We start from the raw sequence: 72,089 nt of genomic DNA, 5'->3' as shown, positions 1-72,089 counted from the left end.
GAGCCTCTTTCACACGGCCAGCTCCAGCCCAGCCCGGGTCATCGAAGAACAACAGGCCCACATCCAAACACATGGTGCTCCAGTCCCGACAGCACCACTCAGGTAACCCAGCCGGGCATGGACACTGTTCGCAGAGCTCCCACACAGCGGTGGAAAAGTAACAAAGTACATTTACTCACTTAACTTAACTCTTTGACTGCCTTTTCATAATATACTCACCCAGTGCCAGCGATTTTCGTGTTTTTTAACCTTTTCAACCGGTCACAGAAGTTTTATATCCATTATAATCCATCGTATGGCTGTGTGTAGAAACAAACACGATAGATGTACCAGCTCCCAAAGGGTTACGTTTTCAGAGCCGATCTGTGTGAAGTAGTTTTCACCAGCTCAACCAGGCTGCAGCCACCATATCCGGCGAAAATGCTCGTATGGTACAGAGAACAAGCGCGATCGTGTATTAAACAATAAAAGGTTATTCAAGCACGTCTAACGCGTCGGCGGCACGGATGGATTAAGTAGCAATTGACTCAAAAACGCGTCGATGGCAGTCAAAGTGCAATGTTGAGGTATTTCTGACTTTACTGGAGTATTTCCAGTTTGCAGTACTTTTACTTCTACTCCACTACGTCTCAGAGGCAAATATTGTACTTTTACTCCACTGCAATTATTTGAAAACTTTAGTTACTTTGCAGTTATAAATGATTATATTATAGAACATACATTAACCACCTAAGCCCTGTCTTATACAAAGGCTATTTCCATAGACTTTTCACTGAACCTGCTGCTTTCTCAGAAGTCAGAAGCTGAACAAACACTGCTGGTGTGAATTCAGCTTTAGTTTACTAATCGCCAAAGCTTTTAGAATGGACGCCTTGTCAGCTACAGACTCATTCTGACTGATGTTTTCAAGTCCTGCACACAATTGTTCCTAACTTCTGTTCCTGGTTGATGTTAACACAACACTCCTATTATATTCTAGGTCCATATGCTTTCAAACAGCCTCTTGTACACGACCCCCCTCCTTCCAACAGAGGAGTCTTCAAAGTCAATGCTGGATCTTACAGGTAGACCATACAGATGTGTGTTACACCATGACAACCCCCTGTAGAGTTACTACAGGGGGTCCGCCAAATCTTTGTGTGATATGATTTTTTTTTTTACCTTAACCACTTGAACCCTAGGCTAGTATCCCTTTTCTGAGGAGAACTTTAGCCAAAAATAGCAGATCTACAAGCTCACAATGCCTCGCGATTCCTAGGGTGCCGATTCGATTTAAATTGCGATTCTGCGATTTGATTCGATTCTGTGATTTATTGCGATTTTCTTCCCCAAATCACTTGGCTTTAATTATACTAGAACATTTTAAAACAATTCTGAACAATATAAACCATGAAAAGTTGAATCATACACTTCAATGCAGCCAGATCATGTCAGTCAGTTTTTCTGACATTGATTTCAGACAAAGTGCCAGTGAAAAAGGTACAACCTTATAAAAACATGTTATTACAAAAAAAAAAAAAATCGATTCCGAACATTTGAAGCGATTTTAAAAAATCGCGGCATTAAGAATCGCGATTTATTCACGAATCGATTGTTTTTGACAGGCCTAGTAGAGTTGTCCCTATTTTATACTTATATTAGTTGTGCACCGATGTCACACACTGAAAAATAGCAGGTCTTTATATCGCAAGCTATTTTCCTCACATATAGTGTTTGTGTGTGCGTGTCTCCACAGAGAGGACGATGACATCAACGATGTTGCGTCTATGGCTGGAGTGAACGTGCGAGAAGAGAAGGCAAAGATATTTTCCAGTGGTTGTGTGGCGGTGGGCTCAGTGCTGCAGTCGTGTCAGGATGAACCCTTCCTGCCTGTCAGCCTGCTGCTGGAATGCATCCTCCATACTGGTATGTACCTAACTCAGTGGTGGAAAAAGTACTTAAAGAGGTGGTGCCATGGTTTTGCACTTTCTCTGTTTTTCATGTGTCTATGAGGTTGATAGAACTTCATTAAGCCCCCTGGTGGTGTTTTATGTCTTCTCTGATTACTTTGAGTTTCTTCCTGGAGGCTGAAACCTTGAGGGTCAAACGTGCCAATAGAAAAACAGTGCTTTAGTGACATAGTAAAAACATGCCCTACCCCTCATTATCATAACACAACAGGTGTGGGCATGAGGAGGCGGAGGGACTAGGACGGGTGGGTGGTGCTAAGGTGGTGGAGGAGGTGCTAAGGTTAGAACCAGGTATACTTAATGAACTGGAGGCGTATCCACATAAAAACATAATTTCAACAATTTCTGTACACTTTTTTGAAAAGAATCTTCCTCCTAGTATAACCATAATACCTGATGATTATGTTTTAGGGGGGGGGGGATCTCTGAAAATCACGGCACCCCGTCTTTAAGTAAAAGTACTGCAATGTAGAATTACTCCAGAAGTAAAAGTCCGGAATTCAAAATTCACTTGAGTAAAAGTACAAAAGTATTGGCACAAAAATGTACTTAAAGTACCAAAAGTAGAAAGTACTCATTTTGCAGAATGTCCCATTTCAAAAGCTTTCAAAAGCAATATTTTGAAAATAGCCGATCTACAAGCTCACAATGCGTCGCGATGTGACGAATTGTGAGCTAGTAGTTCGGCTATTTTCAAATGGCCAAAATATATATATAGGGCTGAAGTGGTTCTGTCCCCTGTACAGACCACCTTCACAGCACATCAGTAATCGCCACCTGTCCCGTGTACAGGCCACCTTCAACGGCCTTCCTCTTCCAAGTGGGACCAGAGACACTGAGTTGGACATTTGACGATACACAGAAGAAGACCAGACACACACACACACACACACACACACACACACACACACACACACACACACACACACACACACACACACACACACACACACACACACTCACACACACTCTCACACACGGGTGAAAACAATCACTGCCCCGCATCACCTGGTTGACATAGAAATATATTTTTGTCCATAGAAATTAATCATTGGTGTTTGCAGGTCTTGTCTAGAGGTGTAAAGTAACATCATGGACGATGTGTTGCATTGTACAGAAAATCATCGTTGTTTAGATCGTTATAAAATGCAGCTTTTAACCCTGAGGCCGATTGCACAAATGCCAAGGACCCCCAAATTGATATACATTTGGCCACGGACCCCCATCTGAAACTGTCTTTTGCCAGGGACCCCCAGAAGAGATTTGTGTTAAAACAATTCAGATTTCTTTTCCACTTTCAAGATTTTTTTTTCCAATTGTTTTTCTTTAAAACATATGTTGCTATATAGCTGTAATCTAAACTTTTAATGGGTTAATGATTCACTGCATCACCTACTATATTTGTTGCACTATATGTAAAAATGTGACTCACTTCAAGATGAGATTTGTTTTGCAGGTTTTACAATTTGTTATCATGTTTTTATTCCACAAGAGGGCGCTCCAACGCAATTTAGGAATGACCCTAGGACACTGTAAAAAGATATGGACGGATGTGACGTCATCCCAAATAACCGCACATCCATCCGCCCCAATGATAGGATCTTGAGAAAAACACTTCTATCTCCATATCTTCTTTTTTATGGTGAAAACCAGCTATTTTTCGACGGATTTTTAACTGGCACTCAATGTGTTAACAGGATTTCACACATGTATACACTTATTTAAATGAGTGTGTGTGTGTGTGTGTGTGTGTGTGTGTGTGTGTGTGTGTGTGTGTGTGTGTGTGTGTGTGTGTGTGTGTGTGTGTGTGTGTGTGTGTGTGTGTGTGTGTGTGTGTGTGTGTGTGTGTGTGTGTGTGTGTGTGTGTGTGTGTGGTGTATCAGGACAGTGTGTGGGTGTGACAGATGTGGCTCCGGAGGTGACGGCTGTGCTCTCTCACGCCACACAGGAGCGTCTCCGCGGCCTGCTGGAAAAACTGACCGCAATGGCACAGCGCCGAAAGACCCTCCTCAAGGTAAACACACTGAAAGACCCTCCTCTTCAAGGTAAACGCACTGAAAGACCCCTCCTCAAGGTAAACACACTGAAAGATAGAGGTGCTGCGATCATGATTTTTGAGATCCGATTCCGATCAGGCAGCATAAAACCGATCCGATTCCGATCAATTCCAATCCGTTATGGCACGGCAATTAATATTAATATTTATTTTACTAAATGTTGAAAAAGGATTGATCAAGTGATATTACACAAACAGAGAACATAACCTCCACAGAATAATAGTCAACAAGTTCCACAACAGTAGTTTAGAAAAACTGCCCCATTTATTATTAACCAGTGCCAATGGGTTCGCTTTAACCTAAACAGCAGTATTAAATAAAACACAAAATAAAATAAAAGATCCTGTGTAACACAAACTTGGCTTCCGTTTGACATGGTCATTTCAGGTAAAAAAAAAATAAGTCACATATATAAAAATAAATAAAATCCCTTTGTACAATAACAATACACACACAATATTGTCCAACTGTATTATCCAGGGCTCCAATTCTGCCCAAAAGCAATGCTACCATTGGTCTACTAAAACAATAGGGTGAACAAATAACAAAACCTTATTAATAGTGCAAAAGTTCCACAACAGTAGGTTATGAGAAAAACATGTTTTATTTATTTTTATATATGTGACTTATTTTTTACCTGAAATGACCATGTCAAACGGAAGCCAAGTTTCTGTTACACTTACACAGGATCTTTTCATTTATTTTGCATTTTATGTAATGCTGCTGTTTAGGCTAAAGCGAACCCATTGGCACTGGTGATGGGGTCCACCGCAGTCAGACGTTGAAGCGTTGAAATCCGACATTATTTACCACCTACAGTGGCTTGTCATCCAGCACTATAAACTGGGCAATGTGCTCTGTTATTTCTTTTGCCTTCTTGCTCTCTCTTGGGAGTTTTTCACGCTTTTCAAATGTATCTTCCAACGTTGGTTGTTGGGGGCCAGCGTGTGGTCGCCTTTTCTTTTCTGTAGCTTTATGGTGTTTTATAAGATGATTATTAACGTTGGTAGTGTTGTACCATGTATTGACGTTGCCACCGCGTGGGACATCTTTTAGACACGACTTGCACTGGGCTGTTGGGTCCTTTTAACACGAAATACTCCCATACGGCTGACATCGCTGCTTTCTGCTCGTACTGTAGCTCTGCTTTGTGTCGGTCGGAGACTCAGTCAGAGCCTCCAGCCGTGCTAATAACAAACACTGGTGCGATCACATGGCCGCTACATTCTGGAGCCAGTGTTGCCATATTTTGTGAGAGAAATAAGCGACCAGGTCTAGGAAAACAAGCCCAAAAGAAGCAACTACGCTACGGGCCCACGGCACATGAGCACTGTAAACCTATTTGCTATTATGCATGGCTATTTTCAAAAACTCTTGCAATAAAATTTGGAATGTTTGGAATATTTTTTTGAAACATTCTAACAACACAAATGCTCCCCTGGGCACAAAACATTTATAAATATATTTGAGAACCACTGGTTTAAATAATATTTTTTTTAAATTGGAAGCAAGCCAAAATAAGCACGTACACAATAGAAATAAGCCCCAAAAACCGCAACGGGCAACTACCGATTTTTACAAGCAACTTTACAGAAAAAGAAGCCCAAAGTTGCTTATACTAAGCCGACATGGCAACACTGGCTGAAGCCAACGTGCTGGGAGTGGGAAGGATCAAAGTGCTGGAGCGGATTACTGGAATGGAGTGCTTTAATCGCAGCGTTTTATCGGTCATTTTGCTGAAATCTGATCCGATCCACATTTTTTCATTGATATCGAGCCGATATCCGATCAGTAAATCGGATCACGGCATCTCTACTGAAAGACCCTCCTCAAGGTAAGAGGACACACTGAAATACCCTCCTCAAGGTAAACACACCGAAAGACCCTCCTCATTGTAAACACACTGAAGGACCCTCCTCATTGTAAACACACTGAAAGACCCTTCTCAATGCAACCGAAAGACCCTCCTCAATGCAAACACATTGAAAGACCCTCAATGTAAACACATTGAAAGACCCTCCTCAATGCCAGGTCAATAATGACCTGGCATCTGTCTACATAACATGCTATCTAAATTACATTTTAGCCTTTACATAAGCATGCAAGGTCGTCAAGGCTAGGGCAAGTATTACGGGCTAAGGTGGAGTCTGAAGAGGTGAGTCTGAAGAGGTGAATCTTCAGATTACGGCGGAAGATTGGGAGTGATGCGCGCAAGAAAGATGTTTAAAACAATAGGAGAGCAAAGGCATCTTTGGCGCACTGCAATTGTTGACCCTGAACCAGTCTCCGATATCGCCGTTGTGGATAACTGCACTGGTAGCTTTGTCGTACAGGTGTTGAATGACTCTTGACGAGGTTGAGGCTGATGTTGTATTTCCGCATGGTCGCCCATGGCACAGCATGCCATACCCGGTCAATTCTTGAAGTCCACAAACGCGTGGTACCTCTAACAGATGATTCTCAGGTTGAATATCTGTTCCATGGTGCTCCGCCCTGCCCTAAATCCAGCCTGTTCTTCAGTTCAGATTTAGGTTTTAACGTATTAAATCAGGGGTCTTCAACGTTTTCAGGCCAAGGACCCCCTAGCTGAGAGAGCGATGAAGCGGGGACCCTATCTATATCGTATAAAATTGTGTTTCAGATCAACTTTTGCTGCTCTTTTTTCCCTCTACACCTATAACTCTTTGCCAAAAATAGCCGATCTACAAGCTCACAACGCCTCACAGTTCTCCTCAGAAAAGGGATGCTAGGGTTCAAGTGGTTCATGTAAAAAAAAAAAAATCATATCACACAAAGATTTGGCGGACCCCCTGTAGTAACTCTGAGGACCCCCTAGGGGTCCCGGACCCCCTGTTGAAGACCCCTGTATTAAATTATCAGTATGAATTTGCTGGGATGGCTAAGAAGAATTGTGGCGCGGTAGGTTTTGGCACAGTTGAAGATTGCCTTTTTTCGTAAGTATGAATAACGATGATGACGATGTAGGCCACTCACCACACTGCCAGATTTAGTTGCACAGGATTGTGACGACGTCGATCATGGCTTCTCCCCCTGCTTGCACGAATTCTGCTGGGATGTTGTCCACTCAGACTCCTTTTTTTCAGTGATCGGACTGCTGTCTCAACTTCTTCACGGAGGATGGGGAGTGTATCTTCTTCCTCCGGGGGATTGAGGACATGTCGGGACTGTTGGATGGCCACCTGCCGTGTGGTTCTAGAGCTCAGAATAATATTCTGTCCACTTGGCCAAGATCTTTATTTCTTCTGTTAGGCATTCACCGGTCTTGCTCTGCATTGCACAGACTCGGGTCTGTTTTGCCTCAGTTTGATATGCATTTTTGGTGGTGGTGGTGGTGGTGGTGTTGGCATTCAGGCTGTTCTCTATTCCTTGAAAGAATGCAAACACACTGAAAGAACCCCCTCAATGCAATCACACTGAAAGACCCCCATAAAGGTCAACTTACATCCTTTATACACCATTCAACAACCATCCTTGGTTTAAACGAATACCCTTAATTAATAGTTGTTAAACTAAATAAATCAGCATAACAACAATTTGAATATGAATGCATGTAGGCTACTTTAACAGGAACATATTTTTAAGGATAACATTTAAATGGATGCAGCTCCATTTAAACAAAGCCCACACATTGTAGAGTTCATTGTTTAATTTGAAATATTCCTGATTAAATTCTTATTAGCAATTCATTGATAGTTGAGTCATTCTTAACATCCCTTCTGGAACCGAAATATGGACGGATGTGGTTATGATCAAGTGACTGATATGACCTCTCCACACCTCAATGTTCTGTAAAGTGGGTTGTCATTGGATGCATGTATAATGTAAAGTGGTTTGTCATTGGGTGTTAGTATAATGCAGTGGTTTGTCATTGGCTAAGGTAAAGTGGGTTTTCATTGGATGTTATAGTGTAAAGTGGGTTGTCATTGGGTGTTGGTATAATGTAAAGTGGGTTGTCATTGGGTGTTGGTATAATGTAAAGTGGGTTGTCATTGGGTGTTGGTATAATATAAAGTGGGATGTCATTGGGTGTTGGTATAATGTAAAGTGGTGTTTCATTGGGTGTTGGTATAATGTAAAGTGGGTTGTCATTGGGTGTTGGTATAATGTAAAGTGGGTTGTCATTGGGTGTTGGTATAATATAAAGTGGGATGTCATTGGGTGTTGGTATAATGTAAAGTGGGATGTCATTGGGTGTTGGTATAATGTAAAGTGGGTTGTCATTGGGTGTTGGTATAATGTAAAGTGGGTTGTCATTGGGTGTTGGTATAATGTAAAGTGGGTTGTCATAGGGTGTTGGTATAATGTAAAGTGGGTTGTCATTGGCTGTTGGTATAATGTAAAGTGGGTTGTCATTGGATGTTGGTATAATGTAAAGTGGTGTTTCATTGGGTGTTGGTGCAGGAGGACATGAGTCAGGAGCAGGTGAGTGACGTGCGCTCTCAGCTCAGCTTCATGGAAGACATCGACACTTTGAAGAAACGCAGGCAAGATGAAGAGGAGAGAGAGAGACTGCTGCGTATCGCCCGGGTAACCACCTTGTTTACAACAACAAGTTTTTTAACCTTTTTTGTCGCTTGTTGACAAACCCCCGATATGAGGTTTTGAGGTTTTGGTCGCTGTGTGTGAAAGGCTCTGCGAGACGATAATAGTGCTCGACGATGCCTTTCTAGATGTCTAGCAGGTTTGATATTTGGCTCTGTCACCGACTGGACATCATACAGTATGAATGGCGTTGCGATCACTCCCCGAGGAGATCCGTGCTACAGCCAATGAGAGCAGTTATGCTTGAATCAGCAGCATGGACCAGGAAAGTCCCGACGCTACGCAACAGATGTAAAACATGTGTTGCAGCCAGGTTTTTTATTTTTTTTTATATAGATTGCAGGTATGAGGGGATATCATTCCTTTGTCACTTACTGTAGGCCTATAGAGTAGGTCTACATGTACATAAAGGTTCATCGTCATCAAGACTGGAATAGGTTTTATCACCGTGGCGTGAACGTCCGAGGAAATGCTTCTGAACAGTGTTGCCAGATTTTGCGAGAGAAATAAGGCAACCAGGTTTATGAAAACAAGCCCAAGAAGCGACATGAGCACTTTAAACCTATATACAAATACATTGGATATTTGAAAATGGTGGAATATTTTCCAAATCCACACAAATCTTGTATTGGGGTCTGTGGCAATATTTTCAGGGGGGGGGTCTGCGGACGAAGATATTAGTTTAGGGGTCATTGCCATGAAAATGTTTGAGCGCTTATAATAAGCTCACATGGCAACACTGCTTCTGAATTGCATTGTACACTGGTTGACTTGCATTGTACACTGGTTGACGAGAGAGAGAGAGAGAGAGAGAGAGAGAGAGAGAGAGAGAGAGAGAGAGAGAGAGAGAGAGAGAGAGAGAGAGAGAGAGAGAGAGAGAGAGAGAGAGAGAGAGAGAGAGAGAGAGAGAGAGAGAGAGAGAGAATTATTTAATGTCAATCAATATCAAAATATTGATTGACATTCTGTCCGTCCTGTCTCGGTCTCGCGCATATATCACAGGAGCCTTGCACGTTTTCGAGAGACGTCGGTTAAAATGGATTGGAATAAAAACAAATGTATGTGTCGGGTCTGGATAGCATCCTAGTGAACTCTTGCAGTGTGTGATCCCTTGTCGGCGATCGATCGTATAGTGTGAAAACCACAACGATATATGACAGCCGATTTCAAGAAAGAGACTTGTGTAGTGTGAAATGCTTAACGATCTGATGACTCCCCGACCACTTCAAAAGTCCTACAGTGTGTACCTGCGGTTAGAATGATGAGCGATGCTTTATTGTTGTCATGACAGAGTCGCTGGACCACAGACGACCCCCTGTACCAGCAGCTGAAACAACAAGCCAAAGAGGTATGTGTGACACAGGCCTTCTCACACACTGCATGTCCTACCTCAGATTCAAACTCAAAGTATCCTGCATCAGAGACAAACATTTACCACTGATATTGTCAGTGGTGTAAAGTAAATAAGTACATTTACTCTAGTACTGTACTTAAGTAACATTTTGCGGTAATTTCCAGTACTTTTACTTCTACTCCACTACATCTCAGAGGCAAATATTGTACTTTTACTCCACTACAATTACATGAAACCTTTAGTTACTAGTTACTTTGTAGATTTTGATTATTATTACAAAACATACATTACCCACTTCAGCCCTATATACATTTCGCCCATTTGAAAATAGCCGATCTATGTGAGCCGATCACAATGTGTCGCGAAGCGACGCATTGTGAGCTTGTAGATAAAAAATCACACCCTGTGTGAAGAGAGTGGTGCCTTTGATGAGCCCCGTATTGACCCCCGTATTGATGTTGTCATCAATGTTTGTTTATTGGACAGACATACATACATTTTTATTTATTTTTTATACTTTATTTTTTCATATGGGCACCACAGTGAGTAGTCATATGACTACCAAGACAACACAAATTACAACAATTGGGACAACGCAGGGCAAAACAAGGCAAAACAAAAAAACTAAACAAAAAAACAAAAACAAAAAACAACAAAAAAAACAAATAAGTCACCAAACTAACACAAAATAGACATCATCATCAACAGGAAAAAAGGAATGAAACTAAAACAAAGAAAGAAGAAAAAAACAAAACAAGGTACAGAGGCACATAGAAACTAACCCATGTTCAAGTTCATATTCTTTTATTTTTTCTCCTGCTAAAAAGATCAGAACGAAACGATCGTTAATTAAGTCAGTCCTTCATCAAGTGCCTGATAGTAAACCAGTACCATGTTAAAGTGCTCCCCCATTTGGTTGTTGACTCATCCTCTTATATTTCCAATGATATCCTATATGCTTTTAGTTAGGCTGAGGTGCTAAGTTCTCATAGTTTACATTATAGACATACATACATACATACGGACACACGGACAAAGCCAGATATAGGAGTGGTTGGCACCACTCAAAAATGGCTGACTGTATATCTCTGCTGTCCGGCAGAAACCAGCGAAGTGGAGTTAGGAGGGTTTGTTCATCATTGATAAGAACAGCTGAATGGACCTCCAAGCTCACAATGAGGTTGGAGGTCAAAAGGGGGTGGAGCCTGGAGTCAGCAAAACCAGCTAGCTCCGGTGGAGTTAGCTGGTTTAGCAGAAAGTGTGAGGGTGTTCAATGGCCCTGATTTATGGCCATGAAACGAAATACAAAATACTAGTGATCATGTTTTCTGAACTGATTAATAAAGGTCACATTTATGCTGTGTTGAGCTTCATGTATGCTTCATGGCACGACTGTGTCGCTTGTTGAAAAGAACAACACAGTTTCTAATGTAGTGTGTTGTTAGCTTGTAGATCTGTCCTTTTCGACAAGTGATGCCATTGATTTAATTCATTCACCATTGTTCATTTGCATGCCCCTGGCACATGCACGCACGCGCACACACACACACACACCCCCCTACCTATAGTGTGCGTGAAATGTACTGCAGCCCCCACCATGCCTGTAAAGTGTGTGTGTGCGCACACACACACACACACACACCCCTACCTCTAGAATGTGCGTGCTGCAGATTTAGCTAATTGTAATTGCTCCTCATCTCTGGAGCTGAAGTCGTAGCCTAACAGCAATCAGAATGTGAGAAATTAGAATACCTGCTGTGTGTGTGTGTGTGTGTGTGTGTAGTTACAGCAGTTGGAACAGGCTCAGCAGTTACACAGGGAGGCCAACATCACTGCTCTGGCTGCCATCGGACCACGCAAGAAGAGACCCCTGCAGACCCCAGGGAACCAGGTACTGTCTGTCTGTCTGTTCGTCCAGAGCTAATCTCACAAACGCTAAACTTTGTTTGCACACTGCCAGTAGGCCACACCCATTTCTATACAATTGTATTACAAAATAAAATGATATTGTTGTTTAGATATGATCACAGGGGTCTTCAACGTTTTCAGGCCAAGGACCCCTTGGCTGAGAGCGAGATAAAGCAGGGACCCCCATTATATATTGTATAGAATATTTATTTTTTCATAGATTTCATAGGCAGCTTCATAGATTTGTTTCACAGCACTATCATGTAGGATTCATGTTAATGTGTATTTCCAGACATTTAACCATGCACTTAAACAATACTTAGTAAACCTGACCTTCCACTCTGTACTTAGCCTGCTCTTTTTCCCCCCTATACTAAACCACTCAGCCAAAAATAGCAGATCTACAAGCGCACAACGCCTCGCGCTGCGAGGCGTTGTGCACTTGTAGATCTGCTATTTTTGGCTAAAGTTCTCCTCAGAATAGGGATGCTTGGTTGAAGTGGTTAATGTAAAAATCACATAAAGATTTGGCGGACCCCCTGTAGTAACTCTGAGGACCCCCTAGGGGTCGCGGACCCCCTGTTGAAGACCTCTGATCTAGTAAATATCATAAGTTGTCCCTTATCCGTTGGCCCAACTTTACGTGTGTGTGTGTGTGTGTGTGTGTGTGTGTGCGCGCATGCGTCAGGTGCCTGTGCTGTGCAGGGTGTCTCCTGTCCAGAGGGTGACGCGGGTCACTCTCAGAGACCTGCTGCTGTGTCTGGAGGAAGACCGTTCACTACGTCACTCTGTCATCCTCTACAAGGCACTGCTCGCATGAACATTCATAGTGTCAATGAGCAACCAGCAATGAGCATACATATGGATACATGACGCTTGAGATTATACTGGGAGTGTTGCTTTTTGGAGTTTTTTTTCACTTATTTATTTTCATTATTATTTGTGAATGTTATACAAACAAACATCCTCCTTGTATTCGAGGAATTGATAGAAAAAAGCACCGTAATTCCACGTGTTATGTATCCAGATGTATGCTCAGTGCTTCCAAAACATTAGAATGCATTATAAATCTTTTTGGAGTGCAGTACTCCTTTAACAACCCAGATTGTCTGGATGTGTTTACAGAGGACTTGTGTTATTACCTCATAAGTATTATTTTAGTTTTATTATCATTTTAATTTAATATGTTTTTCTGTTTGTGTTGTAAACATCTCAGAGGTTATGTGGTGTTTAGTTGAACCGTTATAAAGATGTCAGGTCGTTGTAATGAACATGTCAGTCACTAAAAGAAACTGATGAACAAACACGTGTGTGACCTTTTTACTCTTATGGTTTACAAATGGTGTAAATAAATATTAGGTCCAATATGATGTGTTGCCATGAAGCCCAGTGTGGTTGGTTTAGAATATTGTCTTTTTTAGTTTGTTTAATTTAGAGTAGCTAATTATAGTCCAGGGGCCAACACTGATATTCAACACAAATTGGTACCACCTAAGGTGACCGTAAAGTTTTTGTATTTTTGTCTTCCTACATGTCTCTAGTTTATATTTTGGTATGATAACCCTTCCAATCTTGTAGCTTAATGGCAGTTATCACTACCTACCGGCTAATGTATCCGGTAGGAGACACAAAGTAGAATCTTTGTGTCTCCTACCCCGGGCATCAAATTATTGCGACAAAAAACAAATATATCCATGTATTCAAGGCTTCATGGGGTGTGCAATTGATAGAAAATAAATATTTTTTTGGGTGAACTCCTCCTTTAAGTTTTTCAGGGGGACTCTCTACCCATTCAGCTATGACCACCCCAGACCGAAGGACGGTCAACTTTTACAAGCTTATGGAAAGTCTTTTTGCAAACACCAAAAATCTGAGAAGTTATCAATTGCACACCCCATGAAGCCTTGAATACATGGATATATTTTGTTTTTTGTCGCAATAATTTGATGCCCGGGTGTAGGAGACACAAAGATTCTACTTTGTGTCTCCTACCGGATACATTAGCCGGTAGGTAGTGATAACTGCCATTAAGCTACAAGATTGGAAGGGTTATCATACCAAAATATAAACTAGAGACATGTAGGAAGACAAAAATACAAAAACTTTACGGTCACCTAAGGTGGTACCAAAATATGTCTTGGCCCCTGGACTATTATGTTGTACCCCGATGTAGTCGTTATGCCAATTCATTCCTCAGGCCCCACACTCTGTGTTGCCACTGCTATTGTACCCTATAGGCCTAGTGGCTCACCTCCCATTGAGGAGCCCCTACTGTGAGGACAAACTGTTGTACCCTAGTGGCTCACCTGCCAGTGAGGAGCCTCTACTGGGAGGACGAACAGTTGTACCCTAGTGGCTCACCTGCCAGTGAGGAGCCCCTACTGGGAGGACAAACTGTTGTACCCTAGTGGCTCACCTCCCAGTGGGGAGCCCCTACTGGGAGGACGTATCGTCTCCGTCCTACTCCTTCCATTCAACAATTCCCACTGACACGCTCCACCGAGCTCGACCAAACCGGATGCACCACGATGGAATCAAACCCATAGACTCCAAGGTGGTAGACGGGTACTTTACCCCTGCACCACCCGAGTGTCCTCTTCTTGATTTCAACTTGAATGACGTGTAGATATCTTTACTCTGGGTCAATAACATGCTTCTGATATCTTTACTCTGGGTCAATAACATGCTTCTGATATCTTTACTCTGGGTCAATAACATGCTTCTGATATCTTTATTCTGGGTCAATAACGTGCTTCTGATATCTTTACTCTGGGTCAATAACATGCTTCTGATATCTTTACTCTGGGTCAATAACATACTTGTAGATGTATTTACTCTGGGTCAATAACATGCTTCTGATATCTTTACTCTGGGTCAATAACATACTTATGATATCTTTACTCTGGGTCAATAACATGCTTCTGATATATTTACTCTGGGTCAATAACATACTTCTGATATCTTTACTCTGGGTTAATAACATACTTCTGATATATTTACTCTGGGTCAATAGCATAACTTGTAGATGTATTTACTCTGGGTGGATAACATACAGTACTGAAATGTTTTACTTAAGTAAAATTATCAATACTGCAATGTAGAAATACTCTGTTACATGTAAAAGTCAGAAATTCAGAATTTACTGGAGTAAAAGTACAAAAGTATTGGTATCAAAATGTACAAAACTACTCATTATGCAGAATGTCCCATTTCATACGTTTCCAAATGTATAAATATCTTTTGAAAATAGCACTTTACTTTTTCTTTTTTTTTAGATCGGCTATTTTCAAATGGACGAAATATATAGGGCTGAAGTGGTTAAAGGAGAGAGCCAGCCTAGAACAGAATTGGGTTTGATGTGCCCATAATAATTCACCAACATACCTGATGCGTTTGCCCCTGTGCTCCATTCTGCAGACCCCTCCCACAGCTTGAATGGAGCCTAGAGCATAATCCTAATTCGGCTACTTTCGTCGCTCCAAACTTTTTTTCTTTTTCAGGAATCCTCTCTATGTAGTGTCCTGGCACTCACACATTCACTGTTTGTCACTTATGAGGGGAGGGGGAGCGCTACACGCGAAATCTCACGAGAGATCACACATCAGAGCCGTTTTGTACGAAATGGGACATTCTGCATAATGACTACTTTCTACTTTTGGTACTTTTAGTACATTTTGACAACAATACTTTTGTACTTTTAGTCAAGTACATTCTTAATTCCGGACTTTGCTATATTGCAATATTGATACTTTTACTTAAGTAAATAATATGAGTACTTTTTCCACCGCTGTTCCTTATAGAAAATGAAGCATTGCTTTTCCCCTCTAGCTGTACGTGTAGTTACAGGTTAGGTACAATCTACAGTATGCAGACTGTAAAAATCAAAGCTTATTCCCATCATGTTTCTTGTAGCAATAGTTTGAGTAGAAGGTATAAAGGCTGTCAAATGGATCAGTGATTGCTCCTATATTTTTCACAGTAGTTCTGGGCTAAGTACAAGATTTGCGCAAGATTTGAAGGTGAATGACACATTTTTATGTTTTTGATCTTATAGCACACATAGTGTATAATAAAGTAATAATAACATGTATAAAATCATGTTACATCACACAATTATAATAATGAACTTTATTTGTATAGCACCTTTCATGACATGAAATGCAGCTCAAAGTGCTTTACAGAGCAAGAATACAATTACAGAAAAAGTACAACTAATTTAACAAAGCTAAAAATAAAAGCAAAATATAGCTGCAAGCAGCGATAATACGGGGCCAGGAGAGAGAAAGAGAAATGATAATCCCTTTAACAGGTCAGTTCATGAAAGTCCTTGTGGTCTTGTTTCCAATGAGGGCCTGTGAGCAATTAGGGGTTAAGAGTCTTGCTTGTGTCGATGACAAATTTCATCAACACATTTGCTGACCTGGCCTGGAATCGTACCTGGGGCAACCAGAGCCTCTGGCTCCCTAGGCGGGCTCACTAACCACTCAGCTATGGCCGCCCCTGAGAGAGAGAGAGAGAGAGAGAGAGAGAGAGAGAGAGAGAGAGAGAGAGAGAGAGAGAGAGAGAGAGAGAGAGAGAGAGAGAGAGAGAGAGAGAGAGAGAGAGAGAGAGAGAGAGAGAGAGAGAGAGAGAGAGAGAGAGAGAGAGAGAGAGAGAGAGAGAGAGAGAGAGAGAGAGAGAGAGAGAGAGAGAGAATAGAATAGAAACGGAATAGATTGAAGATAGAAACGGAATAGATTGAAGAGACAGAGAGAGAAACATGGAAACGGAATAGATTGAAGAGAAAGACATGGAAACGGAATAGATTGAAGAGAGAGAGAGAGAGCCATGGAAACGGAATATATTGAGTCATGTTTTTTGCAATTCAACTTAAATGAGTGTGCATCAAGTGAGGCTTGAACCAGCAACCTTGCGGTCGTGAGGCACTCTTAGGTAGCTGCAACACTACCTATAGTGCTATAGCTTTGTCCAGGCTGATGTTGTCTGTTGAGGATGACAAACGCTTGCCTTCTGTCATGACCCAAGCCCCTGTTTCACTAACACTAAGATCACTCGTTCACAAACCATTTACCAATGAAGAAATTATACATCTCCTCAGAAGCAAAACTAGTGAAAGTAGCCGATCTACAAGCTCACAAACCATTAAAAGTTGTCAGATTGTACATCGGCTATTTTCACAATGAAGTATGTTATACATTGAAAAAACATACTCTCATTGCTATCTGAAAAGTTGTGAGATCAGCTGTATGTAAAAAACACTCAATTAAGTATTTCATGTTATCTTTAACAATTGCAGATGTATTCATTGATAGTCATGTTGTGTGAAATGCAACTTAGATGAAGTCTGCACCAAGTGAGGCTTGAACTGGTGACCTTCAGGTTGTGGGGCACACATTTAAGCGAGAAGCCACCAACAGACAAGAGCCTGTGAAAGGAGATCACACAGATGATACAGTTTCACGCAAATAGCTGAAAAATCCTGGGTTTAAGTGTTTTTCAAACTGCTCAAGATTGTGGACAATCTGAGGGCGGTGCTTACTGGTCAACGTGATAGATGTGTTCCTCATTAGTCAAGGCACATGTGTAAGCAGGTCTAATGGCTGTCGGCCAAACGAGGCATGACTTTTGCCTGTTTAAAGTTTCAATTTTCAAAAAATTGCTATAGCGCCCCCGTTTGACCAATTGGAGTAAGATTGGTTTCAGTGATATTTGGAATGGCCCTTTACATTTCTGCAAAGTTTCAAAGAATGGTAAGTCTGCATGTATGTGTTAGGGGCAGATGAATAATTGTCATAAAACTGCAATATTCATTGGCTCATTAAAGCTTCATTTTTTCACTTATGGAAGATATTTTGCAAACGTTTTTTGGTATAGGTCCAAAGTTCATGTGTAAAAAGTTTCGTGCAGATTACTCAAAAATCCCAGGAGGAGATAGGTTTTAACTGTTTTTCATATAATTCGAAATGGTGGGAGATCTAAGGGTCAGAGGTCAAAAGTCAGAGCGTGAAAGTTGTTCATCATGAGGAGACGCATGTGTGTATTGAAGTTTTATGGCTGTAGGTAAAACAGGGCATGAGTTGTACCTGTTCAAAGTTGGCATTTTCAACTGAGTGCTATAGCGCCACCTTTTGACGAAAGATTGTGAGATTTATTTTTTGATCGTTTTTCATGACCATCTATCATATGGCCGAGTTTCATAAAAAGCGTATGCACGGTTCAGCCAGAACTGGCAAAAACGGCAGAAGAAGAAGAAGAAATGGAATAATGCGAATAACAATACGGGTCCATGCTGGAAGCCTGGCCCCGTAAAAAAGAAGTGAATCTGGCAGAACAGTAAGGACATGAATAACACTGCAGAGATTTAAAAACAACTAAAAGCAAGAGTGAAGCAATAGGTCTTGAACTGTGCTTTAAAGCTATCCGCAGAGGCTGCCTGTCTTATGTGCAATGGGAGTTTATTCAACGCCGCCGGCCCGTAGAAGCAGAATGCTGCTTCACCATGTTTTTGTTGCCCCCCCCCCCCCCCCCCCCCTGCCCGAGTTAGTGTCGTAGTGTCCTTGAGCAAGACACTGAACCCCTAATTGCTCCCGATGAGCAGGTTGGTGCCTTGCATTGTTTCATCCACCGTCTGTGTATGAATGTATGTGTGAATGGTATGCACATTGTAAAGTGCCTTGGATAAAGGCGCTATATAAATGCACCATTTACCATTTTATATAAAGTGTAAACTCAGATGGCTGCTTTGAAAAAGTATTTGTTACTGTTCAACTAACAGCTAGTCTCCTGTATGAATCCTCATATCTTCGAATGTGCATTTTGACCAAACAAACTGCAACTAAAGTTTATTATCCCCTCTATGAGTCCTCATATGTACTTTTAGATTACACATGTAACTAAAGCCTTTGCCACAAACTGTACAAGTAAAGGGCTTTTCGCCTGTATGAGTCCTCATGTGAGATTTTAGATTACCCCTGTCTCTAAAGCTTTTGCCACAAACTGTACAAGTAAAGGGCTTTTCGCCTGTATGAGTCATCATGTGTGTTTTTAAGAGTACATTTCTTAGCGAAGCTTTGACCACAAAGTATACAAGAAAATGGCTTTTCGCCTGTATGAGTCCTCATGTGTGATTTTAGAGTCACTTTCTCAGCGAAGCTTTGACCACAAAGTATACAAGAAAATGGCTTTTCGCCTGTATGAGTCATCATGTGTGATTTTAGATGACTTGTGCAAACACAGCCTTTACCACAAACTGTACAACTAAAGGGTTTTTCTCCTGTATGAGTCATCATATGTACTTTTAGAGTACCCCTGTAACTAAAGCCTTTGCCACAAACTGTACAAGTAAAGGGCTTTTCGCCTGTATGAGTCATCATGTGTGTTTTTAGAGTACATTTCTCAGCGAAGCTTTGACCACAAAGTATACAAGAAAATGGCTTTTCGCCTGTATGAGTCCTCATGTGTGATTTTAAAGTCACTTTCTCAGCAAAGCTTTGACCACAAAGTATACAAGAAAATGGCTTTTCGCCTGTATGAGTCCTCATGTGTGATTTTAGAAGACTTGTGCAAACACAGCCTTTACCACAAACTGTACAACTAAAGGGTTTTTCTCCTGTATGAGTCATCATATGTACTTTTAGAGTACCCCTGTAACTAAAGCCTTTGCCACAAACTGTACAAGTAAAGGGCTTTTCGCCTGTATGAGTCATCATGTGTGTTTTTAGAGTACATTTCTCAGCGAAGCTTTGACCACAAAGTATACAAGAAAATGGCTTTTCGCCTGTATGAGTCCTCATGTGTGATTTTAAAGTCACTTTCTCAGCAAAGCTTTGACCACAAAGTATACAAGAAAATGGCTTTTCGCCTGTATGAGTCCTCATGTGTGATTTTAGAAGACTTTTGCAAACACAGCCTTTACCACAAACTGTACAACTAAAGGGTTTTTCTCCTGTATGAGTCATCATATGTACTTTTAGAGTACCCCTGTAACTAAAGCCTTTGCCACAAACTGTACAAGTAAAGGGCTTTTCGCCTGTATGAGTCATCATGTGTGTTTTTAGAGTCCATTTCTCAGCGAAGCTTTGACCACAAAGTATACAAGAAAATGGCTTTTCGCCTGTGTGAGTCCTCATGTGTGATTTTAGATGACGTGTGCAAACACAGCCTTTACCACAAACTGTACAACTAAAGGGTTTTTCTCCTGTATGAGTCCTCATATGTACTTTTAGATTACCCCTGTAACTAAAGCCTTTGCCACAAACTATGCAACTAAAGGGTTTTTCTCCTGTATGAGTCATGTTTTTTGTTTTAACACCCTTTTGACTAAAGCCGGGGTCCTGGGGCAGCTGGTTTTGTGTTTCGAGTGAATTATGTGTGTTTAAAGTAAACTGGTCTTCCCTGGTCTCCTCCCAATCATCACTGTCGTCAGTGATGTCATATTCAGAACAGTGTGAAGAGAGGAGCTGGTCATCACTAGTTAGTTGTGATGTTCCACAGTCCTCTACATCAGCTTGTGTTTTCATGTGTTCAGTTGAGGTGCTGGCTACAGGCTCCGTCTCTCTGTTTACATTATCATCTTCACTTTCTACTGCTAGTAATGTCAACGTTGAACCATTAGCCTCCTCTGGTCTTTGAAGTAGCTCCTCTTGTTCCTCTTTAATGTGTGGAGGTTCTGGTTCCTCCTGGACCAGACTGGAATTCCTCTCCTGCTGTTCAGGAGTAACCTCCTCTTTACACACAGCAGGGAAATCTAGGCAAAAAAATATACAATTACAGATTATTATTAATTATAAATGATAGAAAAGCAATGAATGTTTGAAGTTTCCTTGATGTTTGCCTTGAGACTTGGCAACTTTACCTGCCACAGCAGCTCAAACTAAATCTTCCATGACAGCAGAGAGCGGCTCGTGTACATATTTAAATCCTTAAACCACAGAAAACTCAACTTAAAGGAGAACATTCAGGCAAAAATAGCCAATCTACAAGTTCGGTAAGTGTCACAACTTCTAGATCGTCTATTTTAAGAAACAGCATTTGATGTAGAGGTAAAAAGGTGTGGAAGTATAGAGGGGAACTAAATTAAATATACAGGGGTATCCAATTCAAAAAATTCCCTCTTAAATAGTGTTGGTGACAGGTATAGCAAGCTATGATGGGTTGTTATGGTTTTGAATTGATTCATTGGTCATGCCATTCACAAAGAGGTCACGTGGTGTGGGTGCTACGTCAGTCAGGCAGTGGTAGTAAAGTCAGCTGTTCACCTGCGGGTTCTCATGAATGAAATGGAGAGGGGGTGAACGGGGGAAGAACCTTTGCTAACCGCGCGGTACACAGCAAAAATTAAAGAGTTGAAATTTCAGGGTTAAACATTGCAGAGTTGATTTCAACTCCCAAAGTGTCATTTTAACACCTTCATATTTAAATTGGGTTAAATGTTGGAGTTATTTGAAAGAGTTGATCACTTCAGTGTTACCCAACTCAGCCCAGAGTTAATTCCACTCCCAAAGTGTAATTTTAACACCTTCATATTTAAATTGGGTTAAATGTTGGAGTTATTTGAAAGAGTTGATCACTTCAGTGTTACCCAACTCAGCCCAGAGTTAATTCCACTCCCAAAGTGTAATTTTAACATTTTTCTGATGTAATGGTTAAGTGTTTGGAGTTGTTTTAAATAGTTGATTAAAATCAGTGTTACCCAACTCCGCCCAGAGTTGATTTTCACTCCCAAAGTGTAATTTTAACATTTTTCTGATGTAATGGTTAAGTGTTTGGAGTTGTTTTAAATAGTTGATTAAAATCAGTGTTACCCAACTCCGCCCAGAGTTGATTTTCACTCCCAAAATGTAATTTTAACACTCTCTGATTTAAATGGTGTTCACATCAGTGTTAACCCAACTCTGCAGAGATGTAATTAAGCTCCTCCTGTCTGTCCGCACCTGCAATTCATTTTTGAATTGATGAGTACAACTGACGCGGTGGACATTTTCTTCAATGTGTTCTTCCAACAACACCATTTCATGGTAAGTGCAGACTTATTGAAATAATTGTAAATGTGTGCTGCAAACTGCAATATGTAGCTACAAGTTAACATCCACGGAGATGTAGGCCTATTATGCTTTACAACATGTTTGTCAAGACTAGTAATGGTGAACAGGTTACATAAACCATGGAGTCTGTGGTCTTGCATGGCCATTTGCACTGAAAATAGACTAAGCCAAATGCTCACAAGTTTATTCTGTAAAGGCTACAAACGGTGAACATTATTCTTATTTACCCCCATAGCATTCTAATTCATTGTGCTCTGTGTGTAGCCTTAATTAATTAGCGACCACCACCTGTTGCAAAAGGCATGATTTAAAGAGGATGGCTGCATTACTTATATGTGTAGAAGAATCACAGAACATTAAAATTAGATCCTGATCGATCCTGTTAGTGTGGTGTCAATGAAGGTAGGATGTTGTTGCTACTTTAAGATGAGGGAGCTTGTCTAGCATTGTTTTCTAATAAAATAACCATGGTAAAAAAGTCTCCTACTTTAGCATGATTTAACATGACAATTTTGTAATTCACAAGGATGAAAACAAAGCTTTGTTTTGTTTGTAGCCTACTATAACTACTGCATATAGTAACTAAGCTTAATTTGTAGTTATTTGTGTTAATTTATTTTGTCAAACTTTCTGCAGGTCTGAGTAAAAATGCTGGTCCAGGTGAAGTACAGAGAACTGCAGAAGTATGTGAAGTTGGAAGAAGTGGATGGACGGTTTGACTTTATGCAGTTCCATGAAAAAGGTAACATTTAGCACATTGGTTCTCCAAGTGGGGTCCGGGGACCCCCAAGGGTACTTGAGGGGGTTCCAGGGGGTCCCCAGCTAAATGATGGACAGGAACCAAATGGACCCTTATGGGTCTGTAACTCTGAGAGTGTACAAATGGAACCAAATGGACCCTAACGGGTCCATTTGGTTCCATTTGTACACTCTCAGAGTTAAATTAACATTGATTTTACAATATGAATCGGGGTCCTAGAAATATAAATGCCATTAAATGGGGGTCCGTATAGCCTAATGCATGTCAAACTGGGGGTCCTTGAAATTAAAATTAAAAAAAATCTTATGGGGGTCCCTGGCTTATCTTTTCAAATGGGGGTCCGCGGGATCATAAGTGTCAATTTGGGGGTCCTTGACATGAAAAAGTTTGAGAACCACTGATTTAGCATATATCATGGCACATCAAATTTGAACTCATAGTGGGGATGGGTTTTGTAAGGGAACATGTTCTAGGTTTATTTATGATTATACAGTGGTGGATGAATGCATTTAATGTGAAGTAATTTCCTGTGAGACAATCAGTTTATTCTCACTGTACTATCTTTTCCAGCCATAGAGAGATTTTGCCTGCCACCTGATGCACAAGTCACATACAAGGATGCAACAGGGACAGATGTTGATGCTGAGATATTCAGTGACCTCGTTGGACAAGGCAATGTGGTGCTGACAGTTTTCTCAAATGATGGTGAGGTCTAAAGACAGGCATTTAAGCAAGCACTCTACACACCCTACAATTACTTAGCCTACTTTTTTTCTTTTCCTTTAGAATTCTCTGATTGCTCCACCTCCGCTTCTGAGTTGTCTAACTCAAGCCTCAGCTCAAATGCATCAACTCTAATACTAGATGTGGTCCCTAGCAAGAGACCAAGAATTGAGGAAACAACTGGTGCAGTGTCTGCTAAACAGGTATCAATTTTATTCTCATGTGTTGCTTCAAATGTTTTGACCCTCAGTCTCTGGAAAGGTGATTTATCATCATGTGTTGCTTTCTGATGTGTTTTATTTTTATTAGTTGATTGAAGCTGTGTTGCGGCGAGGCAAGTCTGGTGGTGAAGACGTACTACAGGAGTACCAAACAACAGCAACCCTAACAGATAGCACAAGACGAGAAATGGTTAACATCCTGGTATCTCACATGGTGGATAATCATGGGTATGTGTTATATGTTCTCTTTATTTGTGTCAAATAACTGCATGTTCATTGCATACATTCAGATTACTAATCTAATATATCCTCTCAGGTACCTCCCCACTAAAGCAACCAGAGAAGAGTATGCTCTTGGGATAGTGATGCTGTTCCCTTCCCTCAAGGATCCATATTCCAAGAAAGGCTATGTAATAGACATTATTATTGTTTGCATGACACTATCTAGTGTGCATATGACATTGACAGTTGAATTCTGAGATTTCCTATGAGCCAAGTATGACAACACATTTATTTATTTATTTTCAGGAACACTTCTATGATGCTCCCAGCAACACAGGATACATTGCTTGGCGTCTGAAAACAGTCCAAAGGAAGTCCAAACGAAGGCAAGGATCTGCACTGCCACCAAGCAGCTCTATTGGTCATTCTCCTGGAGGCCCAACTTCCCAGAGGGTTGTTATTATGGAAGAGCAGCTTGAGGGGGATGCTTGCAAAGAGGCCATGTCTTTGCTCAACCATACTACTGACAACTCCCAGATCTTCCAGAAGATGAGACAGACCTTTCAGCACCGCCAGAAGCTTGTTAACGACCCCGGCAAAAGTGTTGATGTCCTTGCTGCCTTCCCGAGATTCATGGATACAAAAGGACTGGTAAGTTGGAATGAGATGTTTAGAATGGCTTGAAATTTGAAATCATTTCCTGTTGTAGTAATGTACAGTAATATTGTCTTCCTTTAAAGGTGGAGCAAGACTTCACTCTCCTATTTAATGATGACATCTCCTCCCAGCTGCTTCAGAAATGGGATGTGATCTTCAAGGCAAATATCATAAAAGAGGCCTCGCAGCTCACTTCAACACCAGGGTTGCGTCGCTTGGTGCAGTCAGCAGAAAGTCCCCCAGGAAGTGATCCTGATGATGCAACAAGTGAGTTGTATTTGTTTTAACTTATTTACAATTATCACAGGTACAGTTGCATCATTCATTTTCATCACTATTATGATTAATTTGGCCATGCGTGGTGACCTGTTGGATCCGCTCCAAAATGTCATGGGCTCTTACATGGCACATGCGATACCCATCATGAAAATAGGTTTGGTATGTTTCGCGTAATCTTGCTTGATGGGCAGACGTGATGTGACGGATGAACGGACAGAAACCAAAAGCATTACCTCTCATCCCCAACTAAATGACTTTTTTCTCTGTTGTTGTGACCTCAGCCTACGACCCAGAAATGGCCTCCCTGTTGTTGCTGTTACATCTCCTTCCACCACCACCTGGGGGACCGAAGTCTCCAAAAGTCAGTGCCTGTGATGCAGTGGATAGACTTGTAGTCTTTCATAAGGTAATAATATTAACACATTGACTGCCAATCGCGTAGATCTACGCGAACCTATTTAAAGCCGCAGCGTGCCAATCGCGTAGATCTACGCGAAGTGGTCTTTTTTTGTATTTTACATTAGATTAAGTCATTACCTACATTGTCAAGAAATTTCATCCATCTAGACCACAGAAAAGTTGTGAAATTTCATGATCTGGTCAAGTGATCACATAAAAGTTGTTATTACAAAACACTAAAGTCACATAAAGTCGCCAATCTGCTCATATAAACCCAAAAGTTTGATCCAGCAGCGTGGCTGCAGGCTGTGCTCAGTGAGAGGGCAAGTACCTGTGGAAAACGTGATGCTCCGTGTGAACGAGCCAGTATGCTTGCGGTGTGCACGAGCATGCTGGCTCGTGCATGAGCATGCTGGCTCGTGCATGAGCATGCTGGCTCGTGCACGAGCATGCACTTTTCTTGACCCAAAACACATCAGCCAAGTGATCCGAGGTCGCCCCGACCCGAGGTCGCCTTTACACAGAAGTTTATACACATCTGCATGAGATCTGAGGCTTTGGGGCATTGTGTTGTATGTGCGCGGGGCTGAACTATTCCTGACCCTAAACACATCAGCCGAGACACAGAAGTTTACATAGATCGGCTGTGAGATCAAAGGCTAGACATCGTGCTCCTATGTGCACGCACTGTTCCACACACACCATAGGCAGCGCGTTCCACGCGCACGCAGCAGCTGTGATCATAGCCATCATGTTTAGAAAACAAAGAAAAAAAGAAAACACTCACTATGGATCTTGGAACTCGCGCCCGCCGCACGCGCCACCGCGCCCACCGAGTCCGTCGATAGAGTTGTATTTCTAAATAAATGAAGAAAAGATATTGTGGATAGATCCATGTTGGAGATGACGGTAGGCTGAGCTAGATTCGCCACTCGCGTAGATCCGTTGGAGACGACGGTGGTAGGCTCGCCACCGTACGGTAGGCTCGTATCTGTGCGCGCGCCCATCCGGCGCAGGCTTGACGCGCGCGCACCCGATGCCCCAAAGCCTTTAAATCGGGGCCGCGCGGAAACTTCTTTGGTGCGCATTGTTGAGTCAAGAGCCGATCGATATAGTTATAGTTACATAGAGAGAGATAGAGAGAAATATAGAGTGATTGTTAGTGAGTTTGAGTGTTAGTTGTAGAGTGAGTTAGTGAGATAGGTGTGTGATAGATAGATTGAGTGATAGAGAGATTATTTGAGTGAGTCAGTGAGAGATAGTTGTGTGTGTTACGTGAGATTGACAGTGATTGAGTGACGGTGAGTGGTCTGATTGTTTGCGAGTTTGTGTGAGTGATTTGCGTGTGTTTGATTAGTATTATAGTAGTGTCGTAGTGTAGTATAAAGTAGTGTGTGTAAGTGATATATGTGAGTGAGTGATATTAGTATTATAGTAGTGTTGTAGTGTAGTATAAAGTAGTGTGTGTAAGTGATATATGTGAGTGAGTGATATATATTTAGCCTAGTGAGTTATATATATATATATTATAGGATAGGATAGAGAGGGCGTGGAGGTATACATAATAATTATAGGTGGAAGTTAGGCGAAGGTTTAGGGAAGTAGATCGGCGATATAGGATAACATCAGGTGGAAATAGAGAGGAGAGAGAGATATATATATATAGGTGGAAATAGAGAGGAGTAGGCCTAGTATAGTTTATTGTGAGAGTAGACTACAGTATGCCTAAGCGCCCAAGCAAGCGCAAACACATCAGCGGTTCGGCTTATCCACGCCAGTCCACCATGGATCGCTTCCTCCAGGCCCCAGCACCACCGGAGCCTCCAGAGGTGGGTTGTCCAACGTTGGATCGGTTCCTCCAGGCCCCAGGAGCACCGAAGCCTCCAGCGGTGGACAAACTTGAACCGGACCCTCCGGCGGGCGGGTGGGTCGCGGTTGTCGGACAGGACGACAACCGGGACAAACCCGTGCGTCGGAGTTCGAGTAGATTGGCGGACAAACGTCAACCGGACCCGCCAGTTCAACCCCCTCCCCCCCTGATAGCGAGGATGATGAGCTGACCGACCATGACACCGATGATGAGCTGGATGGGGCGGCTTATTCCTCGAGTGATCCCTCCGGCGATGAGTGGCAGCCATCGCCGAGACATTCCCCTTCTCATTTTCCCTTTGGTAAGCACACATTCAATGTTTTATCGTCTTTTATTTGTTACGTAGTTGAGCAGATCTACAAGCTTTTGAGCTTGTAGATCTGCTATTTTATTCTGCCTTTATGAAGGGGGGAAATGGCAGGTTCAATGTTTTATCGTCTTTTATTTGTTACGTATTTGATTCAATGGAGAAAACTAGCGACTGTGTGTTTCAAGACACCCAGTGCCAGCCAGTGTTGCCAGGTCTGCTTATTTTATCGCTACGAGCTTGTATATGTGCTATAAATTATAAGCCACACTGGGCTGGGCTTGTTTCTCTGTAAGGCTGCTTGTAAATTATGGTGGCTGTGAGCTTGTAGATCGGCTATTTTCAGATAGATAGGTTTGAAGTGCTCTGTGCTCATGTGGCCTATAGTCGGCTAGTCGCTACCTTTGGGCTCGTTTTCATAGACCTGGTTGCTTATTCCTCTCCCACAACCTGGCAACGCTAAACTAACTGCATGGCCCTTTTTCGCTCGGTGTCTGTGGTTCTCAACATGTGGGTCGCGGGCCGCGGCTACAACGGAGCTCACAACAACAACTCGCAACGCGACGCGTTGTCGTGATCTACTTTGTGTGATCTGCTTGTAGATCGGATAACGACAATGTTTAGGTTGTATTGATATATTGTGGTGCTATAAAAAAAATAGCAGATCTACAAGCTCGAGCTTGTAGATCTGCTATTTTTATCTGCCAGCATGCTCATGCACGAGCCAGCATGCTCATGCACGAGCCAGTATGCTCGTGCACACCGCATTCATTTTTTTTTATAGCACCACAATATATCAATACAACCTAAACATTGTCGTTATCCGATCTACAAGCAGATCACACAAAGTAGATCACGACAACGCGTCGCGTTGCGAGTTGTTGTTGTTGTGAGCTCCGTTGTAGCCGCGGCCCGCGACCCACATGTTGAGAACCACAGACACCGAGCGAAAAAGGGCCATGCAGTTAGTTTAGCGTTGCCAGGTTGTGGGAGAGGAATAAGCAACCAGGTCTATGAAAACGAGCCCAAAGGTAGCGACTAGCCGACTATAGGCCACACGTGTCTGGTCCTAAATAGAATAAATAAATAAAATATTTGATCAATATTATGTAGATGAGATCAATTTAGGCTTTTAGCATCATCTTAGCATCATCTTATAGAGATCACATGCATGAAAAAAAAAAATGAATGCGGTGTGCACGAGCATACTGGCTCGTGCATGAGCATGCTGGCTCGTGCATGAGCATGCTGGCAGATAAAAATAGCAGATCTACAAGCTCGAGCTTGTAGATCTGCTATTTTTTTTATAGCACCACAATATATCAATACAACCTAAACATTGTCGTTATCCGATCTACAAGCAGATCACACAAAGTAGATCACGACAACGCGTCGCGTTGCGAGTTGTTGTTGTGAGCTCCGTTGTAGCCGCGGCCCGCGACCCACATGTTGAGAACCACAGACACCGAGCGAAAAAGGGCCATGCAGTTAGTTTAGCGTTGCCAGGTTGTGGGAGAGGAATAAGCAACCAGGTCTATGAAAACGAGCCCAAAGGTAGCGACTAGCCGACTATAGGCCACATGAGCACAGAGCACTTCAAACCTATCTATCTGAAAATAGCCGATCTACAAGCTCACAGCCACCATAATTTACAAGCAGCCTTACAGAGAAACAAGCCCAGCCCAGTGTGGCTTATAATTTATAGCACATATACAAGCTCGTAGCGATAAAATAAGCAGACCTGGCAACACTGGCTGGCACTGGGTGTCTTGAAACACACAGTCGCTAGTTTTCTCCATTGAATCAAATACGTAACAAATAAAAGACGATAAAACATTGAACCTGCCATTTCCCCCTTCATATCAATATAACCTGAACTGAGCTTGTAGATCTGCTATTTTATTCTGCCTTTTTGAAGGGGGGAAATGGCAGGTGTGCTGACCCCCCCTCCCTCTGCAAATGTTGTCATAATAAAAATGACATCAAAAGCCTCAGTCCAGGTTAGACCACAACACAAACGCTTTGATCCTGTTTGTTGATGTTTTCCTGACCTGAACTAAACCCCTGATGTCTTTCATCTTGCCATTTGCCCCCATCAAAAAAGCAGGTTATGATGAGGTCATGTCAACATAGCATTTGAAAAATTCACCATGTAACATGTAGCCTACTATTTGATCCATTTCAGAGTCTGATGATGATGAGGATGATGACCTGCAGGGAGCAGTTGGTGGACATGTTGGCGGGAGTCCAGGAAAGATGTCAGAATTATCACAGGAAAAAAAAAACTAAAACCTTACACAGCAACGGTAAATATTCTCTCATTTATGTATATATATGCATGCATGTGATCTCTATAAGATGATGCTAAGATGATGCTAAAAGCCTAAATTGATCTCATCTACATAATATTGATCAAATATTTTATTTATTTATTCTATTTAGGACCAGACACGGTTGGGGATGAGGGCGTCATGGGTGGACCTGGGCCGTCATCTCGTAGAACGGGTAAGAAAGAGTGTGTTATCACAGGAATAAAAAACACTAAAACCTTACACAGCAACGGTAAATATTCTCTCATTTATGTATGCATGCATGTGATCTCTATGATATGATGCTAAGATGATGCTAAATGCCTAAATTGATCTCATGTACATAATATTGATCAAGTATTTTTTATTATTTATTCTATCAGGGCCAGACATGGGTGGGCCCGAACCGTCACACGGACCGCGACCTGGACCGTCATCTCGTAGAGGTAAGAAAGAACCTGTGTGTGTGTGTGTGTGTGTGCTCTCATTCATTCTAAGTGTAATAAAGTCATGCACCACCGCCACAACGTAAACCACACAAATACAAAAATATATTTTATGGTAATTATCTATTTCTATAATTCACAGGTGGCAAGCCTCGTAAGGCTGCAGCTCCTCCTCGTGTGTGGTCGGACACTGGCGACTGGCAGCCTCGCGACATCCCCTTCTCCCCTGCTGAGACTCCGGGGCCTCGCAATGGGGCTGCTGATCTCCAGTCAGATCAACCGGTCGACTTCCTGGAGCTACTCCTGACGGATGAGCTGCTCCAGAACATCTGCGACGAGACCAACCGGTATGCGAGTCAGCAGCCTGCCAGTGAACGGCGTTTCGCCAGAGGAAAGGCCTGGAAAGCAGATAACCCGCTGGAAGTGACAGAGCTGAAGAACTTTCTTGGCCTCTTCTTCCTCACTGGTATCATCCACAAGCCTGCTATTGCCATGTATTGGATCACTGCTGAGCCCCTGGCAACTCCCTACTTCAGCAAGGTCATGGCGCGGAACCGGTACCAGTTGATCTGGTCCTACCTTCACTTCACAGACAACACTATCCCCCAGCCCCTTGACCCTCTGACCCACAAACCCATAGACCCGCTGTGGAAGATCCGCCCGGTGTTGAAGTACTTGACGCTGAAGTTCCAGGAGATGTTCCTGCCAAGCCAGCACATCAGCATTGACGAGGGCATGCTGTCCTGGCGTGGGCGCCTGGCCTTCAAGGTCTACAACCCGAATAAACCCATCAAGTATGGAATCAAATCCTACATTCTGTGCGACTCTCAGACGGGGTACCTCTACCACATGAAGCCGTGCTGTGGTGGAATCAACAAGTCTACCCTGCGTGAGACAGTGACCTTCCTGCTGTGTGACCTTGTAGGGCACGGGTACCGTCTCTACATGGACAACTTGTATAACTCGGTGGACTCGTGCCTGGAACTTCTGGGGAAAGGGACCCACGTGTGCGGTACTCTGCGATGCAACAGAGGGCAGCCACCAGCCATCAAGGCCGTGACCAAGGCTAAGCTGGGCCTCGGGTCAACCATCAGCAGACACTACAACGGCGTGATGGTGACAGCATGGCGAGCCAAGGAGAGCAAAATCGTCACGATGATCACCACGTGCCACCAGGATGAGATGGTGACCGTGGCACAGAAGGAGAAAGGCAACAGAGACAAAGTGGAAGTTCAGAAGCCAGTGTGCGTGGTGAAGTACAACACCTACATGGGGGGGGGGTAGACAAGCTAGACCAAAACCTGGCCTATTATCACTTCACCAGGAAGACGATGAAGTGGACGAAGAAGTTCACAGCCTACATGTTCCAAATCGCACTATACAACTCCTTCGTCCTCTACAGGGCCAGGCATCCTGATGGTTTCTACAAAACCCTTGTCACCTACTCCACGGCTGCTGCCACGTCCTGGACCACCCTGGGACGCCTTCGCGGTTTGGCCCGTCCTCAGGAGGGTAGGATTGGAGCCCCGCCTCCTGAGGACGGGGCTGAGGAAGAGGGAGAAGATCTTCCTCAGGGGGATGGGAATGGGCCCCCTCCCCCTGAGCAAGGGGCTGATGAAGAGGTCATTCCTCTGGAGGAAGGGAATGGGCCCCCTCCTCCAGAGGTACCCCGTCTGAGAGTCGCACAGAATGTAGGTGAAGAAGAGGTCATTCCTCTGGAGGATGGGAATGGGCCCCCTCCTCCAGAGGTACCCCGTCTGAGAGTCGCACAGAATGTAGGTGAAGAAGAGGATCAGGAAGACGATGCTTACCACCCCCACCCAAGGGCACCCTGGAGGGACCCAGAGAACAGGTTGGATGGAGACATTGGAGCCCATGTGCTCATACCGTTCCCACCCACTCCGGGAAAAAAAGTATAATTCAAGGCGGTGCAGGGTCTGTTCCAGGTCAAAATTGACACCAAAGGGGCAAGAACGGCGCGAGTCACGTTATGAATGCAAGGCCTGTCGTGTTCCCTTGTGCAAGGGTCCCTGTTACTCAAGGTACCACTCAGAACCAAATTATTAGAGTTTTTTTTTTTTTTTATTATTTATTGAAAACATTCTTGGCAAATGCTTTCGCTTTTCGCTTTTGTCCGCAATACGAATGCCCCCGGCTGTCCCTCTTATTTGCACTAATTGCACACATTTCTTGATTTGAATGATTATTATGTATTGTTATTGGATGTAGTTATATTTAGTTTGAAATGACACTTTACAATTTTGGATTTATAGGCAGAGATGTTATTTGTATTTATTTTATTTTGCACTAATTGCACCATTTATTGATGTTGAACTTTGAATTATTATTTATTATTATTTGATAAGATGTATATAACTAGAGTTGAAAAATTGTTTGAAGAGTAAAAACTTGTTCAACCTGGCACTTTTCTATTTTGGATTTATAGGCAGAGATTTTATTTGTATTTATTTATTTTGCACTAATTGCACCATTTATTGATGTTGAACTTTGAATTATTATTATTTTATTATATAGTAAAAAAAAAAAAAAAAAAAAAAATCGACTGAAAATAGTCACTTCAGTGTTCATTTTCATTCACTTTGGAGTGAAACAGAGCGATAAATGTACAATCTATAGCATATTTCTTTTATAAACAAATATTGTTTACATGACTGATGTCAATGACTGTGAATGAAGGCGCAAAATAAATGTCAAAGACTTTTGAAATCATTTTATGCATCTAAAGTGTGTCCTTTTACTAAAACCCTCATAACTCTGAATCTAAAGAAAAAGGTCTGTTTTTGGTGTTGACCAAGCTGTATTCAACTACCTCTAGCTAAAGAACGGAACATGCTATCAACTCACTTTTTTTTTCAGTTGAAAGAAGAGATTCTAAGCTTCGATTTGATTATAGTCATAACACAAAATGTTCTGTGAGCCCTCAAATATGAGTCAGAATGGTCAAAATTCCTGGCACTGGCTGATCCTGTTATAGAAAAACCTCTGGCAGTCAATGTGTGAAGGAGATACAAAAAATGTGTCTTCAGGGATGTGATTTTCCTTAATGTAACAGTAATTCCTGCTCGCTGTGTTTTATTCTTGTTTTATAGCAGCCCTGTTATGCTCTATCATCAGTGAGGTATTGGGCTGCTCAATTTTCACAAGAGCTTCAGTGTTCCTGTACAGTAATGGTAGATGTAGACCTGACCATCACTGTAGCACTCCATCCAGTCCAGAGCTGAAAATAAGTCTTGGTATCCCATCTTGCACTAGCCAGTGAGGCAATGTTTGAATGATCACTTCTATTATGTAGTTTTCTCTGTGGCTGTGTAACTGAATAGAACATGATCCTTGGGATGGGTTAAGCTCACTCCTCAGAAACCCATGCTCCACCAAGGGATCTAGCTCTCTTGGTACAGTTGGTAGCATGTCCATTTGCAGAGTGTGATGTACTGTAGAGAGCGTGGCAAGATCTTCACAGCTGCACATTATTCTTGTCTAATGTTCAGTTTTCTTATCTCAACCCTAGTCATGCTGCAGTTTGGAAGAGCATCTACGCAACCAGAAGAATCCGCAGCCGTACCTCCTTGCTGTTGGGCGTCAGAAGAGCAAGATCGACAGTTTCTACATCGTCATGGATCAGCATCTCATCCCATGCCAGGCAAACCGCTCACTCGGGGCATTTGATGAACTTTTCAAAGCACATTTTGTGTTTAATGTGTCTTACGATGCTGCACTTGTGAGCTTCTACACATTCCTGCAGACGACAGTGTATAACATTGATGTGGGGAAAATGAAGGAGACACCCAGAGTTAGGGAACTGAGATCCAGGCTGCTGAACCAGATCATAACTGCACTCTTTGAGTAAAGCTACTGTATACTGAGCTGTTTCATGTGTAAGAAAGCCTATCCCAGCAGTCAACTGTTTATTTCACTCCACTACAATTATTTGAAAACTTTAGTTCCTAGTTAGTTTGTAGATTTTGATTATTATATTACAAAATATACATTAACCACTTCACCCCTATATACATTTTGGCCATTTGAAAAATAGCAGTCTGCTCTTTTGAAATGAGACATTCTGCAGAATGATTACTTTCTACTTTTGGTACTGTAAGTACATTTTGATTCCAATACTTTGTACTTTTACTAAAGTAAATTCTGAATTCCGAACTGTTACTTGGAGGAGAATGAAGTGGCTGTTTTGTTTAATGTAGGCTAATTTGTTTAATGTTAAAATGCAGCTAAGAATTGTGGAATTAAAAAAAAATACTTGTTAGGCCAAGTTCAACTGGTTAATATTATTTTTTGTGTGTGTGGGGGGGTTAAAATATTTCTCAGTAGCCTCTATTATTTATATTTTGGCATTTTGGAATTAAAATCTGAAAATAAATGTTTTATTTAAATAAGTGTTATTTGTGTGTTACTTTAACTCTGGTAAAGATTACATTTAACTCAGAACACAGTGTTATTTATCTAACTCTCGTAAAGAGTAAAACATTTAACTCAGAGCAGAGTTATTTATCTAACTCTGGTAAAGAGTAAACCATTAACTCAGAGCACAGTGTTATTTATCTAACTCTGGTAAAGAGTAAACATTTAACTCAGAGCAGTGTTATTTGTCTAATTACTTTAACTCTGGTAAAGAGTAAACCATTAACTCAGAGCACAGTGTTATTTATCTAACTCTGGTAAAGAGTAAACATTTAACTCAGAGCAGTGTTATTTGTCTAATTACTTTAACTCTGGTAAAGAGTTAAAGGAGGAACTCCTGGCGTAGTGTTAAATGTTAACTATTCACAAAGTGTTAATTTAACTCTAGAAAGTGTGGACCTATATAAACCCTGAAAAAGAGTTGAAATTGACTCTGTGAGAATCAATTCAACACCCCACTTTTGGTATAGCCTACTATGATTCACTTTGTCATGATGTCGCTAAAATGAAATGCTTTTAAACTTTAATAAAATGAACAAACGCAGTACCCTGGAACAGTGATTTAATGACAAGCAGCGCGTCTGGCAGGTAAACTTTCCCCCCGATTTAGCCTCTCGGTGACTAAATAAGATGTTTGGTAGTCGCCATACAAATAGTATATCACATTCCATGTGCCAAGAGAGAGGAAAGGGGGGGGGGGGGGGGGGGGGGGGAGCAGCGAGAGAGACTAACTGGTTTTCCATCCAAATGTTTCGCAAATATGAAGCAAATCTTCAGTAGAAGATCTGCCGGCAAAAGTAAATGCACATTTTTCGCATGTTTCCATTAACGACTATTATGTTAGGAAATTATTCATGAGATAAGCATGAGGTGGTCTGGAATACTAGTATTGATGAATGACATAAGTTACAGACATACTTGATCTGGGCTGGTATAGGTTCTACTGTCTTTTATGAACATTGGAGCCCCACAATACGGTTTCACCTATATGCATGACAATATTGGTACACACCTGTATCATGTCCCGACTTACAAAAATGTCTCTTGGCGCCATTTTTACTTTATTGTGGCGTTTTAGCACATTTCATGCCATTTTCACGGGTTGTACCTTAGCGAACTCCTCCTAGGAGGATGGTCAGAATCACCTCAAACTCGCTCAGTGTACAGTACACAAGAGACCTTAACGATGAAAAGTTATCAAAAGCGTGAGTTTTCATTAAACTGCGTGACCAGCTTCCTTGTTTCACCGCCAAACAGGAAGTAAAAATAGCCGATCTACAAGGTCAAGTCTTTCCTTTTTTCTATGTAGGCCTAACTGTTGAGCCGATTGCCATACAGACTTGTGGGTGGTGTCATTGGACTCAGATCACAGTCCTTTTCATAGTTATTATTTTTGCTTTAACTTTTGACCGGTTTGTCGTAAAGATTTGTGAGGCACGTCACTTGATTCGGTTGAGAGTCCTTGTCCTTCATCTGAGTTACTTAGCCCCGCCCCTATTGTGATTGGTCGATATATTATAGTTTCTATATTTTGCCATAACTTTTAAACAGTTTGACGTACAGAGTCATGAGTCACCACACTGGACTAGGTTGAAAATCATTGTCCTTCATTAGCCTACAGTTATTTAACTCTGCTCCCTGTTCCGATTGGTCGATATTTGCCCCTAACGTGGACAGAGGTGCAAGAACCCAGTCATCGCTGGCTTGCAGCTTTAATTATTATTTTTATCCTAAAATGTTATATCATTATTATTATTGCTGTTGTCGTTTTTGTTGTTGTCCTTAAATATACAGTAAATGTGTTCACATAAAGCCATAGGTCTCTTTTGCATACAGTCTTGGAGGCAGGCAGCCTTGGAGGCAGCTAATAATAGAGTGCAGTGACAGACAGTGACAGCTGTCTTACAGAGAGGGGAGGGGAAGTCAGTAGCCGATCAACACACTGTTATAAATACATCTATGCAACAACAATTGTGTCAAGTTTGTTTAATTTAATATGCAGCTATGCTGATGTAGAAAGCATGTAAAAGATGTGTTAACAAAACCTGCAGTGTGTAGATCGATGTCCATATCCCAATCAATGTCCAGCAGTTTGTTTTGTTTCTCCAGCAGAGTTAAACTTTCTAGTGTCTCAATCTCTCTCTGGAAGAGGTTGCACATGAACTCTGCAGCCGCACTGAGGCGCTCCAGCACAAACACTCTGACAAGCTTCACACAACAAACATCAGCACCACGCTGCTGTTTGTCCAAAACACACAATATCTCCTCTCCCACCGACGTCATGTGTTCATTTATCTTCAGCCGCAGACACTCCATTTGACACGTTTCACCTCCTTTATGAGACATTGTTCACCCACCGCCACCCCCATGAAAAACACTGCAAGCCTAGACGCTGTCTTGATGCCTCGACGACTGAGCACCCAGAACTAGCTGTAGTATACAACCCTCGTAGACGTATTTATGATTCTGACGTTTTCAATCTACGAGCGTTGTGGGGTTCACCCCCCATGGAGACATGGACTTTCTGCACTATGCCCCGCAGATACTCCAAACGTGTACACTTCTTTATTGAAAGATATGGATTATTACATTAAACTACTACCGCGTAGAGACAGTTAACATTTGGGGCTTGGGGGTAAGCACCTTTTATTTTCAATGTGTACATTTTTGGAGTGTCTACTGGGCATAGTGCAGAAAGTCCCTGTGTCCATGGGAAGTGAACCCCACAACGCTCGTAGATTGAAAACGTCAGAATCATAAATACGTCTACGAGAGTTGTATTCTACAGCTAACCCAAAACCACATTCCGGGGGGTGGGTCTCGAAAAGCCTGGGATAAATTAGATTGTTCTAGTTTAACATGTAAGATTATAGCTGCATAAATGGGCTAAAGACTGAACTTTGTATGTATTTATTTATTTTATTAATGGAGGCTCTGACTGTGTCTCGTCTCAACCCCAAAATTCACAAAATGGTTTGGTCCGCCTGGCACTAGGATTCAAGATCAATTCACTTTGAATGTTGCACATCCGGTCTAAATTTTCCGAAAATATTTATATAAATTAATTTAAGCCTAGAATCATAGGCTTAAATTCATTGATATAAATATTTTTGGAAAAGTCAATGGGAAAAATGCATTGAGTATTTACTTCCGGCACCCGGATTCTGCGCAACTGCGATGCTCTATAATAGAGTGACAGTGACATCTGATGCTGCTGTAGCATCTCCACTAGTCATCAGTGGTGGGAAAAAGTACTCAAATTCTTTACTAAAAGTAAAAGTACCAATACTGCATTATAGAAATACTCTGTTACAAGTAAAAGTCCAGAAAGTCCAAGAAAAATGTACTCGAGTAAAAGTACAAAAGTATTGGCATCAAAATGTACCAAAAGTAAAAGTACTAAATATTTGAAAATAGCAGATCTACAAGCTCACAACGCGTCGCGATGGATGCGTTGTGAGCTTGTAGATCGGCTATTTTCAAATAGCCTAGGTATAAAATAGGGTTAAAGTGGTCAATGTATGTTTCATTATATCATAATGTATATCTGAAAAGTTACTAGACTAAAGTTTTTAAGTAAATGTAGTGGAGTAAAAGTACAATATTTGCCTCTGAGATGTAGTGGAGTGGAAACAAAAGTATTGGAAATTGGAAATACTCAAGTAAAGTACAAATACCTCTAAATTGTACTTAAGTACAGTACTTAAGTAAATGTACTTTGTTACTTTCCACCACTGCCACTAGCCATGTGTTTACCTAACAACATACATGAGGAATCTTTCACTAAAAGAAAATAAAGAAAGAAATGTTAAGGAAAACAACTCTTTACTCATTTCTTTCAAAAGAAAGGTGAGCACTAAGCAGTGAGCACAACCAGTGGTGGAAGAAGCACTGCCATGTTTTACTTAAGTAAAAGTGTCAATACCGCAATAGGCTCTAATACGCACAGCAGCCATATTATCACTTCCTTCACAGGTGTTACCAATGATATTAATGGAGGCTCTGTTCCATTTAGTGTAGCACAGTGGTTTCCACGACCCCCATATCTCTGAGAGTGTACAAATGGAACCAAATGAACCCTTACGGGTCCATTTGGTTCCATTAGTACACTCTCAGAGTTACAGACCTGTAAGGGGCCATTTGGAAGCCCATGAGGGTCCCTGGACCCCAACTGTAGACCCACTGGTGTAGCAGAGTGTTTCCACGACCCCCATAACTCTGAGAGTGTACAAATGGAACCAAATGGACCCTTACGGGTCCATTTGGTTCCATTTGTACACTCTCAGAGTTACACACCTGTAAGGGGCCATTTGGAAGCCCATGAGGGTCCCTGGACCCCAACTGTAGACCCACTGGTGTAGCAGAGTGTTTCCAGTGAGCCAACATGCACAATATCAGCACCCTGACTCTGTTTGACCAGAATGGAACAGAGCCTTCATTAGTATCATTGGGGAACTGCCTTCCATTCCCGACATCCCACCACTCCGACTATGTGGCTTCCGCGTGCGGTTAGGGTTAGGGTTAGGTATAGGGTTAGTAACCGTCGGAAAGCCGACATGTAACCGTATCATTGGTAACACCTGTGAATGTCTTCATAATATGGCTGCTGTGAATAGAGGCTATACTTTGTTACATGTAAAAGTCCGGTGTTCAAAAAAGTAAAAGTACTCATTATACAGAATGTCAAGTTTTCAAATGTATAAAAAATATTTTTAAAATAGCCGATCTACAAGTTCACAATGCGTTGCATTGCAACACATTGTGAGCTTGTAGATCGGCTATTTTCAAATGGCCTAAATGTAAATAGTGCTGAAGTAGTTCATGTATGTTTTGTAATAATAATATTAACCAATATAGCTGCAAGCAGCAATAAGCGGTTTCGAGGATAGGGCAGACAAGACAGTGAGAGGGTGAGAAAGAGGCAGAAAGACAGACAGGCAGACAGTGAGAGAGTGAGAGAGAGGCATACAGACAGACAGGCACACAGTGAGAGAGTGAGAGAGTGAGAGAGAGGCAGACAGACAGACAGTGACAGAGTGAGAGAGAGGCAGACAGAGACAGACAGACAGACAGGCAGACAGGCAGGCAGACAGACAGACAGACAGACAGACAGACAGACAGACAGACAGACAGACAGTGACAAAGTGAGAGACAGACAGACAGACAGACAGACAGTGACAGAGTGAGAGAGAGAGGCAGACAGACAGACAGACAGTGACAGAGTGAGAGACAGACAGACAGACAGACAGACAGACAGAGTGAGAGAGAGGCAGACAGACAGACAGACAGACAGACAGACAGACAGACAGACAGACAGACAGACAGACAGACAGTGACAGAGTGAGAGAGAGGCAGTGACAGAGTGAGAAGAAGTGAACATGCATTAATTAACAAAGTCATGATTTTTGTTCAGTAAATTATATTTGGACTGGTTAAATTGGGGTTTGAACCAGGGACCTACAGACTTGCGGGTAGATAGTGTAAAGGATAAGGATAATTCCTTTAACAGGTCCGTTCATGAAAGTCTTTGCGGTCTTGTTTCCAATGAGGGCCTGTGAGCAATTAGGGGTTAAGAGCCTTGCTCAGGGACAAATTTCATCGACACATTTGCTGGCCTGGCCTGGAATCGTACCTGGGGCAACCAGGGCCTCTGGCTCTCTAGGCGGGCTCACTAACCACTCAGCTATGGCCGCAGTACTGACTGAGCCATTGGATAGACAGAATTGGATTACATATGTGGTAAGTTATCATACAGCATGGGTTGCTTATTATATACATACAAGCTCATAATGCGTCACATTGTAGATCGGCTGTATGTGGTTACTGTTAGGTGTTGTATTAATAATTACATCCGCAAAGCAACAAGTAACTAAAGCTGTCATCTGCTGTAATTGTAGTAGAGTAGAGTAGTAAAGTAAAAGTGCCTAAAAATTGTATGTACTGTGCATGTGACAGGTGTGATTGGTGATGAGTGAGAGCAGGTGAGAGGGCTGGATCCAATCCATGGGAATAGGGGGAATTCCAAATGATGATCACCTCAACGCATTGTTGGGGACAGGGATCGAACCAGCAACCTATGGATTCACAGGCTGCCTCTTCTCATTGAGCTAGAGATATGGCCTCCCTGATGGTGTCTGTTGATATCTATAGGTTTTTCCGTCCGTTATGAACCAAGCCTCTGTTTCGCTAACTACTGGTTCACAAAACATTTACCAATAAAGTTTTTTTTTTGTCTCCTCGGAATGGAAACTAGTGAAAATAGTCGATCTACAAGCTCACAACGCGTTGCTATCTGAAAAGTTGTGAGATTGTAGATTGGCTATTTTCACAAGAAAGTATGTCATGCATAAAAAACAACTACTCTCAAAGAAGCATTTCATGTTATTGTTTAAAAATTGCACATGTCTGAATTAACAGGGTCATGTTTTGTACAATGCAATTTAAATGTAAACTGTAATGAGTGGGATTTGAACCAGGGACCCTCGGCACATGAGGCTCACACTCTACTGGTCGAGCTATTCAATCCACAGCCTCAGACAGTGAGAAAGGAGAATCCAACAAAACAAAACAAAAGGGTGAATGAAGTATGTCATACATTGAAAATAACTACTTTCAAGTAAGCATTTCACGTTATCTTTAACAATTGCACATGCATTCATTGATACAGTCATGTTGTGTGCAATGCAATTATAATGAAGTCTACATGAGGTGGGATTCGAACCGGCAACCCTGTGGTTTCAAGGCAGATGATTACGCGATCAAGCTATTGGACCAACACACCTGAACCCGTGAAAAAGGTCCTCACACATTTATTTGACACAGTTTCACGCAAATTGCTCAGAAATCCTTGGTTTAAATGTTTTTCAAACTGCTCAAAATTGCAGACAATCTAAGGGCGGAGCTTACTGGTCAAAGTGATAGATATGTTCCTCATGAGTCAAGGCACATGTGTAAGCAGGTTTAATGGCTGTCGGCCAAACGAGGCATGACTTTTGCCTGTTTAAAGTTTGCATTTTCAAAAAATTGCTATAGCGCCCCCCTTTGACCAATTGGAGTAAGATTGGTTTCAGTGATACCTGGAATGACCCTCTACATTATTGCAAAGTTTCAAACAAATGTGAGTCTGCATGTATGTGTTAGGGGCAGATGAATAATTTTCATAAAACTGCAATATTCATTGGCTTATAAAAGCTTAACGTTTTCACTTATGGAAAATCCGCTTGCTCACGTTTGTCGGCATTGGTCCAAAGTTCATGTGTAGACAGTTTTGTGCAGATTGCTCAAAGATCCCAGAAAGCTATAGATTTTTACTGCTTTTCATATAATTTGAAATGGTGGGAGATCAAAAGGTCAGAGGTCAAAAGTCAGAGTGTGAAAGTTGTTCGGCATGAGGAGACGCATGTGTGTATCGAAGTTTCATGGTTGTAGGTCAAACAGGGCATGAGTGGTACCTGTTGAAAGTTGGCATTTTTCAATTGATTGCTACAGCGCCACCCTTTGGCCGATGGTTTTGAGTTTCGGGTCTTCGCCGTTTGGCATAGCCCTCTACCATATTGCTGAGTTTCGTAAAAAGCGTATGCACGGTTGGGCCAGAACTGCCAAAACCGGCGGAAGAACAGTGAAAGCCAAGAGATGCAATAAGGCTTCGAGAGCCTGATAGGCCTCGAAACCTTAATAACAAAGTAACTAGCAATTAAAGTTTTCAAATAATTGTAGTGGAGTAAAAGTACAACATTTGCCTCTGAGATGTAGTGGAGTAGAAGCAGTGGTGGAAAAAGTACTAACATTCTTTACCTAAGTAAAAGTACCAATACTGCAATATAAAAATACTCTGTTACAAGTAAAAGTCCTGAATTAAAAATGTACTTGAGTAAAAGTACAAAAGTATTGGCATCAAAATGTACTTAAAGTACCAATAGTAAAAGTACTAAATATTTGAAAATAGCCAGGTATAAAATAGGTTTAAAGTGGTTAATGTATGTTTCATTATATCATAATTTATATCTGAAAAGTAACTAGTAACTAAAGTTTTCAATTAAATGTAGTGGAGTAAAAGTACAATATTTGCCTCTGCGATGTAGTGGAGTAGAAGTAAAAGTATTGGAAATTGGAAATACTCAAGTAAAGTACAAATACCTCAAAATTGTACTTAAAGGTAGGGTAAGTGATATTTTTTGGTTAAAACAAAAAGTATTTTGTTAAAAGGTTAAAATACTATATTCTGATAGTAATCAGAACACTATAGAGTGTTTGTTCAGTAACAGGAGTCTCCCCGTCTCTCCAGCTCTTTAATAAACAGAAAATACATTTTTCGGTAGGTGTCAAAATCTCAGCCAATCAGGAGAAAGTACCCATTTTTAAGCTTAATTTGTATAGTGTTCCAGTTCCAATTTTGCATGCTCATTTCTTAGTGTCATCACTTCCAATTTCACTTGTTTAATCTGTATCCTGATTGAGTTCTCTGTCCTGGTTGGATAAAATTGGAAATGAAACTGAAACTGAAACGAAAATGCATTTTCTGTTTAATAAAGAGGTGGAGAGACAAGGAGACTCCTAATACTGAACAAACACTCTATAGCAATGAGTACTATCAGAATATAGAGCTATTTAACTATTATTTTAACCAACGCAAATCACTTACCCTACCTTTAAGTACAGTACTTAAGTTAATGTACTTAGTTACTTTCCACCACTGGGTAGAAGTAAAAGTATAAGACAATTAGAAATACTCCAGTTAAGTAAAAAGTACCTCAAAATTGTACTTAAGTACAATACTTGAGTAAATGTACTTAGTTACTTTACACCACTGCTGAAAATACACACCAACATGCATACAACACAAAGCTACACAGTCTATGAAGCTATCTGATGAAATCTATGAACACGTTTAATCTGCAACACAGTTTTATACAATATGTAGTGGGGGTCCCTGCTTTATCTGTCTCTCTCTCAGCTAAGGGGTCCTTGGACTGGAAAACCAAAAAATATCATTCACTCTACCATATAGTCTCTATCCCGGGGCAAACATTCACAGAAAATAGCAGATCTACAAGCTCACAATGTGCTGCAACACATTTATCAGCTTCAGTTTGACAGTGTTCCAGTTCCAATTGGGTCTGCTCATTTTTGGGTTTAACCACTTCCAGTTTAACTTGTTCATCATCCTGTATCCTGTCAGAACCGACAAGATACTCTTGATTGGATACAATTGGCATCCTGACTTGAACATTTATTTTGAGTTTACTAAAGAGCTGGAGAGACCTCTGTTACTGAACAAACACTATAGCAATGATAACTATCAGTATAGATAGATCTATTTAACACATATTTTCCTCTCACCAGTGGTCACTAACCTGGGAGTAAAAATTGACCCCCATCTGAACTTTGAATCCCACATCAAACATATCTGCAAAACTTCATTCTTCCACCTCCGAAACATTTCAAAACTCCGCCCCACACTCACACTGGCAGATTCAGAGAAACTTGTCCACGCCTTCGTCTCCTCCAGGTTGGACTACTGTAACGCACTTCTCATCAGGATCCCCAGCAAGAGCCTTCAAAGGCTCCAGTATATCCAAAACAGCGCGGCTAGGATCCTGATGAGAGTGCGTAAACATGAACACATCACACCCATCCTCCGTTCACTCCACTGGCTTCCCGTCTCCTTCAGAACCGAATACAAGGTATCCCTTCTGACACATCAGTGCATCCACGGCAACACTCCTTGATACCTCAAGGAATTAGTCCGGGCTTTCTGCTCGGCCGCCCCCCGAACTGTGGAACGCTCTCCCTGTCCACCTGAGAGCTCCACAGTCAGTTGATTCCTTTAAGAGAGGACTAAAGACCTACCTTTTTAGCAAATCATTTTCTTAGCTGGTTTTACCTCTAGGCTTTATGCCCCCATGTTTTTAATAGTTTTCTTCTAGTTTCCTAGTTGTTGTTTTCTTTTATTGGTCTGATGTTTCTGTTTTTATGCAATTGCCTTCTGTAGCACTTTGAGATTTCTTGTAAATGTAAAGTGCGTTATAAATAAAATACATTATTATTATTATTATTATTATTATTATTATTATTATTATTATTATTATTATTATTATTATTTTAGTACAATCATTAACAATTTAGGGTTTTAGATAATAAATGACCAAATACAGGAAACGGCAATACATTCCCTTAAAGTTAACTTACCACAACCTCACACTAACCACAACCCTACGCTATGTGGGCTGCATATATTCTTATTTTTTTGTAAATTAAAAAAATACATATAATTTTTAAAGTCTATACACACACATATATATTAAAATAATGATGTATTTAACTTGGTGAAAAAAACGCGAACAAAATGTGAAAAAAAATCCCCCGCCCAGCCCAGCCCCCCTTGGAATAAATGACTTCCAGCGCGCCTGTCATCTTCATTATCTCTCTCCTCATTCCTTTAGCCTCCTCACCTACTGTGTCTTCAACTTCATGTAGACCTTATTAATCCACATAAAAAAATAAAAGGATTTCAGCTTCAACCAGGTTGTTGAAGCTCAGGGGGTAGTTAGGGATTAAAGGGATAGTTCACCCAAAACATTTTTGTTTTCTATCGATTAGTCACCCCATGGAGACTTGAATTCATGGATATTTTTTTGTTTTTGTCGAATTTTTTAGCCAATAATTTGATGACCAGCGGTAGGCAGCGGTTGCGGTAGGGACACAAAGGAGACTCTTGGCTTAGGAATGCAAAAAAAACGAAAAAATATCCATGAATTCAAGTCTCCATGGGGGAACTAATCGATAGAAAAAAAGTCATTTTGGGGTGAACTATCCCTTTAAGGGTCTTGGAGTCATGTGGGTCATGCTTATGTGCACCTCGACACATTGCCGGGGCTCAAACCTGTGACCTATTGTTTCCCAGGCGGCCTCTCTATCCATTCAGCTATGGCCACCCTTATTGAGAATGGGTTGCAGAAGTGTAGCTTAACCTCCTTAACACTTACAATAGTCAGTTCAACTGAGTCTTGAACGGTAGCTGCTTATTTAGCTGCAGGCCTTCAATGCTCTGCAGCTCCAGCTGGAACCATTGCCTGGGACTAAACAGCCGGCATTAGCCCCAGTGGTGGAAAGTAACTAAGTACATTTACTCAAGTACTGTACTTTAGTACAGTTTTGAGGTATTTTTTACTTTAGCGGAGTATTTCCAATTTTCTGTACTTTCACTTCTACTCCACTACATCTCAGAGGCAAATATTGTACTTTTACTCCATTTCATTTATTTGAAAACTTTAGTAACTAGTTACTTTGTAGATTCTGATTATTATTACAAAACATACATTACCCACTTATAGGCCCTTCATACATTTCGGCCAAAATAGCAGATCTACAAGCTCATGCGAAGCATTGTGAGCTTGTAGATCTGCTATTTTCAAAGGATTTGTATGCATTCTATACATTTGATAACCTGTGAAATGGGACATTCTGCATAATGAGAATATTTCTACTTTTGGTACTAAAGTAAATTTTGAATTCCGGACTTGTACTTGTAACAGAGTATTTCTACATTGCAGTATTGATACTTTTACTTAAAGGAGACACACCATGAATTTCATTTAAATTCATGGTGTGTCTCCTTTAAGTAAAACTTAAGTACACACACGCACGCACGCACGCACGCACGCACGCACGCACGCACGCACACACACACACACACACACACACACACACACACACACACACACACACACATACAGTATACAGTATGTTTGTACTTTACCTAAAGACAGGGGTCATGGTGTGAATGATGTAAGTTGTGGTTGTTGTGTTGTCGTGCCTGAGGTCAGCATGTTGATATGATCTTTATCAGATAGTGAATAAGACATGAAAACACACACCTGTTTACTGGTGACACACACACACACACACACACACACACACACACACACACACACACACACACACACACACACACACACACACACACACACACACACACACACACACACACACACACACACACACACAGAACAGAACAGTGTCTCCTCTACCAAGGTTATTGTTATACTTATAATAGTCCAGGGGCCAGGCCATATTTTGGTACCACCTAAGGTGACCGTAAAGTTTTTGTATTTTTGTCTTCCTACATGTCTCTAGTTTATATTTTGGTATGATAACCCTTCCAATCTTGTAGCTTAATGGCAGTTATCACTACCTACTGGCTAATGTATCCGGTAGGAGACACAAAGTAGAATCTTTGTGTCTCCTACACCCGGGCAATCAAATTATTGCGACAAAAAACAAAATATATCCATGTATTCAAGGCTTCATAGGGTGTGCAATTGATAGAAAATAAATATTTTCCTTTAAGTTTCCCAGGGGGACTCTCTACCCATTCAGCTATGACCACCCTAGACCGAAGGACGGTCAACTTTTACAAGCTTATGGAAAGCAGTCTTTTTGCAAACACCAAAAATCTGAGAAGTTATCAATTGCACACCCCATGAAGCCTTGAATACATGGATATATTTTGTTTTTTGTCGCAATAATTTGATGCCCGGGTGTAGGAGACACAAAGATTCTACTTTGTGTCTCCTACCGGATACATTAGCCAGTAGGTAGTGATAACTGCCATTAAGCTACAAGATTGGAAGGGTTATCATACCAAAATATAAACTAGAGACATGTAGGAAGACAAAAATACAAAAACTTTACGGTCACCTTAGGTGGTACCAATTTGTGAAAATATCAGTGTTGGCCCCTGGACTATAATGATTGTTTTCAACTTCATTTAGTTTTAGTCATTAGTCATTAGTCATTAAAGTGAGTTTGCCAGTTTACTTTATTGAAACAAAAACAAAAAAGTTGTATTTTCTTTTTTTTGTATAGTAGTAGTTGTAGTTTTATTGTTAGTTTAGTTTTTTACCTTTTTGAAGATTTTTGACAAAGTCAAGAACTAAAGACATTTTCTCTGTGATTTTAGGTTTGTTTTAGTTAAAACACGCAATAGTCTACAGTCTCAACGTACATTTTGATGCCAATACCTCTGTACTTTTACTCAAGTACAATTCCTATTTTGCAGTATTGGTACTTAAGTAAAAAATGTGCTTTCAGTCACTAAACGTCTGATATTGCATAATAAATTATATAACAGATGAGAGCGGTGGTGTGTGTGAGAAAGAGAGAGAGAGAGAGAGAGAGAGAGAGAGAGAGAGAGAGAGAGAGATAGAGAGAGAGAGAGAGAGAGAGAGAGGGAGGGAGGGAGAGAGGGGAGCGGGGGTTGGGTGTGTGTGTGTGTGTGTGTGTGTGTGTGTGTGTGTGTGTGTGTGTGTGTGTGTGTGTGTGTGTGTGTGTGTGTGTGTGTGAGTGTGTGAGCATGACAGAACATGAATAATTGCTGCTTTGTAAGTTTGTTTGTGGAACGTTGAGACAAACGAGGTCCATCCACCAATCAGAGACCAACACAACACAAGCTGTCCACAAACACCATCCGCTGTAATAATAATACATTAAAAAAACCTGATCTACCAGCTCGCAAAGCCTTGTAGGCTATGATGAAGTATAGGGCATTAACCACTTAAACCCCACAGCATCCGTATTGTGGGGAACGCTTTTGCAGAAAATAGCCGATCGACAAGCTCACAGCGCTGTAAGCTTGTCGATCGGCTCTTTTGAGCAAAAAGCTTGCCTCACAATAACAGAAAACAGGAAATACACTAGCATAGAGCCCTGAGGGACAACCATAATGGGGTTTAGGCGGTTAAAGGACAAACAAACAAAAAACATTTGTAAATACAAGGTATCTGACAGCGATCTCATTGTGTTCACTACACCATTGGTTCTCAAAGTGGGGTCCGGGGACCCCCAGGGGGGGGTTCTAGGGGGTCCCCAGCTAAATGTGTTAATATAGCATCACAATCATTTTAACCTTTTATACTTTGGCTGTTCAAAAACAGCCTATCTACAAGCTCATAGCGCGGCACCGAGTGCCGCGATATGAGCTTGTAGATCTGCTGTTTTTGAAAAAATCTTGAAAATGTGTGCAAACCTTTGAATATATATATATATTTCTTAAAGACAACATTTGTAACTCAAATATGTGATTCTGGGGGGTCCCTGGAACAAAATATTTTGACATGCGGGTCCGCGGCCGAACAGGCGAACACATGTCATTTTGGGGGTCCTTGACATGAAAAAAGCTTGAGGACCACTGCACGACACATCGTTGCTGTCGGGCAGAAACCTCTTAACTCCATTTTTTATATATCTTCCTCCATAAATTAACGTTATACTTCGTCGTACTACGGTGTCACACGAAAGTAGCAAAACAATTGTCGATCCACAAGCTCAAAGAGCGCCAATGTTTTGAGCTCGATCCTTTTGTTTACTTGAGGTTTCCACCTGACAGCAATGCTATGACACTGTTCATATTGTCTGACTGCCGGCACACACCAGACTTTTTTCGCACACACGCACACACGCGCATATACGCACACGCGCACTTTTAGATCCAGTCCTATTTTAGGACTGGATGTGTGTGTGTGTGTGTGTGTGTGTGTGTGTGTGTGTGTGTGCGCGTGTGTGTGCGTGTGCGTGTTTTCAAAGAGTGTCCAACAAATGTAGTTAATGTAGCGTCGAAATCAGTTTTAATCTTACGTTTCAACTATTCAAAAATAGATCTAAAACCTCACGCGCACAATGTGACGTTGTTGTGAGCTTGTAGATCTGCTAAAAGTTAGGAAAGAAGTTGAACATTGTTTGAATAATGATAATAACAATAATGAATGATTTCTCGCACTCTTCTTTTTCTTTATTTTTTTTCACCCAGGACAAAGGTTCTCTTATGGGGGTCCTTATTTGGCACAAAATCCTTTCAAATGGGGGTCCGAGGCCAAATTACCTATCAATTTGGGGACCCTTGACATGAAAATGTTTGAAAACCACTAGCTTGGTCCTCTCCTTGTTTCCCTCTACACTACATCTCTTTGCTAACAAATAGCTGCATATTATGACCTTCACTGGACACTGGATGGTTATTATGTCATTAGTGCATGCAGTGGTGGAAAAAGTACTCAACTTCTTTACTTAAGTAAAAGTACCAATACTGCAATATAGAAATGCTCTGTTACAAGTAAAAGTCCGGAATTCAAAATCTAAGTGAGTAAAAGTACAAAAGTATTGGCAGTATTGGTTAGTTACTTTTCAGATATAAATGATGATATAATGAAACATATACAGTAAACCACTTTAGCCCTATTTTATACCTAGGCTATTTGAAAATATTTAGTACTTTTACTTTTGGTACTTTAAGTACATTTTGATGCCAATACTTTTGTACTTTTACTCAAGTAATGTTTTTATTCTGGACTTTTACTTGTAACAGAGTATTTTTATATTGCAGTATTGGTACTTTTACTTAAGTAAAGAATTTTTGAGTACTTTTTCCACCACTGTACTTAAGTACATGCAGTACTTAAGTAAATGCAGTTCCTTTCCACCAGTGTAAACATGCACACATAAACACCCTTCTAGGGGGGGCTTGGGGTCCTCTATAATAAAGCCCCCTCCCACCAGGAGAGGCAAGGCAGACATGAGCTGCGCTGAGAGCGCATTGGAGAGGCTGAGGTAAGTCAGAGCACATAGAATACTTTACTGTCTACTAACCAGGGGTGGAAAAAGTACTCAGATATTTCATTTAAGTAAAAGTATCAATACTGCAATATAGAAATACTCTGTTACAAGTAAAAGTAACAGACCAGAATTCAAAATGTACTTTTTTTTTTTAAGTACAAAATTATTGGCATCAAAATGTACTTAAAGTACCAAAAGTAAAAGTACTAAAATGTTTGAAAATAGCCTATGTATAAAATAGGGCTAAAGTGGTTAATGTATCTTTTATAATGTAATCATTTATATCTGAAAAGTAGAGTAACTAATGTTTTCAAATAATTGTAGTGGAGTAAAAGTACACTATTTGCTTCTGAGATGTAGTGGAGTAAAAGTAAAAGTATTGGAAATTCGAAAAATGTAAGTAAAGTAAAGTACAAAAAAATCAAAATTGTACTTAAGTACAGTACTTGAGTATATGTACTTAGTTATTTTCCACCACTGCTATGAACCAGTGGTGGAAAGTAACTAAGTAGCCTACATGTCTGTTCTTGGTTTTAGGTATTTTTTACTTAACTGGAGTATTTCCAATTTTCAGTGCTTTTACTTCTATTCCACTACATCTCATTATTATTACAAAGATACATTAACCACTTCAGCCTTATTTTGGCCATTTGAAAATAGCTGATCTACAAGATGTGACACATTGTGAGCTTGTAGATCTGCTGTTTTCATATGTTTTCTGTTGGAGCATACCGGGCAGAAACCTTGTGTCTACATTTAAACTGTTTGTGTGTTTTTCTCAATTAATTCCCTACTTTGTGATGCTGATACTGTAAGGTGTCACACACAAAAGCTGAAAAAAGCCGATCTACAAGCTCACAACACGTCGCATCGCGAAGCGATCGCTTGTAGATCGGAGGCGTGTGTGTGTGTGTGTGTGTGTGTGTGTGTGTGTGTGTGTGTGTGTGTGTGTGTGTGTGTGTGTGTGTGTGTGTGTGTGTGTGTGTGTGTGTGTGTCAGTGGTGGAAAGTGACTAAGTACATTTACTTAAGTACTGTACTTAAGTAACATTTTGAGGTATTTGTACTTTACTTGGGTATTTCCAATTTCCAATACTTTTACTTCTACTCCACTACATTTCAGAGGCAAATATTGTACTTTTACTCCACTACAATTATTTGAAAACTTTAGTTACTAGTTACTTTTCAGATATAAATTATGATATTATAAAACATACATTAACCACTCTGACCTTATATTATGCCTAGGCTATTTGAAAATAGCCGATATACAAGCTCACAACGCGCCACATCGCGACGCGTTGTGAGCTTGTAGATCTGCTATTTTCTAATTTTTTTGGTACTTTTACTTTTGGTACTTTTTGATGCCAATACTTTTGTACTTTTACTCAAGTAAATTTTTAATTCTGGACTTTTACTTGTAACCGAGTATTTCTATATTGCAGTATTGGTACTTTTACTTAAGTAAAGAATTTGAGTACTTTTTACACCACTGTGTGTGTGTGTGTGTGTGTGTGTGTGTGTGTGTGTGTGTGTGTGTGCGCGTGCGTGCGTGCGTGCGTGCGTGCGTGCGTGCGTGCGTGTGCGAGTGCGAGTGTGTGTGTGTGTGTGAGAGAGAGAGAGAGAGAGAGAGAGAGAGAGAGAGAGAGAGAGAGAGAGAGAGAGAGAGAGAGAGAGAGAGAGAGAGAGAGAGAGAGAGAGAGAGATTGTAAAGTAACGGGTTTGGACATACAAGGTCTCTGTTTGGAATGTGTTCATGTTCAATGCCTCTGTGTTCTGTTGTTGCACCGTGAACTTGACCCTTCTGATCATGCAGGACACCACGCCAAGCAGCGGTGAAAAGTAACAAAGTACATTTACTCAAGTACTGCACTTAAGTACTCTTTTGAGTTTTTTTTTATTTTATTTTTTAAATTTTCAATACTTTTACTTCTACTCCATCTCAGAGGCAGTGGTGGAAAAAGTACTCAAATTCTTTACTTGAGTAAAAGTACCAATACTGCAATATAAAAATACTCTGTTACAAGTAAAAGTCCAGAATTCAAAATTGACTTGAGTAAAAGTACAAAAGTATTGGCATCAAATGTACTTAAAGTATCAAAAGTAAAAGTACTAAATATTTGAAAATAGCAGATCTACAAGCTCACAACGCGTCACGATGCGACACGTTGTGAGCTTGTAGATCTGCTATTTTCAAATAGCCTAGGTATAAAATAGGGCTAAAGTGGTTAATGTATGTTTATAATGTAATCATCTATATCTGCAAAGTAACTAGTAACTAAAGTTTTCAAATAATTGTTGTGGAGTAAAAGTACAATATTTGTCTCTGAGATGTAGTGGAGTTTGTAATGACATGAGCAAATCCTATTTGCCAGCTTGATTACTATTGCCTGTGTTGATCAGTACATCCGTTGACTAGTAGCACAGACAGAACATGCGCAGGAATGTTATTCATTCATGTCAGCAAGCCCGCCAGTAAGCGTTGTTGTTGCTGTGCCTCTCCTGCACTATCCAAAATCCAACTAGTAAAGAACCTCTACTCTTTCAATAACTTGTCTTCATTGAATGAACCCACAAATACAAAGTAAAACAGAGTTCACTGGAGTAGAAGTAGAAGTACAGAAACATTGGAAATACTCCAGCAAAGTAAAAATACCTCGAAAGTGTACTTAAGTATAGTACTTGAGTAAATGTACTTAGTTACTTTACACCACTGATCAACGCATGTCAGGTTCGACCGCATAGTACACAAAAGGTAACCGTCACTAATCCACAGGTAGGTCCATGAAGACGAGCAAAACGTCTCCAAGTCTAGTCCAAGTTGTTTAAAGGTGTTTTCGTTGTTGTCCCCTGTCTCCTCCTACACAAGGACTTGCTGGTCCCGGCGTGCGTGCCCTGTCGTCTCCCCCTGCTGGCCCAGAACGATACGTGCGTGGCGGCTGCAGGCGCTCATGGCTGCCTTCAAGGGCGTGTGGACGCAGGAGTTCTGGCGCTGCGTGGCCGCAGAGTTCCTGGCCATGCTGCTGTTTGTCCTGCTCAGCCTGGGCTCCACCATCAACTGGGGCGCCGCCACAGGTGAACACCGCTGGAAGAAAAAAATAAAATCAATTTAAAGGAACGCTTCACCCATTTAAAACCATTTTGACCCTATGTCAGCATTCTGATTGGTTGGTCCCTAACCGACCAACCAGCAGGCTCCTTCTGCCTTGTTCCGCCCTGGTTCTGCCACCTTCTGGTTGTTTATCCTGAGTTTGCAAAAAAGAAGGAAAAATATCCAGTTTTTGGAGGAAAAAAAAACACTCATACCTAGTACTACACCCGAGATAATCCTTTTTTACTGAGGCAGAGTTTAAAATAAGGATAGGATACATATAATAATATGGGGCAACTTAAAAACATTGCATTTTTCCAATAGTAGGCTAGTGGATATAGAGAACCCAGCAGCAACAGCAACCGATGGGCGTGAAGAGGGGCGGGACCTAGCGCGGGACTTGACCAATTGACCATTGGTCCCTAAAGTTCCACTAAAGTTAATTATAAGATGATACCATTTCTGTCTACGCACGATGTGTCTCATTGGTGGACTACTGATAGTTCAGCAACCTGCCTACCTGTAACATTATCAAAGGGGAGTGCAAGCTAATAGAAACTACAGCCTTTCTCTTAGCATGTTAGCATGTGAAATAGAAGCCATTGTTCTGGAAGGCAGGTTCTGAACTGTCCACAGTCCTCCTCTGAGACACAGACCGGGTAGACAGAAATGAGACCTTCTTATAAGGAGCATTAGAGAGGACCACTTAAATGAAGATAAGGTTTAAAATGTGTTTCTTTAAGTTAAAGTAGCAATGTCGCAATATAAAAAATACTGTTATATAAAAGGCCCATATTCAAAATTAGCCTTGAATAAAACTTCTAAAGTATTGGCATCAAACTGAATCAAAGTAAAAGTGTCAAAATATGTCAAATCTTTCCAAAAAATGTTCATCGACAAGCTCACAATGTGTTGCGATGTGACAATGTGATGTAAGCTTGTAGATTGTCTATTGTATGAATAATGTAAAATAGGGCTTAGGGCCTGGACTGCTGACATTGCGGTCCAGGCACCTAGGCTCTAAAGTAGCCTGACATCGCGTCGCGGGTTCGAGTCCCGATCCCGTCGGCCTTTGCTGCATGTCACTCCCCAACTGTCTCTGCATTTCCTGTCAGCCTATTATCCTATCCTATCAATAAAGGCATAAAAAAATAGGGCTTAAGTGGTTCATATTAGTTTTTTCAATAGGCCTTATAAACTAAAGCTGCAAAGTAACTAGTAACTAAAGTTTTCAAACAATTGGAGTGGGGCCAAAAGTGCAATAGTTGCATATGAAATGCAGCAGAAAAATATGAAATAGTCAAGTCAAAGTAAATGTACCTCAAAATTGCACTGAAGTACAGTACTTGAGTAAATATATATAATTGATTAGTCTGTTGTCCGTATACTCAGTGGTCGAAAAAGTACTCAAATTGTTTACTTAAGTAAAAGTATCAATACTGCAATGCAGAAATACTCTGTCCGGTATTCAGAATTGACTTGAGTAAAAGTACAAAAAATGTTCATAAAATCATTTGAAAATAGCAGATCGACAAGCTCACAATGCGTCGCATCGCGACGCGTTGTGAGCTTGTATTTTCTGCGAGCTTGTATTTTCTGCGCTGCTTCTGAGCTGCTATTTTCAAATAGCCAAAGTCTATATAGGGCTGAAGTGGTTAATGTATGTTTTGTAATAATAATCAAAATCTACAAAGTAACTAGTAACTAAAGTTTTCAAATAATTGTAGTGGAGTAAAAGCACCATATTTGCCTCTGAGATGTAGTGGGGTAGAAGTAAAATAATTGAAAATTGGAAATACTCCAGTAAAGTAAAAAGATTGTACTTAAGCACAGTATACTTTGAGTAAACGTACTTAAATGTACTTTCCACCACCAAGCAGGTGCAGACCAGCGCCCCCCGGCCGCGGACCTGGTGCTGATCTCGCTGTGCTTCGGCCTCAGCATCACCACCATGGTGCAGTGCTTCGGCCACATCAGCGGCGCCCACGTCAACCCGGCCGTCACGGCGGCCATGGTGGCGACCAGGAAGCTGAGCCTGGCCAAGGGCCTGTTCTACGTGCTGGCGCAGTGCCTGGGCGCCGTGGCGGGGGCGGCCATCCTCTACGGAGTCACGCCCAGCTCCGTCAGAGGCGGCATGGGAGTGACCACGGTAAGAGAGGGACGACCAGTGGGGGGGGGGGTTCTTGAACTGGTTACAGGGGGGACCCCCGCAGCTTACGAGAAAAAAGTCCCGGAATTCAAAATGTAATTGAGTAGAAGTACAAAAGTGTTGTGCTTAAAGTACCAAAAGTAAAAGTACTCATTATGCAGAATGTCCCGTTTCAAGTTTTCAAATGTATAAAAATCTTTTGAAAATAGCAGATCTATAAGCTCACAATGTGTCGCATCGCGACGCATTGTGAGCTTGTAGATCGGCTATTTTCAAATGGCGGAAATGTATATAGGAATGAAGTGGTTAATGTGTGTTTTGTAATATAATCAAAATCTACAAAGTAACAAGTGACTAAAGTGTTCAAATAAATGTAGTGGAGTAAAAGTGCAATATTTGGATCCGAGTTGGAGTAGAAGTAAAAGTATTGGAAATACTATAGTAAAGTACAAATACCTCAAAATTGTACTTAAGTACAGTACTTAAGTAAATCTACTTAGTTACTTTCCACCGCTGGTTAGGAACAGGGCCTGGAATTTCATCGTTTTAGGGGCAAGGCTACTTGGCCTTTGGTGTTGTGACCTCAACAAAGGCCAAGTGGCCTTTGACTTAAGAATGATTTCATTTTGCGTGTGTGTGTGTGTGTGTGTGTGTGTGTGTGTGCGTGTGTGCGTGTGTGCGTGTGTGCGTGTGTGCGTGCGTGTGTGTGTGTGTGTGTCTGTGTGTGTGTGTGTCTGTCTGTCTGTCTGTCTGTCTGTCTGTCTGTCTGTCTGTCTGTCTGTCTGTCTGTGTGTGTGTGTGTGTGTGTGTGTGTGTGTGTGTGTGTGTGTGTGTGTGTGTGTGTGTGTGTGTGTGTGTGTGTGTGTGTGTGTGTGTGTGTGTGTGTGTGTGTGTGTGTGTGTGTGTGCTTTCAGGTGAACAGCAGCATTTCGGTGCATTTTTCTGTATTATTTCAGGTGAACAGTAGTATTTCAGTGTATTTTTCTGTATTCTTCCAGGTGAACAGCAGCATTTCAGCGGGTCATGCTCTGGTGGTTGAGCTCTTCATCACATTTGAACTGGTCTTCACTGTGTTTGCCACCTGTGACTCCAGACGCAGCGACCTGAAGGGCTCCGCGGCGCTGGCTATCGGCCTGTCCGTGTCCATCGGACACATGTTTGCAGTGAGTACTTATTCACACCAGTCTGGAGGTTGTTCTCTCAGCATTCTTAAAGGTGCACTGCTAGCTATATATATATATCTGCTGTCGACTCCAAAATGTTAATTTTTCAGGAAATGAAAAGACAAAACGAAAAGTGCAGTTAGGAGGTTTTGTTCATCATTGATAAGAACAGCTGAATGGACCTCCAAGCTCACAATGAGGTTGGAGGTCAAAATGGGGTGGAGCCTGGAGTCAGCAAAACCAGATCTACAAGCTCGTAGCGTGGCACTCGGTGCCGCGCTACGAGCTTGTAGATCTGCTATTTTTGAATAGCCAAAGTGTAAAATAATGCTTTTATAGCTCAAATGAAAATGTGACACAGATGCTTCTTCAGGTCTTAACAACACACATCAGTTACGGGGGTCGCTCCCTAGCACAACTTATAATGTCAGATGGGGGTCTGTGGATAAATACAAATTCATTTGGGGGTCCTTGACATGAAAATGTTTGAGAACCACTGGTTTAAAGTGAAATCTGAAAAAGGGGAAGCACGCCCAAAAAAACAACTAAACTTAGTTAGTTAGGTTTGTTTATTTCGGTCCTTTTAGACAATCAAGTATAGTACAGTACATATCAGTAATGTACATTGAAATGGTCCGAAAAGGTGTGCCTAACCCTCTTGTCAAGAAACAAGCCCCCAAAAAAGCGCAACCTGCAGCTATCTATATTTAAAATAAACTTTACAGAAAAACAAGCCCAAAGTCTTTTAATAAGCTGGTGTCCATGTGTCTGTGGTTTAGAGGCTCTCTCTCTCTCTCTCTCTCTCTCTCTCTCTCTCTCTCTCTCTCTCTCTCTCTCTCTCTCTCTCTCTCTCTCTCTCTCTCTCTCTCTCTCTCTCTCTCTCTCTCTCTCTCTCTCTCTCTCTCTCTCTCTCCCTCCTCCTGTAGTAACATTTAGTTATTTACTATGTCAGCAGCATCATGCATATCATGTTCTTGTATTTCTGTGTATCTGTAGGTTGAGGCCTATACGAGGCCTCCATATATCTGTGAACATGTCAATGGAATAACTGTGTGTCTTTAGTTCTCAGTGTCTGTTAAAGACCTAAATTACACTGAGGATTTTTACAGTGTATATTATGGTGCCAGAGGGGGGGGGGGAAGCGATGGGGGTCTGTGGTCAGATGTATAGGCCTACCAAACTGGGCATCTTTCAATTAAAAAACAGTTGAGAATCACAGTTTACAACTTTTTTACAATTTACAAATGTTTAAAAATCTTTTGAAAATAGCAGATCTACAAGCTCACAACGTGTCACGTCGTGAGCTTGTAGATCTGCTATTTTCAAATGGCCGAAATCTATATAGGGCTGAAGTGGTTACTGTATGTTTTGTAATAATAATCAAAATCTACAAAGTAACTAGTAACAAAAGTTTTCAAATAATTGTAGTGGAGTAAAATGTTTGCCTTGTCAAAAAGTTAAACCTTATGTGACAGAAATCATTAGAAATGATTCATTTCCAAAGAGTGCTTGTTCAGTAACTGAAGTGCAGTACTTAAAGTGCAGAGTAAATGTACTTAGTTACTTTCCACCACTGCATACGTGTGTGTGTGTGTGTGTGTGTGTGTGTGTGTGTGTGTGTGTGTGTGTGTGTGTGTGCGTGTGCGTGTGCGTGTGCGTGCGTGCGTGCGTGCGTGTGTGCGCGTGCGTGCGCATGTGTGTGTGTGTGTGTGTGATTTCAATTTCAATTCATAAGATTATCGCGCCCATTGAACCACTCCCTGATGTTGAACATTCTAAAAGATCGCAAGAATAGTCATTTCGCAACAAGGGGGCCGCAAGCAGGAGTCTATGGCTATTTGGGGGTCTTTGGCGTGGGATATTTTTTTGAACCCCTGATCTAGCCCTCCGTGTTGCTTATTTGAGTTGACCCCCCATGGAGGGTGCCAGGGAGGTGAGAACATGTGGGGGCTCGTGTGTCCGGGGCTTTCACCACCACATAGGTAACTGTACATGCATCTGTCTGTCTACACTGTGCATGCCAGTGCTGTGTGTGTGGCAGGGTGTGGAGTGGGTTGGAGCAACACATCAGATGAAGCCGTGGATTGATTGATTGATTGAATATTTTATTAGGCAGACAGCATGTAAAAACAGCACAAGCACAGTTAATAACATGTTGTCTAAAAGGTCCGTCCAGAAAAGTCCTTGCGGTCTTGTTTCCCATTGAGGTCCTTGGTATTCAATTCATAAACACATATAGTAGCACCAAACAGTTCAATATCATCACAAAAATAACACTATATGTACAGAGTCGGAAAAAACAATGGGGGGGGGGGAAGAGTCAAAGCAGTAAATGTTACTTTCCACGTCTGATCATCATTAACAGTAACAGTACTGATAATTGCGGTGTGTCACCTCAGATCCCCTACACTGGAGCCAGTATGAACCCGGCCCGTTCCCTGGGCCCTGCCATGGTCACCTGGAGCTGGGACAACCACTGGGTAAGAACTCTGACCCAGTGTTGATTTTGACAGCAAATGTTGATATAGTTTTAGTCATAGTCTTTTGAATAAAAGTCTATTTAGTTTTAGTCACATTTTAGTCATCTGAAATGTTTTAGTTTTTGTCTAGTTTTAGTCGACTAAATCTACAGTTGATTTAGTCGACTACAATGTATTCTGGCGGTGCCTTGATGGCGTCATAATTAAGCAATATTACACGAGAGGGTGTGCTTTACCGTCATTATTGGCACGCCAGTGATGCGGTCAGGAACGAGGCGGAGCCGAGTTCCGCAAGCATCACTGAAGGCATCCAGTAGGCTATGCTCCGTCATACGACCGTGTCACATGGCCAAAATAGCTGATCTACAAGCTGACAACGCGTCACGATGGCGACGGGTTGTGAACTTGTAAATCGGCTATTTTCGCATACATAGTCCATTTTGCATAGCTGTTTGCTCACCGGTGGCGGCGGTGGGTCAGGCTACTGTCTGTTTGTTTTCCTACCGTGGGACAGCGTGATGTCACAGCACAGCTGTGCCATATATGGTCTAATCAGGTGCGGACTGCAGTGCGGAGTGATTTATTAATGTGATTAGGCCCGTGCTATCAAGCAGCATGCTGGTTTGAAGCACGGCTAGATAGCTATTTCAACCAATCAGATTGCTTGGTCGGAACTACCTGTTGTATAATGGCTGATTTTCCGCTTGGTTGCATGACCGATCTACAAGCTCACAATGCGTGAGCTTGAGGAATTTTGAGGATTTTTGGGCGGTGCAACCGCCCCTATATGTGAGGTTTGGACCCCCACCCATTGCACCCCCCCAACCCTGCGCTGTGATTGGCCACCATTGTACCCCCCTAACCCTGCACCGTGATTGGCCACCATTGTAAACTGGTTGACTCTATTCAGGACTGTGATTGGCTAGTGATACACATGACACATGTGCAGTCCTATAAATAGGACTGTGCACTTAAAAAAAACACATTTATGTTTTTAGCGGTGCCAACCGCTCTACGTTTGACTCTGTCCGTATGTCCGTCCGTTTGTTTGTAGCACGGGATGAGCACGGCAAAGAAGCAACACATACAAACACACGCACACACACACACACACACACACACACACACACACACACACACACACACACAGACTTGGAGATTGCCTATGCCATCTCTCCTCTCATTGGCCACACCACACGTGCCACTGGTTATCAAAGAGGGGTCCAGGGACCCCCAGCGTATGTTATGTCCGTCCGCCCGTATGAGCACGGGATGAGCACGGGATTTTAAACAGCTATAACTCCAGTTTGCAGCATGCCACCAAGTCTAAATTTGGTATGTGGACTTAGACCACCAATAGGGACGAGCATGAATTGCTGAAGCCCCGCCCCCTCTGTCTTCCCATTGGCTGGCCTTTAAACAGCCATAACTCAAGTTCGCAGCATGCTACGGAGTACAAATTTTGTACATGGACTAAAACCACCAATAGGGACGAACTGTAATTAGTTAAGCCCCGCCCCCTCTGTATGCTCATTGGCTGGGCTTTAAACAGCCATTATTCCAGTTTGCAACATGCTACCAAGTACAAATTTGGTAAGTGGACTCGGACCACCAATATATAGGGACAAACTGAAATGAGTTACGGCCCGCCCCAAAGGCACCACTTCCTTCACACAGGGTGTGATTTTTTTTTAAGTGAATCACCCACTGTGATGACCACTGTGACCACACCGCCCACTTCACACTGGGTGTGATTTTTAGCGGCGCTAGCCGCTCTATACCTAAAGGTATAGAGCGGATCCTGCTCTATACCTGACTTTGTCCGTGTGCGTACGTCAACGTTCTGATTGGTCAGGTGCGTCAACAAAGTGATTGGTCAAGCTTCACGTGACACGTGGCTACATTATAAACACACGTGGCTACATTATAAACACATATCGATGACAAAATGTATCAAAGGCGCCGCTACAGGGCACAGGGTGTGATTTTTTACTTTACTGGAGTATTTCCAATTTTCAGTACATTTACTTCTACTCCACTACATCTCAGAGGCAAATATTGTACTTTTACTCCACTACAATTATTTGAAAACTTTAGTCACTAGTTACGTTGCAGATATACATTATTATATTATGAAACATACATTAACCACTTCAGCCCTATTTTATATCTAGGCTATTTGAAAATAGCCGATCTACAAGCTCACAGATCTGTAGAGAGCTTGTAGATCTGCTATTTTCAAACATTTTAGTACTTTTACTTTTTTTACTTTAAGTATATTTTGATGGCAATACTTTTGTACTTTTACTCAAGTAAATTTTGAATTCCGAACGTTTACTTGCAAGGGCACGGTCACACCGCACTTTTATTTGACCTATGGGGCGGGATCTGCCAATGCTTTGTCAATGCAAATGCGTGGATTCATGGTCTTACGCATCTTTCTGCGTGTCACCTTGCGCTTATGCCCTTTATACGCCTGCTGGTACATGCCATACAATACTGGCTGCAAAAAACTGTCGGCCGCGCACAACCTTAACAGCGGCAGTGGTGGAAAAAGTACTCAACTTCTTTACTTAAGTAAAAGTACCAATACTGCAATATAGAAATACTCTGTTACAAGTAAAAGTCCAGAATTAAAAATGTACTTGAGTAAAAGTACAAAAGTATTGGCAAAAAATGTACTTAAAGTAAAATAGCTCACAACGCATCGCGATGCGACGCGTTGTGAGCTTGTAGATCGGCTATTTTCAAATAGCCTAGGTATAAAATAGGGCTAAAGTGGTTAATGTATGTTTTATAATGTAATAATTTATATCTGAAAAGTAACTAGTAACTAAAGTTTTCAAATAATTGTAGTGGAGTAAAAGTACAATATTTGCCTCTGAGATGTAGTGGGGTAGAAGTAAAAGTATTGGAAATTGGAAATACTCAAGTAAAGTACGAATTCCTAAAAAAATTACCTAAGTACAGTACTTAAGTAAAACATTTTACTTACATTGTAAAAACAACTTTTTTTTACAAATCAACCCCTGCATTGGTTCATGTGTAAATGTATGCAGACAGACGTATGGAGACTGGAGTAACTGATCGGCCAGACTTCTGGGGGGTCGACAGTAGGCTACAGGATGTGACCTCTGTCTAGACATGGATCGCATGTCTGCTTCCATTCTAATTATAAACATTTAGCAATAATTTACCATAACTATGTGACGCCGTCCTCCTTCTGAGAACATAAATTATATGTATGTATGTGTACTAGCAATATCTCACACCAAACCAGCTAGTGTGTGTCATCGAGTTATTTTTATTGTGGCATACAGAGGTGGAAAAAGTACTCAAATGTTTTACTTAAGTAAAAGTATCAATACTGCAATGAAGAAATAGTCTGTTACAAGTAAAAGTCCGGAATTCTAAATTTATTTGAGTAAAAGTACAAAGGTATTGGCATCAAAATGTACTTAAACTACCAAAAGTAAAAGTACTCATTATGCAGAATGTCCTATTTCAAGTTTTCAAAATGTATAAAAATCTTTTGAAAATAGCAGATCTACAAGCTCACAACGTGTCGCATCGCGACGCATTGTGAGCTTGTAGATCGGCTATTATCAAATGGCCGAAATGTATATAAGGTTGTAGTGGTTGATGTATGTTTTGTAATAATACTCAGAATCTATAAAGTAGTGGAGTAAAAGTAAAAGTATTGGAAATTGGCAATATTCAAGTAAAGTACAAATACCTAAAATGTTACTTAAGTACAGTACTTGAGTACATGTACTTAGTTACTTCCCACCACTATCATAAGATGCTTGAAGACTTGCTTGACATTGATGTGTCCAATCGCTGTAAAAAGAGGATATTAAGCAAAAATATCTGTACCTTCTAAAACTGATATATATGAACTGAGAGTAAACTGAAGAGTTTGCAGAAGGCTAGATACATGGAGGGAAAGGATAATTAACAACACGTCATGCTAGAATTATAAAACATTTTAATGCACATAACACTATGTCTTCACCTTCCATCTATTAACGTATTAGCACTTATTAACTTATAATTGTGACCCTATTCAAAATGTTTTTTTCCCTTTTTTATTTATGTTTTAATACATTTTTTGGCCTATGATGACATGGCCAAATGATGAAAGCCAGGGTGAAAGTGATTATATCCAGGTCAACATCGAGATGTGATGAGTTTTCTTTTTTTTTTTTAAGGAGAAAATTGACAAACTAGCAAACAAACAAACTCATATTATAGACTGTTATATGCAGTCAAAATTTGAGAAAGAAAGAAAGAAAGAAAGAAAGAAGGAAAGAAAGAAACCAAGAAACAAAGTATGAAATCTAACCAAATCTCAAAGGCACCAGAAAAACTTCATGTCAAAACTCCAACCCCACCTGTACAAAAGTCTAATGCATGGATCTGTTTTACAACTATATTTGCATTTGCATTTGGTTGATAAGCATGAAAAACAAAGCAATATAGCAGATAGCAGGTCCTGACGAAGGTTTTTAGAGTGAGGGTTAAACTAGGAAAATATTCTGGTTGGGGTTAGGTTAGGATTAGACATTCAGAGGTTAGGTTAGGGTTAGAGTTAAGCCTGTTTTATAGTTGGAAATAGACGATCTACAAGCTCACAATGCGTTTCGGCGTGACCTGTTGTGAGTTTGTACAGTAGGTCGCCTATGTTTGGCTTTAGGGTTAGTTTTAAAAATCCCCAAAATGTAATTAATAAAACCTCTGTCCTAAAATGTTGATCTCACAATAGTTATACAAACCTTTGTATGGGTGTGCGTGTGTGTGTGCGTGTGTGCATTTTAGGTCTACTGGGTGGGTCCGGTGCTGGGGGGAGTCCTGGCCGCTGCTCTGTACGAGTACCTGTTCTGTCCGGACCCCGAGCTCAAGAAGGCCTTCGCCGAGGCCTTCGGCAAGAAGCCCTTCCCCGCCGGCTACCGGGTGGTCCAGGAAGGCGTGGTCAGCGCCGACCTGGTCAAAGAGCCACTCTTCACCGTCATGGACGTGGAGCGGGCCGAGAGGAAGGAGCGGGAGAGAGAGAGAGAAAGGCCGGGCGAGGTGTTGTCGTCGGTATGACTTCTGAGGTGCACTGAGGAGAAAGAACGTAGCAACCTGGACCCCTCTACCCTGAACCCCTCTACCCTAAACCCCTCTACCCTGAACCCCTCTACCCTGAACCCCTCTACCCTAAACCCCTCTAACCTAAACCCCTCTACCCTGAACCCCTCTACCCTGAACCCCTCTACCCTGAACCCCTCTACCCTAAACCCCTCTACCCTGGACCCCTCTACCCTAAACCCCTCTACCCTGAACCCCTATACCCCGAACCCCTCTACCCTAGACCCCTCTACCCTGAACCCCTCTACCCTGGACCCCTCTACCCTAAACCCCTCTACCCTGAACCCCTATACCCCGAACCCCTCTACCCTGAACCGCTCTACCCTAGACCCCTCGACCCTGGACCCCTATACCCTGAACCCTGACATTCAGTACCCTGCTCTGAAAGAGACTGACCTCCTGTAGGATCACATTAACATCCAGAGAGTTCAGTTAAAACTTTGTTTATACTCCATCACACAAAGGTTTCGCTTGCCAGAACAGAACAGATGTTTTTGGCCAGCCACACCTTCATACTATGGAGTACAAATTCAGCTTTATCTCGAACAACGGTGAGAAGAGTGAGAAAGCAGGACTATTCCCCTTGAAACCCCGCGAATTGTTTCACTTTTAACGTCCTAAATTCAAACAATGAGTGAAGACAACCTACTTCATTGAGCCCGAAGGGAATTGGAATTGAATGTAGGCTATTCGGAAATAAGATGTTTTATTTCAGTGTTCACAGGCAATGCAAAGACAATACCTCGAAAACACATGTAAATCTGATTGTATTGGTAAAAATGGATGTGAAGTTGAAGCAGCTTTAACACCAAGCGTAGAGGGTGAATAGAGTAGTTATGAGCGGTCTGTATGTTGTTATTATATTGTGCTATTTATTCCGCCTTAGTGCACGGGAGAACAGAAGTATTGTAAAGTATGTTTACAAATGATAGTTCCTTTCTCTGTTATTACAGAGTCATTACACAGTCTTAGAATAAAGCAAAGTGATGTTTACTTAGTAATATACTTATACTGCTTCTGTCATTACAAGGAAATACTGAGATTGCTTTACGGCAGTGAACCAGTTTTCAAACTTAATGGACCCCCATAATAGGCTCTATTCACAGCAGCCATATTATGAAGACATTCACAGGTGTTACCAATGATACTAATGAAGGCTCTGTTCCATTCTGGTCAAACAGAGTCAGGGTGCTGATATTGTGCATGTTGGCCCACTGGAAACACTCTGTTACACCAGTGGGTCTACAGTTGGGGTCCAGGGACCCTCATGGGCTTCCAAATGGCCCCTTACAGGTGTGTAACTCTGAGAGTGTACACTCATTTGTACACTCTCAGAGTTATGGGGGTCGTGGAAACCAAACCACTGTGCTACACTAAATGGAACAGAGCCTTCATTAGTATCATTGGTAACACCTGTGAAGGAAGTGATAATATGGCTGCTGTGCATAGAGCCTATTCTGAGAGTTACACACCTGTAAGCCAGGGTCCATTTGGTTCCATTTGTACACTTTGAGTTACAGATTTGTGAGTGTCTATTTGGTTCCTAACTATAAATAATTTAGCTCAATGGTTTTCAACCTTTTTCATGCCAAGGACTCCTATATTGATATGCATTTGGCCGCGGACCCCCATCTGAAATTGTTTTGTGTCAGAGACCCCCAGAAGAGAAGGTGTGTGTTAAAAAATGCAAAATTCTACAACATTCTTCAATTACACACGGCACAAAGTGACGCGCTGTGAGCTTGTAGATCTGCTATTTTTGAATAGCCAACACATACAAATATGGATAAAGGGGTGAAAATGTATATTAACACCTTTAGTTGGGGACCCCCCCTCAAGGACCCCAGCGGGTCCCCAGACCCCACATTCAATGTTATGTCGTAACCATATCCTACAGTAACCAGGCTGCTATAGCAACAGAGAAACCATTTTGATGAGGTGTTAATGTCAAATCATTATACTGAAACCTTGTTCTGTTTCCGCATAAAGGAACGTTCTTTATATATATATTGCATGCACTTAAGTAATTAGACATTGATTCCACGTCATCAGGGTTATGGCTGAATGTTGCAGGATTACTGTTGGCATGTGGCATAAAATATGGCATAAGATAGAAGTTATAATACATTATGCACATTACAGCTGCATACAAATGAGATTACAGATAATAACAAAATATATATATTTAAAGGTATTGTAGGGAACATTAAGCCTAAATTTAAAATATATATATATATATATATATATATATATATATATATATATATATATATATATTGCATTTTTTCCCCTCTATCAGCCACTATATAATGATGCTGGGGTGTTTATATGCATTGAAACGCAGTCCTCCTTCTGAAATCCGTATTTTCCCTAATGTTTATGTGTTCTATGTTTATGTCCGGTACGTAAATTAACGCACGCATGTGCGCGTCCGTGCGCGTCCGTGTCCGTATGAACGTTTACTTTCGGTTTTAAAACGCTCTCAAACTTTGTTTTTGAGGCACAGAATTTACTTTTAAGATAGCGTGTGGATAGAATTTAGTTGTTTAACTTCATTATGTGGTCAATTTATCATGAAAGAGCCTATTTAAAAATAAAAATTCAGAGAACCAGCAGGGCGGGAATTTCCGCATATTGTATCCCAATAAAGCAACCTGTTTTCGGGCACCATCCCTTCAAAAGTGCCTCTCTATGGAAGTCCTTCCTGCGTCACCCCCTGGTGGTCGGGGAAAAGTACTGCTGGTGTTTATTTACCTCTGAACTCCTGTGTATCCCTTTAAACTATAGGTTACTTTTAGATCATAGAAACTCCTATTTAAATGCAGATTGTGAGTTTATACATCTTCTTCACCTCCTTTATTTATCTCGTTGTCATTAGATAGGAACTCGTGGGAACGATAATATTAAGAACATGTAATATGACATCTAATAATCTAATATGACAAAAAAGAATATATTTGTCCAAAAATATTTCCTTTTTTCCTGCTACCTAAAAGTTTTTTTCTTTTTCTTTTCCCACCCACTTAAAAATGAATTCACCAACCTATTGTTTTTCCTTGTACCCTTAAAAAAAATAAACCAACACACTATTTCAATTGTGAGATTTTAAAAAGTATTGAAATGATTACTGATAATTCAGGAGTGTGGATGCAATGCACTCTGGAGTAATTTACAATGATCAAGGAATTTTAATGTCATATTAAATGCACATATTTTGTCAATAAAACATGACTGTATTTGGAGTATTAACAGTGTTTTTATTGATTTAATTGACTGATTGATTGATTTATCAGAATATTATCCCCATTTGAGTGATTGTCTGACTTAGTCCTACACCATTATACTACTGGTGGTAGAAAGTAACTAATACATGTACTCAAGTACTGGACTTATAAGCTCAATGTTGAAGTACATTTATCTACTTGAGTATTACAAAACATACATTAACCAATGTAGCACTATTTTATACTTTGTCTATTCGATAATAGCCGATCTACAAGCTCACAACGCATCGCAGTGCGATGCGTTGTGAGCTTGTAGCTCAGCTATTGTGGAACATGTGATATGGACACTTCTACATTTCTACATTGTGGTATTGATCTTTTTTGAGTACTTCTTCCACCACTGTTCTTCCACCCTATGGTGACATACTGACATCCAGTAAATCAGTGGCTCTCAAACTTGTTCATGCCAAGGACCCCCAAATGTATATATATTAGGCTTCTGAACATGTTTTGTGCCAGGGACCTCCAGAAGAAGATTTATTCGTGAATTATTCAGCTTGTAGATCACAGCGCCAGGTCAGGTGGAAACCTTGTTTGCTGGACCGGGGGTCCAAACCGATCCATGAGGGTCCACTCCCTGAGTTCAATTAACACTGGGGATTTTTACAGTGTCGACTGGCGTTCCAGCAAAGTTTAGTTGAGTCATTCTCAACCATTTTCATTTCAAGGACCCCCAGTTTCATATGCATTAGACCACGGACCCCCATTAGATACAATTTTGGACCCTAATCTGTTAAACCCTCAGTGTTAATTTGACTCTGAGCGTGTACAAATGTAACCACATTGACCCTTACAGGTCCATTTGGTTCCATTTGTACACCCTCAGAGTTACAGATCCGCAAGGGTCCAATTGGACCCCTGGTTGGGCCCCAGACCCTATTTTGAGAAGCAGTGGGCTACACCCAGTTACTGCTAACTGCTTTATCTCTCTCTCTCATCCTCTGGCTAGTTATTACAATCCATAGCCTTAATTGCTCTGTTTGAATTAATTGGCAAGAATGAAAAAAAGCCTCATTAATGTTTAACTCAACAGAGAAGACACGGAGTGGAGCTTAAAGCCATAGACCTCTTAACAGACGACATCACACTGATAAAAAACAGTATGCGCACGCAGGTCGGCACCAAATGAAACCCATTCTGTCATGTCTCGCTAGGACGCGCCTCGTAGTGGAGTAAAAGTACAATCTTTGCCTCTGAGATGTAGTGGAGTAGAAGTAAAAGCATAGACAATTGGAAATACTCCAGTACCTCAAAATTGTACTTAAGTACAGTACTTGAGTAAATGTACTTAGTTACTTTACACCACTGATCCTACTTAACTCTAGCTCAGTCGTTCCCAACCGTTTCAGATTGTGACGCCTCAAAATAATCCTATTTGAACTGGGGACCCCCCACCCTCATGAGAACTTGGACTGTAGGAGTTAGGCATTCGATTTAGTTTGACTTGGTAGCTGATCTACAAGCGCATATGTGGTGTTATATAACACCACATATGTGCTCATAGATTACTATTTTCAAAATTGCCAAAAAGTCCGTCCAGTTTTTGTAGTATGGTTTGTTGATTACTTTTGATGCACCGATGATCTTTTTCTTTATGTTTTTTTAAGGTATTAAAAAGGTCTTAAAAGTCCTTAAATTGTCACTCCACTGTCATCTGGGGACCCCTGCCAAAATTGTGTGGGGACCCGCCTGGGGGTCCCGACCCACGGGTTGAGAACCACTGTGTTGTGACACAAACTATATCATAACATGTCCTTTCTATTCACCAGGCAAGAACATGTTGTGAAAACAGCATGGCAGATGCATTTTAATTATCAATAGGCTCACAGCAGCCATATTGGAAAGACATTGGGCCTCTTCTTACTTCCTTCACAGGTGTTAACAATGATACTAATGAAGGCTCTGTTCCATTCTGGTCAGGGTGCTGATATTGTGCATGTTGGCTCACTAGAAACACTCCATTTTGGTTCCCAAATGGCCCCTTATGGTGGGTGTGTAACTCTGAGAGTGTACACATGGAACGGGTCCATTTGGTTCCATGTGTACACTTATGGGGGTCCTTGAAAATAAGACAACCACTATGCCACACTAAATGGAACGGAGCTTTAATTAGTATTATTGGTAACACCTGTGAAGGAAGTAAGGAAGGGGCCCAATTCATTCCCAATATGGCTGCTGTACATGGAGCCTATTCAGACTTGTTATATATTAGTTTTTAAACGTGCTGTAGCACAAACGTTGTTTTTGGTTTTGTCTGCATTGTTTAGAAAGTAATCTGTGAATATAGCATCTTCCTAAATCCGAATGCTGTTTTTCAACATAAAAAGACCAACACACGCGCACATACACACACACGCACGCACGCACGCACGCACGCACGCACGCACACGCACACGCACACGCACACGCACACGCACACGCACACGCACACGCACACACACACACACACACACACACACACACAGTATTTCATGCTAACCCTGCAGAGTGATGCTCGTGCTATCCCACCTAGGTGTTAATTTCCTACACATCTTTGACAAAACCCCCCTGAGCTATATCAAAGGCCTGATCTTTACGTATGAAAGTGCTTGGTTTCTCCATATCTGGACGGATTAGTAAGACAGCAAACGACCTGCCTGCACAAAAACACGGCACAATCCTCCACGCTGTGCTGCGCTCGCCAAATTCATCTCCTTTTGAGGAGAGCAGTGGCAGATTAAGAAGACTACGATTTGTTTCACTTAGGTAAAAGTAGCAATACCACAAGATTAAAACAAAATACTCTGATACAAGTAGAAGTCCTATATTCAACATGCTTAAGTATTGGCATCAACATATTGAGTACCAAAAGTAAAAGTAGCCTACTCATTATGTTAAAAAAGACGAATCTTTCAAAAATAGCCGATACATATTCACTTTGTAGATTGGCTATTTTTGTCTCCGCCAGGCCGAAGGCATGGCGAGAGAGTATGTTTTACCCTCCGTCCGTCCGTCCGTCCGTGTGTCCGTCCGTCCTGTCTGTGTGTTACACACAGACAGTTACACACACTCCCTGGATGCCAATTCAGAACCTCTGCCCCACTTTTTCACATGGGCCTGTAATAGCGCCACCAGGAGGCCGAATCGTGCAAAACCCATTTTTTTACATTACTCCTACAGATTTTATCCAAACGTCATGCAAATCGGTACACAGTATCTCTATAGTCATGTGATCAACACGGATCTGTCCGATTTCCCATATTCCATCCTCATTGCCTATGGTTGGCTTCCAAAGTTTGCAGGATTGCTCCGTTTTGAACAAAAAGCCTCAAACTATGCACGCAGCTTGCGATTGCCGTGAAATTTCACACGCACATTCCCGCTAGGCCGAGGAAGAAATGCCACCCTTTTCACATTGGCCTGTTATAGCGCCACCAGCAGGTCTAATTTAGCAAAACACATTTTTGGAACAAAATGCCTCAAATCATGAATGCAGTGTCTGATTGCCGTGAAAGACCTAAGAATAAATGGCACCCTTTTCACATTGGCCTATTATAGCGCCACCAGGAGGCCAGAATAACGTACCTGACCTGGCGGAGACCTGTGCTCCGAAGAGCACTTTTTCTAGTTTATTAGTGGTTCATGCATGTTTGGTGATAATAATCCGAACAACTAAAGCCGCCAAAACAATGGCGGTGAAGTAAAAAAGTACAACCTTTTACATGTTTAAGTACAATTACTGCACCTCAAATTTGTACTTGAGTCCACGGTACTTGAGTAATTGTACTTTACCACTTACTGTGCACAGATTAATCAGAGAGAAAATTACCTGCCTGTACAAAAAAAAGGGGGAAAAACAGCACAATCCTGCACACTGTGCTGAACTCCTTCTGAAGAGTAGGAGCTGTGATTTCCTCTCTAGCCCTGCAGCACTGCTGCCATGCAAATCATCACAGAATTACATTCCGTCTCTGTCGGGGGGAAAACCTTGTATGTACACAACCCTTACTTTTTTTCTGGAAACGAAAACACACACACACACACACACACACACACACACACACACACACACACACACACACACACACACACACACACACACACACACACTTAAAGGGATAGTTCGCCCCCAAAATGACTTTTTTTCCTATCGATGAGTCACCCCATGGAGACTTGAATTCATGGATTTAAAAATAATAATATTTTGTCTCATTCCTAAGCCAATAATTTGATAACCCGGCAGCGGTTCCCTTTGTGTCTCCTACCGGAACCGCTGTTTGTTTTGCTGATTTGTTTGTTTTTGACACATTCCTGAGACAATAATTTGATGACCGGGTGTATTTCCCGGTAGGAGACTCAAAGAGACTCCTTTGAGTCTTCTATATACATTAGCATCTTGCCTTAGGAATGCGACAAAAATATAGAAGCAGAAAAATGTGAAATATAGAGATACAAGGTTCCTGCCCGACAGTAAGGATTTCAAACTCCACACGGTTGTGTTATCAGCACCTGCACACTCTGCATACTAATCGGGTCAGGAATCAGGCAGAGACATCCAGCAGAGGTCTCCACTTAAAAGGCTAATTGCTAATTGGGAAGCCAAAGGTTTGAAGAGAGGCTTTTCCACTGAACAGGACGAGGTGCTTTGGTGTTATCGTCTTGTTAACATGGCTGGGGACTGAAGTGAGCGGTCTAAAGCCATAT

The 72,089-nt window shown here is 41.4% G+C and overlaps 1 protein-coding gene across 1 annotated transcript; it reads left to right on the top strand.

Moving 5' to 3' along the window:
* Positions 1 to 53,060: 53,060 nt before the first annotated feature.
* Positions 53,061 to 64,080, top strand: LOC311052386 (aquaporin-4-like; the record flags this gene model as incomplete). The annotated part of the gene is made up of 5 exons (XM_084067321.1): positions 53,061 to 53,184; positions 55,087 to 55,349; positions 56,348 to 56,512; positions 58,912 to 58,992; positions 63,811 to 64,080. 5 exons carry the CDS (start codon positions 53,061 to 53,063, stop codon positions 64,078 to 64,080), a joined length of 903 nt encoding a protein of 300 aa, XP_083923447.1.
* Positions 64,081 to 72,089: the final 8,009 nt, after the last annotated feature.

The sequence above is a fragment of the Gymnoscopelus microlampas genome (genome assembly GCF_963454915.1).
Source record: "Gymnoscopelus microlampas genome assembly, chromosome: 9".
Taxonomy (NCBI): domain Eukaryota; kingdom Metazoa; phylum Chordata; class Actinopteri; order Myctophiformes; family Myctophidae; genus Gymnoscopelus; species Gymnoscopelus microlampas.
This window is presented reverse-complemented; position numbering and strand designations above follow the sequence as displayed.